At 39.0% G+C, this 72,089-nt stretch overlaps 3 protein-coding genes across 9 annotated transcripts; 2 read left to right on the forward strand and 1 right to left on the reverse strand.

The window, feature by feature from the left end:
* Positions 1-21,671: 21,671 nt before the first annotated feature.
* fyco1b (FYVE and coiled-coil domain autophagy adaptor 1b) lies at positions 21,672-39,262 on the reverse strand. Of its 3 annotated transcripts, none has more exons than XM_057334599.1 (18): positions 39,188-39,262; positions 38,579-38,679; positions 37,520-37,626; positions 37,048-37,173; positions 34,343-34,449; positions 33,570-33,713; positions 32,917-32,989; positions 30,247-32,253; positions 29,999-30,091; positions 28,892-29,010; positions 28,611-28,778; positions 28,364-28,507; positions 27,702-27,895; positions 27,256-27,373; positions 24,703-24,795; positions 24,257-24,467; positions 22,920-23,029; positions 21,672-22,839 (listed from the first exon to the last, which is right to left on the reverse strand). In XM_057334599.1, the coding sequence occupies exons 2-18, from the start codon at positions 38,628-38,630 to the stop codon at positions 22,764-22,766; spliced, it is 3,942 nt and encodes a 1,313-aa protein (XP_057190582.1). In that variant the 5' UTR covers positions 38,631-38,679; positions 39,188-39,262; the 3' UTR covers positions 21,672-22,763. The 3 variants fall into 3 exon arrangements, with proteins under 3 accessions (XP_057190582.1, XP_057190580.1, XP_057190579.1); XM_057334597.1 differs by having other exon boundaries at positions 24,703-24,789; positions 32,899-32,989; XM_057334596.1 differs by having other exon boundaries at positions 32,899-32,989.
* Positions 39,263-42,132: 2,870 nt separating this feature from the next.
* xcr1b.1 (chemokine (C motif) receptor 1b, duplicate 1) lies at positions 42,133-44,358 on the forward strand. Its single transcript, XM_057334632.1, has 2 exons — positions 42,133-42,236; positions 42,564-44,358. The coding sequence occupies exon 2, from the start codon at positions 42,576-42,578 to the stop codon at positions 43,614-43,616; it is 1,041 nt and encodes a 346-aa protein (XP_057190615.1). The 5' UTR covers positions 42,133-42,236; positions 42,564-42,575; the 3' UTR covers positions 43,617-44,358.
* A 539-nt stretch (positions 44,359-44,897) lies between these two features.
* Positions 44,898-50,335, forward strand: LOC130554764 (chemokine XC receptor 1-like). 5 transcript variants are annotated; one of them, XM_057334629.1, is made up of 4 exons: positions 44,898-44,972; positions 45,192-45,382; positions 45,727-46,341; positions 46,693-47,468. In XM_057334629.1, the coding sequence occupies exons 3-4, from the start codon at positions 45,740-45,742 to the stop codon at positions 46,793-46,795; spliced, it is 705 nt and encodes a 234-aa protein (XP_057190612.1). In that variant the 5' UTR covers positions 44,898-44,972; positions 45,192-45,382; positions 45,727-45,739; the 3' UTR covers positions 46,796-47,468. The 5 variants fall into 5 exon arrangements, with proteins under 5 accessions (XP_057190612.1, XP_057190610.1, XP_057190608.1 ...); XM_057334627.1 differs by lacking the exons at positions 45,727-46,341; positions 46,693-47,468 and adding an exon at positions 48,181-50,335; XM_057334625.1 differs by having other exon boundaries at positions 45,727-47,468.
* Positions 50,336-72,089: the final 21,754 nt, after the last annotated feature.

Raw genomic sequence — 72,089 nt, forward strand, 5'->3', positions numbered from 1 at the left:
AGCTTTGTGTGGGCGTTTTTGTTTTGTTTTTTACATCCCCCTTTTCAAGGCGCAAGTAAGCAAAATTTAGCAGTCTCAGTCACAGTCCTGTCAGACCCATGTCACTATCAAGCTTACCACCGAGTGTGTTATTATACTTTTCTAGTATCACTCTTTTAAATGGGAAGCTTTTTATATCAGAATCAGAATCAGAAGAATCAGAAGAGCTTTATTGCCAAGTGTGCTTGCACACACAAGGAATTTTCTTTGGTATTGGAAGCTTCTAGTACAGACATTCAACACAATGACAATACAATATAATACGATTTACAGTCTAAAAGATTCTAAATTGTGCATATATAAAATAAAGACTATTTTACAGAAAATGGGGGATAATAACATATAAGAGACATTGTACAGGGTAGTATATAGTAGAATAAACATATTAACAGATTGTATGTACACTTGTGCAAATGGATAATTTAGTAAGTAGAGGTAGTGTTATATACATGTATACATAAGATGTAGATATAATAAGGCACTATAGTGCACACTATAGGAGTAGTGGAAGTGGAATATTGCTCTTAAGGAGCAGTTATCTGTTTAGGAGGGAGATTGCCTGGGGGAAGAAGCTGCTTCTGTGTCTGGAAGTCCTGGTGTTTGGTGCTCTAAAGCGCCGGCCAGAGGGCAGCAGATCAAAGAGTTTGTGTGCTGGGTGTGTGGAGTCAATGATGATTTTTCTTGCCCTGTTTTTCACTCTGGAATCGTACAGGTCCTGAAGTGTGGGCAGAGGAGCACCAATAATTTTCTCAGCACTACGAACTGTCCGTTGTAGTCTTCGTAGGTCTGATTTGGTGGCCGAGCCATACCAAACAGTAATTGAAGTGCACAGAACAGATTCGATGACCACTGAGTAGAACTGGGTCAGTAGCTCCTGTGGTAGGTTGAACTTCCTCAATTGACGGAGGAAGTATAACCTCTGCTGGGCCTTCTTTACAATGGAGTCTATGTGGGACTCCCACTTCAGGTCCTGAGAGATGGTGGAGCCCAGGAACCTGAATGACTCCACAGTATCCACAGTGCTGTCCAGGATGGTGAGGGGAGGAAGTGATGGAGGGTTCCTTCTGAAATCCACTATCATCTCCACTGTCTTGAATGCATTCAGCTCTAGGTTGTTTTGACTACACCAGGCAGCCAGCTGAGCAACCTCCTTTCTGTAGGCAGATTCATCACCGTCTTGAATAAGGCCAATGACTGTGGTGTCATCTGCAAACTTCAGGAGTTTGACAGAAGGGTCTGTAGAGGTGCATTCGTTTGTGTAGAGTGAATATAGCAGTGGAGAAAGAACACATCCTTGAGGAGCTCCGGTGCTGATGGTACATGTGCTGGATTTAAATTTTCCCAACCTCACTAGCTGCTGCCTGTTCGACAGGAAGTTAATAATCCACTGACAGGTAGAGGTTGGCACAGAGAGCTGGGTAAGCTTGGGCAGGAGGAGGTCTGGGATTATGGTGTTGAAGGCCGAGCTGAAGTCTACAAACAGGATCCTGACGTAAGTCCCTGGTCTGTCTAGGTGTTGTAGGATGTAATGCAGTCCCATGTTTACTGCATCGTCCACAGACCTGTTTGCTCGGTAAGCAAACTGGAGGGGATCAAGAAGTGGTCTGGTGATGTCCTTCAGGTGGGCCAGTACAAGTCTCTCAAATGACTTCATGACCACAGATGTTAAAGCAACAGGCCTGTAGTCATTAAGTCCAGATATTTTGGGTTTCTTCTGTACAGGGATGATGGTGGAGCGTTTGAAGCATGAAGGGACTTCACACTGCTCCAAAGATCTGTTAAAAATATTAGTGAAGATGGGCGACAGCTGCTCCGCACAGACTTTCAGGCAGGAGGGTGAGACATTGTCTGGGCCTGGTGCTTTTCTGATCTTTTGTTTGCGGAAAAGCTGGCAAACATCCTCTTCGCAGATCTTAAGTGCAGGTTGAATGTCAAGAGGAGGTGTTAATGGTATAGCAGAGATAGGGTCAGGGCGGGTGTGAAGGGTGAGACTCTGCATTTCAAAACGACAATAGAAGTCGTTCAGGTCGTCAGCCAGTCGTTGATTACCCATAGACTGAGGGGATGATGGCTTGTAGTTGGTAATGTCTTTCAGGCCTTTCCACACCGATGCAGGGTCGTTGGCTGAAAACTGGTTCTTCAGCTTTTCAGAGTAGCTTCTCTTAGCTGCTCTTATCTCCTTTGTCAGTGTGTTTTTGGCCTGATTATACAAGACTTTGTCCCCACTTCTGTAAGCATCTTCTTTGGCCTGACGAAGCTGTCTCAGTTTCATTGTAAACCATGGTTTGTCATTGTTGTATGTTAAGCGAGTCCTGGTGGGAATACACATGTCCTCACAGAAGCTGATGTAGGATGTCACTGTGTCAGTTAACTCATCCAGATCAGTGGCTGCAGCTTCAAAGACACTCCAATCCGTGCAGTCGAAACAGGCTTGTAAGGCCCGCTCTGTTTCGCTGCTCCATCTCTTTGCTGTTCTTGCTACAGGCTTGGCAGATTTAAGCTTCTGTCTGTAGGTCGGAAGAAGATGAACCAGGCAATGATCAGAGAGACCCAGAGCTGCTCTGGGAACAGAGTGGTATGCATCCCGTATTGTGGTGTAACAGTGATCCAGAATGTTGCTGTCTCTGGTGGGGCATGTGATATGCTGCCTGTATTTTGGCAGCTCACGGGAGAGGTTTGCTCTGTTAAAGTCCCCAATAATGATAATAAGAGAATCCGGGTGTTGCTGCTCCGTGTCAGTGATGTAATCCGCCAGCTGTTGCAGCGCCGCGCTCGCACAAGCATGTGGAGGAATGTAAACATTAACGAGAATAAATGAGGAAAACTCGCGTGGCGAATAAAAAGGTTTGCAGTTGATAGAGAACGCTTCTAAGTACGAAAAGCACATCTTCTTCAGTGTTGTTATATCTCTGCACCAACCTTCGTTTATATAAAAACATAATCCACCACCACGTGTCTTCCCTGTAGACTCGGCAATGCGATCCGCTCTGAACAGCTGAAAACCCGGCAGATGTAACGCGCTGTCCGGTATGGTGTCATTGAGCCATGTTTCTGTGAAACACAGCGCAGCGGAGTTGGAAAAATCTTTGTTTGTCCTGGTGAGTAAGAGTATTTCGTCCGTTTTGTTGGTAAGGGAGCGGACATTCGCCAGGTGTATACTCGGCAGCGGGGTCCTAAATCCGCGTCGTCGGAGTCTGACGAGCGCACCCGCTCGCTTTCCCCGCTTGCGTCTTTTAGAGCGTTTGTACAGAGCTGCCGCTCCTCCGAGTAAAATGTCCAGTAAGACGTCTGAATTTTCAAAATTAGGGAAAAGATTGATAGAAGGGCATTGCTTAATGTTAAGCAATTCGTCCCTGGTAAAAGTGATTAAAGAATATCTTGCATGTTATACCTTTTGTACCCTTCTGTCATTGTATTCATCGTTTTTATTGTTAACAAACAAAACACATCCATCCCCCGCACTTTTGAAAAGCTTGCTACGCCCCTGAAAACACATAATGCCATTTTAAAGTATTAATGTTAACTGAAATAAAACACCAGTACAGGTTTACAAATGTGGTTGGTAGATTTGATAAATATTCGATTTAGTGGCCAAATGACAATTGATGTTTCATTATTTAATTACTTTAATGGAAATGGGTGTTAAATGTATATATATATATATATTTATTTTAGGGAAAAGGAGGCACAATCCCAGCAACCACAATGAATTTCTTGTTTACCTCAAAGAATCTGATGCAGCATTCCATACTCTTCTAGAAAATCAGCAGCAGCAGATGGTTGAGTGCAGACAGGCAGAAGCAGCCAAGTTAAGAGTGGAAGAAAATTTTAATAACCAGTTTTTAAATTTGTTTGGGCAATTCGTACAGATTCTAGGGCGGAAAAGTTCTGCTACCCTTGCTGAACCACCACTAGACTAGGTGTAACATTTATCATGTTAAAATAATTAAATGGAACACAGTTTATGATTTTATCAACAATATTCTTTATTCTTATTTATGTATTATCTAAATATTTATTTATTCTTTAAATTTTTCTAAATGTTATTTATTTATTCATTGCAAAAGTGGATGTATAACATTTCAGTGCAACACATAACATTGTTCAAATAATAAGACTGCAAAAAGACATTCAAGATTTATGTTTCTTTAACAATATGATGTTTCTTGTCTTTCAGTGGTTTTAGTTCATATTCAAAGTTAGGCTTAAAGTGTTTTTGTATTAGATTTATAATGTTAATGTTTCATGCATTGTGACTAAAGTGTCTCAACAGACAAGCACGCACAACATTAGCTTCAGGAATGACTCTCTCTCGCTCTGGAAGAGGTGTGGAAGGTTGTTGATATTGGGGCACATCAGCAGCATTCATCCAGTCTCGGTTGTACACTTCATAGTGTTGCTCGCACAGATTGTGCAAAACACAACATGCCACTACCATCTCTCTAGTTAAATGCAAATCACAGTCATTACGTTTTAAAAGGCACCGCCACCTTCCGTTAAGTCTGCCAAATGCAGATTCAACCAGATTCAACTTCATCTCTTGTTGTTCGGTCAGTCTTCCTGTATCTGAAAAAGGTTTTACTAGCCATGGTTGAGCAGGATAGGCAGCATCACCAATAATGTAGTAACCAATACTATTCCCTCCAACAAGTCTAGTGTGTGCAGAAAAAAACGGTGTGTTCAAGGTATCCCACAGCTTAGACAGTCGGAGTACACGGGCATCATGGAGGCTTCCTGGTCGGCCAACACAAATATTCCCAAACTGCCCCTTTCCATCCACAACAGCCTGCAGGACAATAGAGTGCCAACCCTTGCGATTCACATCATCATTATGATGTTCCCTTGTTGTTATTATTGGTATATGTGAACCGTCAATCACACTGTGGCATTCCCCATCGTCTTTCAAAATATGCTGCCATCCTTGCAAGGCTCTCTGCAGATGGGAGAGGGATGAGTTCACCCAGCAAGACGTCTGCAACTGCTAAGCAAAATTCATTTGTGCAACGCCAGACAGTTGTTATACCCACTCCAAAAAGATGTGAAATTGTTCTGTATTCTGAATTTGTTGCCAATTTCCAGAGGACAATGCCAACTCTCTTACGGTGCGGGACAGAAAGACGGAATGCAGTGTCTTCCTTTTCCATGAGAGGGCGTAACCTTTCACACAAATAGTCAAATGGGTTTTTTGACATCCGAAAGTTCTCAATCCACTGTCTGGCTGAAAACTGCGGAACACACTTTTCCCACCAGTCATTTGCCTGACAGCGGGTCCAAATTGTGGGTGGATGCCTTTTGTTTTGTAACATGCGATACTCCTGGGGAAGAAGTGCATACATCAGCAATTTCTGGTAATAATATTTAAATCACATTGAATAAAAAACATTGACGTATGCATGCGAGTAAATTACGTGTAATAAAAAAAATATATATTTTTGTTGTAAATAAAAAAATGTTATTAGAAGTTTTACATTGTTATTAATAATGTATTCTCTTCAAATAATTTATTCTAAATATACATGTTAAAAATGATAATGGACAATGATTGATTTTGGTAAGATTTTGGAATATTTTTTCCAAAATATTTTTTTGGCGCGGTTCGATTGAAATATGAACGCAACACGGACCAAAGGCATCGAACCGAACCAAAAACAGGAAGTGATAACAACACGAAAATCAAGTGATTTGGTAATATAAAATGAATGTTTATTAGATCTGTGCATGCGCATGTACAGTGAGGGAAATAATTATTTCATCCCCTGCTGATTTTGTAAGTTTGCCTGCTTACGAAGAAATGAAGGGTCTATCATTTTTATGGTAGGTTTATTTTAACTGATAGAGACAAAATATTAAAAAAAATCAGGGGAAAAAATGTTATAAATTGATTTGCATTTCAGTCAGTGGATCAAATAGTTATTTCCCTCACTGTAACAGAGGAATTGTTTTTGAAAAAGTTAACGTTAATGCAAGGAACCTGGGCGGCCTGTATGCGCTCACTCAATGGACCCAGGGACCAACTGACAGGATTACCTCCAGTTAAGTGGCCTGACATCTACACATACCAGACAGAGAAGTGTGTACAGTAAAGATAAACTGAGAGTGTATACATCTATAGATGCCTGCGTGTACTAACAGCCAGGGCTGGACTGGGAAGAAAAATCGGCCCTGGCATTTTTAGGCCTGCATCGGCCCTCCACCAAATCTGTCGACGGGGAGGGGGGGGTTTGGAGCGCATGCATACGTGTCATACGTGTACGCCTCCGTTACGGCCCCATACGTTAGCGGCCCACTGGGAAAACGCCCAGTATGCCAGATGGCCAGTCCGCCCCTGCTAACAGCGGCAAACGTTAGCAAATGCATTTACTTGAACACAAACCTGACAAATAACATGAGCCTTCTCACTGTTCTCTCTCCCTTTATACTAATGCACTTGTGACAACTTAAAAATAGATGACAAACACTTTCTTTTATGATTAGTTTCTGACCGATAGTTAACTGCTAGCTGTATAACTAACAAAGTTAGCTAGCATACCCTATGCGTTCAAAAGTTAACGCTACGTGAAAATAACCTCAGTTCCCCAGTTTCTGATTTGGGCATACGTGAGATATTTTTAGACCCAAATCATAATCCGGACCAACAAAAGACAGTCGCTTTTTAATGTTAAGCATTATGAAGTGAAGCGCGAGCATTTTTGATGATCGTTTCTGCTCAGTCCGCTCGTTTTATTGCGTTTAACTACAGCTGTCGTCAGTGTTTTTGTTTGGCAGTGGCAGCATGTGTTAAAATATCAAATTGGAGACTGTGTTCTGTCGATTGTGGCACTAAACGACACAACAAGGTGATGTTTCAAACTCCTTATGTAGCCGAATCTGTGCTGGTTTGTATTGGCCGCCTCCAGTTTCCCTTTGTTTTGCCTCCAGCAATAGCCGTGACATAAGCGCAAAAGGGGTCTATAACCCATTCAGATGTCCGGTAAGTTCTGTTTTAAAATATAAATCATAAAAGCTGTCCAATCACGTTGCGACTTTACACGTAAGCTGTTAGGTTCGATATCTTTAGGTTCGCTGTTAAAATGCCAGTCTGAACGCAAAGCGAACCAGGACTAAATTGATTTTTTTACTAGAAATATGAACGCACCCTCAAATTGGTCTGGGACTAGGCTTAGCCCAATAATGTTTTAAAAACCTCATGAAAGTGACGTTCATAATTTCGAGATTAGAGCATTTTCTTCCATGTCCATAAACATAACTAAAGCTATTTTTGTATGTCCTCCACATCTGGGTTCAACATCAATAGCTGATAAAGTGTTACCATGGCAAAGAGAAAAGAGTGAGCGGAGAGACGCTTCATCACTGAAGATCTCACATGATGTTCTCTAACATCAGAGCACTATAAGGTTTGATAAAGCCTGTGTTCATTAGCATGAAAAGAGCGCTCTCATTATGTGAAAACAATGAACCTGAATTTGAAATTGAAGGGTTTTCTAATCTCTAATTTCTCTGTATTGTCCCACATTCTCCACGCTGCGCAAATCATCTCCATCCTCACGGCTCTGCAGACGGATCCGATGGGTCATTCAGTGCCCGAGCGCACGCTATCGCCAAGGTGATTTGGTAGTGACGCAGACGGGACAGATACTTGGAAGGGTTGAGCGTCGAACTCTTGCGGCCCCCTGTGAAGAGCAGGCCGCGGGGGGCAAGCGGAAGGACTCGATAACGACCATCAACCCCCACTTTCATTAAGTGCAGGCCAGCAGTGACTCTCTCAGATGTGAGATGATGCCAATAGCATGAAAGTGCACTGCATCAAAGTGTACTAGGGGTTGAAAAACAAGTTTCACTAAATAGTTGCATGTGCGGTCAAGTTTGTATTTGGGATAAAATTGACTTCCCTGTTGAAAATACAAAGCAATCACATAAGTTAGGGTACTCAAAAGTAGCTGTCTATGTAGACAGCAGACAATGGGGACACTCACTAGGGTTTTAAACAGAGCCGATCTTTCAACAGTTCAGCCTCACAGCAACGTGTCTGTTTCATTTTGTACCGTTGGTCCCTGACAGGCCCGTTCCAGAGACGTCTGACAGATGAATAATGACTTCATGAAAAGCCGTTCTTGTGTAATTACAGGTTGTCTGAAATGGCTGACAAGCATCATGGGGTTTTCAGTCCGTCTATATGCTTAAAAGAGGAAATCATTACACATCACAATAGTGTCAGATGGCTGTGGATCATTGAGAGACTGAAAACGTTACAAAGTAAAAGAGGGTTTAAAACGGTTACGTACCCTCCCTCGTGTAAGGTTAAAGCCGTATGGCTGTTTTATTTCGTGGAATGCAGAAGTGTCTTTGTCCATACAGTCGAAGTGAAAAAGGAACAGGCTGTCAAGTTTCAGAAAAGACGAAGAAGAGCAAAAGTTTCATAAAGTGAGCTGACACAGCTTGATATTTGAAGTATTGCACAACATTCTTTTTTCTAGATGGCGCCGCGATGGCTGCCTCGGTTTGGAGTGCTCTAGTACTTATGTCTTTTTTGTTTGTTTTTCCTGTCTTAAGCTACTCTTCTTTGATCACCTTTACCAGGGACGAATTGCTTAACATTAAGCAATGCCCTTCTATCAATCTTTTCCCTAATTTTGAAAATTCAGACGTCTTACTGGACATTTTACTCGGAGGAGCGGCAGCTCTATACAAACGCTCTAAAAGACGCAAGCGGGGAAAGCGAGCGGGTGCGCTCGTAAGACTCCGACGACGCGGATTTAGGACCCCGCTGCCGAGTATACACCTGGCGAATGTCCGCTCCCTTACCAACAAAACGGACGAAATACTCTTACTCACCAGGACAAACAAAGATTTTTCCAACTCCGCTGCGCTGTGTTTCACAGAAACATGGCTCAATGACACCATACCGGACAGCGCGTTACATCTGCCGGGTTTTCAGCTGCTCAGAGCGGATCGCATTGCCGAGTCAACAGGGAAGACGCGTGGTGGTGGATTATGTTTTTATATAAACGAAGGTTGGTGCAGAGATATAACAACACTGAAGAAGATGTGCTTTACGTACTTAGAAGCGTTCTCTATCAACTGCAAGCCTTTTTATTCGCCACGTGAGTTCTCCTCGTTTATTCTCGTAAATGTTTACATTCCTCCACATGCTTGTGCGAGCGCGGCCCAGCAGAGGTTATACTTCCTCCGTCAATTGAGGAAGTTCAACCTACCACAGGAGCTACTGACCCAGTTCTACTCAGTGGTCATCGAATCTGTTCTGTGCACTTCAATTACTGTTTGGTATGGCTCGGCCACCAAATCAGACCTACGAAGACTACAACGGACAGTTGGTAGTGCTGAGAAAATTATTGGTGCTCCTCTGCCCACACTTCAGGACCTGTACGATTCCAAAGTGAAAAACAGGGCAAGAAAAATCATCATTGACTCCACACACCCAGCACACAAACTCTTTGATCTGCTGCCCTCTGGCCGGCGCTTTAGAGCACCAAACACCAGGACTTCCAGACACAGAAGCAGCTTCTTCCCCCAGGCAATCTCCCTCCTAAACAGATAACTGCTCCTTAAGAGCAATATTCCACTTCCACTACTCCTATAGTGTGCACTATAGTGCCTTATTATATCTACATCTTATGTATACATGTATATAACACTACCTCTACTTACTAAATTATCCATTTGCACAAGTGTACATACAATCTGTTAATATGTATATTCTACTATTTGCTACCCTGTACAATGTCTCTTATATGTTATTACCACCCATTTTCTGTAAAATAGTCTTTATTTTATATATGCACAATTTAGAATCTTTTAGACTGTAAATCGTATTATATTGTATTGTCATTGTGTTGAATGTCTGTACTAGAAGCTTCCAACACCAAGTGTGTGCAAGCACACTTGGCAATAAAGCTCTTCTGATTCTGATTCTGATTCTGACTAGGGGCGGTTTCCCAGACAGGGATTATTTTAAACCAGGCCTTAGTTAAATTAGGATATTGAAGTCGTTTTGAAAAACATACTTTACAAAAAAAAACCTCACTGGTGTGCATTTTAAGACAAAACAATCGCACTGATATATTTTAAGATACGTCCGTGTAAATTGTTGTCGATCAAGACACCTCTAACATTTAAATTAGTCTGGGACTACGCTTAAAACCTGTCTGGGAAACCGCCCCTTAAAGTTTGCATTAATTTAATATGACATAAGAGAATTCACTCACTTCAAATAAAAAAATCTTAGAATGTTTTTATTCGTTTATTCACTATTTATAACTTTATCCACATTGGTTGCACTTTATACAGCCACGGGAAAAATTAAGAGACCATTTCGCGATTATTTTTCAGTTTTTCTTAATTTACTATTTATAGGTTTAGGTAAAACGATCATTTGGTTTCATTCTGTGAACTACTGACACATATTGTTTATATAGTTGTTATTGTTTATACAAATATAGAAAAGATGCTCTGCAAAGAAATCAAGTTTAGATTCATGTATTTAGGAAATTCTAAAATGATTTTTCATGTGATAATCTTGATTTTATAACAGTTTTCATGTGTCTCGTCATGCTGTCAGTCTTTCGCATTGCTGTTGGATGACTTTTGGTCACTCCTGAGGTTTGATTTTGTTAAATTTAACAGACATTGGACTGGAATGACCACAATTCATCTAGAAATGCTGATTAAAATAAAATTCGGAATAGTTTTTTTATTTTCAGGGCTACGTGTAAAGCCAATATTGAAACATGTTCAGGACCTTTGAAAACATCACTCATGTGAAGTTGTTGTCATGTGAACACAAAACATGAAAATGATGACCTCTGACCTTAAACCCCAAGTTGCTGTTGCTGATGTCCCACGATGGTGCGGTCTGGCAGGGTTCCTCCAGAACGTCTCTGAGGAGAGGTTAACCCGAGCTAAAAGAAGATTGTGTTTTCATCATGTGATGTGATGACATGCATATTTGGTGCTGACCAGCAGACAGAAAGAACAACAAACTGTATAAGGACATTTCAGAAAGAAAGAAAACGGGGTTGCTCTTGGGAAAGTTTTTTTTTTTGCAAGACGTAAACAACACAGAAGCCCTTCCTGTTTCAGTTTTTTATTTATTTCACATACATAATTACGTTTTATAAAGGTTTGTTTAACATTTCCATTCAGTTCTAAATGTGCCGTTTGTTGCATTTTGTTTTAACGTTTGTGTAGTGTTAAAAAAAAAACAGGAAGTGCTTCTGGACCAGTTTATGTTTACATATTGCAAAATATACTTCCAACTTCCAATGATCCGATCAATTCCCAGAAGACAACCTCAAGCCCCGCCATACATTTTTTCCCCCCCATTTCAGAAGTAATTTCCCTCGGATTTATGCCCCAATATGAAAGCAAAAAGAATTGCAACTTGCGTTTCAGATTCTAAATGTACCGTCATTCGCTGTAAAACAATTTTAAGGGGACATTTTCAAAAAAAGCTCGGGAAGAAAACCTGCACGTTTACTGTTGAAACAATATTTTTAAATGTTTGTTTTTGATATTGTGGGGTCAAATTTTGCAAACCCAATTTTATTATGATTCTAATGATATTGCATTGAAATGGTTTATAAAGAGAAAATATTACAAATCAAAGCTCGAAACTAACCTGCGATGATCCAGTTAATCAACACACATCATATTATTCAAACCTCAATTATTAAACATAGTTTGTAAAATCATAAAATCCCATAAAAGTCGACAAACGCACGTTACAGCAACTGAATTCAATGTTAAAACTGGTCTGTTAACAAAGTGCTACATTACTTATAATATTATTCTATTTATTTATGAAAGAGAGTTGTTTTATAGAGCTGTGATTTTTGATTTTCGCAAGTGTAAAGTGGTTTTATCAATGCACACTGTGTGAAATAAGCACAAAATCAATATTTAAGGTCACGGGTCGTTGGGTTTCTCCACGTTTTTCTCCAACTGTACGCTCCTCTAAAAGCAAAATTCTGAATTAATAAAACCTCTCAGTCTTGGGGTTGTCATGGTTACGTTGCTGCACTCAAAAGCATGAATCACATGATAAGCACAACACACGTCTGTTTGATGGTTACGAGTGCAAGAAATACACAGTCCACGGCTCACGAACAGAGCGAGACTCTGTGTTGCCGGGAAGATCTCAGAGTCAAGTGGGCGTTCTGCGTGTACCTTATTATTTCCTGATGATGCTGAGAGAGAGAGAATCACTATGAAGGAATGGGCTACTGCATTCACAATGCAGAATACAACCAGAAAGCATTTTTCATCGAGTTTATGTATTGTACAGATAAGTGCGTCTGCCTGCAACTATACAATCTCCATTCATTTTACACCTCAATACTCTCGGGTATTTAACTAATTGTTTCAATTATTTCTGTTTTTATTTCTCTTAAGCAATTTTAGGAGAAACACGTGAGACCAAGTTGATCCTTAGTCTCAGAACTCCATCTGAGTAACAACCTTTTCCTCTGAGATCAAATTAAAGATACATGAATAGAGCGTTCAGCTATCGAGAGCCTTCCGCTGTAGGTTTGTTACGATCACATTGATTCGAAACAAACACGGTCCAGTCTCATTCTGCCAATATCGTCATCAGACACACATGACCTACAAACATATGGCGTGACCTACAAACATATTACATTCATGCGGCTCTTCACAGCCAACTCACTGCCTTTTATTTCTCTGGGCATCATTCCACAGAGTTTCACCTGCTCTGTGTCTCAGCAACAAATCAAAAATGTCTCATAGTTACAATTTCCATGGTAACTAATGGATGAGCAGGTCATCTATCAGACACCCTAAAGAGCACCAGAAGCCACCAGAGAACCCACTTCACATGACACAGATATGACGGACACAATATGCAAGTAATATTAACACACAAAAGTTTGTATATTCTGAATATTGACGCCTAGGTTGTCATGAGTCACGACAGCAAAACTAGCGCAAACTCTTTGGGTTATTTTTTGTTATTTGGCTTTTTTCATACAGTATCAGAACCCAAATAATAGAAAACAAATTCAGATACAAACGCTAACACAAACAGATCAAAGATCAAAAGGTCTGTTATAATGGTTCTTATAAACCATTAGGGGTGTAACGTGATAATGTTGCACGGTGTATCCCGATCAGTGTTGGGTGTAACTAGTTACTAAGTAATTAGTTACTGTAATTTAATTACAGTTACTTCTGATGTAATTAATCTAAATACTTTGTGTAATACATGTGTGTATAATAGTGGAATTGACATAAAAATTCAAAGTCTAACTTTAAAATCTCTGCTTTAATGCATAATTCTCACATTTGTAATACTTTGGTCAGTTAATAATACTACTTTATGCAGTTTAATATTATTTATTTGAATGAATTAAATAAGCCGTTTCATGTCTATCCTTCAATCACTTAACTCATCAAGGTTGATGTAGGATATAGAAAGTAATTAGTAATAAGTAACTAAATACTTTTTGGAGAGAGTATTTTGTACAGTAATCTAATTACACTATTGAATGTGTAATTAGTAACTAGTAATTAATTACTTTTTCAGAGTAACTTACCCAACACTGATCCCGATACAAAACAAATGTATTGTAGGGGTATGGTGATTTTTTTATGACAACACGTGACCACATATACAGCTGCATTCTAAATGTTCATGTAAATATTTCTAGATGTATTGTGATCATTCCAGTCCAGTGTCTGTTGAATTTCAACAAAATCAAACCTCAGGAGTGACATAAAGGCCTCCAACAGCAATGTGAATGACTGACAGCATGACAAGACACATGAAAAGTGTGATACAAATCTAGGTTATCATTCAAAAAAACTATGCAAATAAATGCAAATAGAAACACTATGTTTAGGCGAAATATTTTGGAAGAATTATTGTTACTAATTAACAGAATGAAACAAAAACGATCATTTTACCTAAACACATAAATAGTAAATTCAGAAAAACTGGAAATCATTTTTAAATGGTCTCGTAATTTTTTCACAGCTGTATAAAGTTTTAACGTTTCATTTTTTTAGTTTGCACAATTCAGGAAATTAAGACGAATGCCATTTTTATTCATTTTCACTCAGAATGTTCAAGTAAACCTTGACCTTAAACAAACAAGTTGTGTGTATAACAAAAACATTTCTTGAAGAGTTAACAAATCTGCTATTTGAATTTCAGTTTCATTTTTTTACAATAACATAACACTACCATATTGTGAACCAAGTATTGTGGGCATCGAAGCGTGAGATGAGTGTACGGTTATACTTACACCCCTAAAATCCATGAAAATAATATTGTAAACTCTTGTGTGAGGGACATACCAAACGCAGCTGACATCTACTGAGTGTTCTTCTGTAATGTTATACACGCTTTTGTACTCACCGCTGCACAACGGTGAAATTCAGACAAAATGAAGACCGGCAGCGAGCAGCATTGTCCTGCGGTGTGGTTGACATCTCCGTAAGGACCCTTCAAAACAAGACGTGTGAAGAGATTCGAACAGCCCTCATCCAAAACAAACCAGTTTGTATGAGAAGAAATATTCTTCCCAGAATAAAAAATATATATTTTTAGGTCAATTTCAATAGTGCTTAGCTATTTGCAAGGCCAATTGCAGATTTAATTCAACCAAACTGGAAGTGTTATATTCCTGTAGCTCAGTCTCTCCCTCTCTCTATAATGTCATGAAGTTCGCTCACAACTGTCTGGTATTTCTGAGTTCTTCATGTAACTTCTTTATTATTTTGTATTGAACAATTATTAAAGGTCCAGTGTGTCATTTTTGGAGGATCTATTAACAGAAATCCAATATAACACACATAATTTAAGTGGTGTATAAAGACCTTAAATAATGAAGCGTTATGTTTTTATTACATTAGAATGAGCTATTTCTATCTACATACTGTAAAATTCACCATGTTGATTCTACAGTAGCCCTAAACGGACAAACTGCTCTACAGAACGCGTTTCGTAAATAGCTTATCTCATTCGGGAAAGAAGCGAAAACGTAACGACATCTTAGTTCTGTGTCAGCCAGGGGTGAAGGGTGGATGGAGCTGTGGGTTGCGATTCGCAACCTCACCACTAGATGTCGCTAAAAATGACACAATGGTGCTTTAAAGTGATAGTTCACCCAAAAATGAAAGTTCTGTCATCATTTACTCACACTTATGTAATTGCATACCTGTACAAATGACTTTGTTCCGATGAACACAGAGAAAGATATTTGGAAGAATGTCAGTCATTTTCAGTTCCGGGGGAATCATTGACTACCATAGTAGGAAGAATTAAATGGTAGTCAAGGGTGCCCGAGAACTCTTTGTTTTCCTAAATTCTTCCAAATATTTCATTATGTGTTCAACAGAACAAAAAAAATACATTTCCTACTATGGTGGATGATGTCCCAGAACTGAAAATTGCTAACATTCTTTCAAATATCTTTCTCTGTGTTCATTGGAACAAAGACATTTATACAGGTTTGAAACAACCTGAGGGTGAGTAAGTGATGACAGATTTTTCATTTTTGGATGAACTAGCCCTTTAAGATGGCCAGCTTGAATTGGTACTGTAAAATCCAGACTTCTCTCCTCCTTCAGCACAGATCTGATCTGAGAACATCTTTTCTTCACTCTGACGTTCTTGCATGCAAAATAAAGAGCCGAAAAGAAAAGAAAATTAGATCTCCATTTGCAGCAATGACAGTAAATAGAGAAAAACGAGACGTTATCTTAAATCTTGTCTTCGGAGAAAAAGTCCTGCGATCTCACAATGTCTCAAACTGTGCTCAGATTTGCATTTTTTTGTCTCAAAACCTTTACTGTTTATTAACCATTGTCTTGTTTGTTTGTTTTATTGTAAGAAAAACATCTGAGCAAAAGCTGATGTGACGAGGGAGGCGTGACGAGAGCCGTAGGAGGAGCAAGCGAGGCTGGGGCCAGTTTACAGGAAACTCTACAGGCTTTTCCTATGTATTGAATATGAAATGATTATAATGTGTGTCACATCTGTGAGGTTTAAAGCGCAGTAATTATCAGAGTTAATATGTGCGGTAATTTTTCTATTAGATATTTTAACTCTATTGAGAGCAGGTGGAGAACTGAGGCACCTGCTTCAGTAATTGAGTGTTGAGAGGAGACGTGAGACGTCACCACTCACCACATTACTAAACATTTGCGGAAAACTAGTAGGGAATGTTGTGGACATTTACTTCATGTTTGTTACCTTTGATGTCATCTTTATACTGTTAAAATAATATTTCTTTATTTATAGTGGACATCATCCACTACCATAGCAGGATTTTTTTTTTTGTTCTGTTGAACACATAATGAGATATTTTGAAGAATTTAAGAAAACAAAGAGTTCTCGGGCACCTTTGACTACCATTTAATTCTTCCTACTATGGCAGTCAATGATGCCCTTGAACTGAAAATGACTGACATTCTTCCAAATATCTTTCTTTGTGTTCATCGGAACAAAGTCATTTATACAGGTATGAAATTACATGAGCGTGAGTAAATGATGACAGAATTTTCATTTTTGGATGAACTACCCCTTTAAGTAGTTAGATATGTAATGCAATGACTTATTAGACAGTGTAATTAACTTAAATACAAAGATGAAAGTAATGTAATGTCTAGCGAAAACTTTAAATCAAAGGCAGAAATAAGCAACATGATTTTATAATGTTGCATCAGGCAACCGTTAATCATGCTACATGTATATCTCAGTACTGTATGTATACATGTTCTTCACATTGGGATCAAGTATGTAAGATTTAACTTCCCTTTTAAAGAAAATTTGCTCTTTAACAGTTAGTGAAGACGATCTTCACGACTGCTATAAAAGGGATAGTCGTTTTTATCCACCCTCATTTTATTCAAAACCTGTATATGACTCTTTCTTCTGTGAAACACAAAAGAAGATATTTTGAGAAATGTCTCAGTGGTTTTGTGTTCATACAATGTAGGTCAATGGGGTTCAATATTGTTTGCTTACCAACACTGAACCCAGAAGAAAATCACACAGGTTTGGAGTGCCATAAGGATGAGTAAATAATATGAATGTAACATTTTTGGGCAAACCGTCGCTTTAAATGAAAGGGGGTAGTGTGTGTTTTGAAATCTAGTTGTGCATGTAAGGTATGTTCCTAGCTGCAGCTCTGTTGAAACATGCTCTCTTCCACCGCCGCTCGGCTGTCTAATGGAAGTCAACGACTCGCATTAGAAAGGTTCCAGAACAGACGGAGTATCCATGGAAACCTGCGCTGGAAAGCGTGTCCGTTCCAATGCCTGCAGTGATATCTTGTAATTACAGAGCCATTATTCTGTGCTCGAAGAAAAAAAACCTTGGGTGATGGCCGTAATCACGGCCGTCTGAAGGATCCGCATGCGAGCACGCCAGCCTACGCATGACCTGATTCAAATTCCCACTAAATCAAGTCCTTCTGGCCTGTGAGAACATCTCGGCTCTGAAGTGACACACGATGTCATGTGTGCTGTCATGCACGCGTGTTCAAATAAACGGCAACATGGCAGGACACGCGGAAGGCCGTGAACTCGCTGTGTAAGCAAATCGAATTTAACGCTTGCGATGAAGACTCAATTTATCTGTGCAACTAATTTAAATGTTTTAATAAGCTATTCATTTGCAACAATATAAAATAAGTAATGTTTACATTTCTCTTCAAAAAGAAAAACGTGTCAATGTAAACATTGCACTGTTGTGAGTGGTTGCATAAATAATAATAATAACAATAATAATAATAATAACACCCTAATAATAATACTGGCAAAACAAGAGGACTGAAGGGCCAGCTCCCAATTTTTGGAGAGGTTTTGAGCTGCTGCAAGTTGTCATGGAAACAGCTGATTAAAAAGGCTATCAATTGGAAAGCTGAGATGGGAATAAAAAAAGGAACAGAAAACATGAATGAACGAATCAACCACAACCAATCGATCATTCTTGTCTAACATTTTTAAGAAGAGATGGTTGTATCGGCTTCCAATACAACTTAGCCGTCGAGAAAAGCTGGCCGTCCCGTCGCTCCCCTTCCACCTGACCAAACAAATGAACGCACCGGATATAAAGGAAAAGGAAGTGAACACACCAAAAAACACGTGATGACAAACAACCAATAAGAAAAGGAAAAAATTGATGCCACTACAATCGTCATGTATTCCACTTTCTCTGAATAAGATTAACAAACGTTAGGTAAAGCCGGTTTTCTTTTCGATCCATGATCACAGAAATAATAGTGTTCACAAACATAAAAACTAAAATTGTAGTGCGATCTTCACAAGCATGAAAAGGAACAACATTTAACATAAACTTCAGTTCCCAAACTCAATGAAGGGCAGAAGAAACCGAACACAAACTACACCAACACAAATGAGGTCTGACTATCAACTACAGTACACAAGACCATGAGTATGTAAACACACAGACTAGCAAGAGAACTACACAAGACACTAGTAACTATGGAAACTATTGATAGCACAATAGGTAACTAAGGAAACTGAGCAGGAGGAAAACAAGACAACAGTGCTTACTTTCTTTAAGCAACCTAAACAATCTATGTCTTAAAACGGTCTACAAATATCTGAAACACCTTAGCAACACCCTGGCAACCATCATGACAATAACCTTTACACCGCTGACATTTCCATTAGATAAAAGGAAGACACAACAATGTGGAAAACAGCAAAGTAGGACTGAGAGCAGAAGTAGACGCTGGTTTGTGCTGGTTTATGCTGGTCAAACCAGCGTCAAAACATACCTAACCCAGCATATGCAGTTTTTTTCAACAGGGAGGCAGGCCAAAAACACCTTAGATGAGACGCAGAGAGCTGAAATAAAAAGGGAGGTGTCGGTTGTCATTTGACAAGGTGGAAGTTCGTGATGAACAGTCCCTGTGGACAAACGCCGTGAGAAATGAGACCCACATCTGCGACATGTCAGCTGGGATCTTGAAGTGCACACTGAATGCCAACAGCACACAAGCAAAAGAGACCCGGAATATTAATAAACCTGCTAAAGTGTATTCACACATCGGCCAGGACTGAGCAAGGCGTGATATCCTGTTATTTATTATGGTAATAAAAGTCACACACGCTGTACCACAAGCAGATTTCAGAGGCCACGTGTCACTTTAGCCCTTATTTACATGAGAAGAATAACGGCGAATTCCCATCACCTGCAGTTTTATGATAATATTACAAATCATTTTCTCGCTCTCTGTTGAGTGCGAATCATTGGCCGAAAAAAGAGAACTCAAAATGAACTAAATTAAAGGTAACGCTTTACAATGAGGTTATATATTTTTTAACATCAATGCATTTACTAACACATGAGCGAACAATATTTCTCGGCATTTATTCATTTTGGTTCACGTCAATGTTAATCTGATCATTTACTAAAACGTTTTTAGAATAAAAAGCTGTAACTGTTAACATTAGGTAATGCACAATGAACTAAATGAACAATTATGTTGGCATTTACTAACATTAACAAAGATTAATACATGTTGAAAAGCTACATTGTTCATTGTTGGTCCATGTTTGACTAATGCATTTACTCATTTTAACAAATACAATCTTTTTGTAAAGATGAGTTTGACATCATTTAATAGATATTGCCGCATCATTTTTTCGTGGAGTCTTTCGGCCATGCAGGGCAAATGTGTAATAAACATAAGACATTAAAAAACTCATAGGGCTTTATTAATAAAAAAACAATCCATACATAATGAATAATATATATCAACACTCAGCCACAGTAAAAATGCTTATTTGCATAATTGCATAAGGCCAAGTGGCATGATTTTGGTTTTTAAAATTAAAACCCTCAATCAACAGACAAACATAGCGGACTATTAAAGGGACAGTTCACCCAAAAATGAAAATTCTGTCATCATTTATTCACCTATCCAAACCTGTATTTGTCAGTGTGTCAGTAACCAAGCAGATCTCCTCCTCCATTGACTCCCATAGTATTTATTGTCCCTATATGGGGGATGAGATGTGTTGGCTTACTGACATTCTTCCAAATATCTCTCCCTGTGTTTAGCAGAACAAAGAAATGTATACAGGTTTGGAACAACCGGAGGGTGAGTAAATAACGACAGAATTTTCATTTTTGGGTGAACTATCCCTTTAACTGTCCATTTTTAGTCCACTAAACCACATGTGTGGGGACTTCGGTGTTGAAATACTTCTGCAGAGATCGGCTCATTAACCTTTGTCATCTTATAGGTTTATTCGATTATCTAAAAAGAAAGGCTGAAATAATTGACCAGAATTTAGACTTCAAAACATATTTCATGGTGGTTTTTCTTCATATCGTTCAAGTGGTTTAAGTTTGTTCTTCACAGCAGCTGCTAGATAAGAAATGTAGCCCTTTTAAAAACGCGTTTGATTATTTTAATTGTTTCAATGAATGCACTTTTATGAATGAAAAAACATAAATACCATTAGTCTCATTCATGGGTGTAATTTATAACAGCTGCACTCCAGTAGGTAAGACTGCCACCTAGTGCTCAACACACGACACAGACCAAACAAATGAGTCCAGACAGATGTTAAAATATGGCTGCACGGTCCATATGCATAACATTAGAAATGTAAGGTTAAGTCAAGCTCATTGCATTATAGGATCACCAGGGCAGTAAACAACGGTAATCCCATGATGCAATGTTTAATAATTCATTTCAAATATAGATAATGCACAGCATACTGTATATATACTAGTATGATCGTATGCTACTCCAGACAAGGCCGCGTATGTGCGTTTTATGAAGACAGACCGCTTTCACTGCATACTACAGTACAGTACAGTACATACAGAAGCGAGAGAGAATCCAAAGCAATTTCCTTAAGTCTTACAAATATAGGAATATGATGGAAAACACACTGGTAGGCCAGCACTGTGTGTATCAAATCTGTAACCGCCACAGGCATTCAATCAGATTACTTGTTGAGCAATATTACATTACTCCGAGTATTACATTTGACCTCCCGATACTCTATATACGCAACCTTGAAGTGCATGTGAGTCTCTGTCTGTAAATGTGATTGTTATTCATCTCACACCATCCACCACACCCTCCCCCATCTCTCTCTCTGTTTTTCTCACTGTATGTGTTGTAAATCTCTGATCATTGCAGGCCGGTCATAGGATGTGATCTGATTTACAATAAGATCGTTAACCTTGAGAAACGGTCTGGACTGCACCACAAACACTGCGCTGAGAGCCACTCCGCTGTGAGCTTAACGCCGCTCCATCTCCGCAGAGCTGGATGCTGTAACCACGGGCAACAGCATCCTGCTGCTGATTGGATAAAGCCATGCCTGGGAATAATCAATATCCTTAGTGGATACACGCATGGAGAACTAATCACTGTGGAGAATGTACGAATATTTTTGGAGCAGATGGCAAGGCCAGTGAGGCATAAGAGGCTGTGCGCTGCAGGGATGCTGTCATGGAAAAGGGATGTTGTTGGGCACACAGTCAAAGATTCTTTCAATCTTAAAAGTAAAATGAATCCGTTTTACCTCAGTATAAGGTGTTATGACTTGATTTGAAATAAAAAGGATTAAATGGATAATCACGCCACTGGGAAGTTTTCATTTAACAGCTTTATTTCAAACCAGTTGCAATATAACATCACTGTTATACCTGGACACATACATTACAAAGTTTAAGTTGACAGTATTCAGATTAGTACCATTCACTCTGGAACATGTACAAAAAGTGCGAGAGTAAAGTATGAATGATTTTATTTCTTTTTAATGAAACTACTGTATTCAAAAAGTCAAAAGAGCTATTTACTTCATTCACCTCTAGCTGGCATTATTTGTGCTATTACCCAAAAAGCAACACAACATTGTTCTTATTGTGCAAAACCCCAACTAAGTTATTGCTTACAAATGTTTGTCTGGATTCAGCTGAATGAAAATAATTGGTTATATAATGATCTAAGTATTACAGAAGCTATTTTTGGCTGCGTAGAAATAATAGTTGTAGGGTTACCTTTTAAACGTCATAACAAAATGAGTATAGTCGTGCAAACAATTGGAGATTTTCCCCAATTCATTAGCTAGAAAGACTTCAAGCATTTTGTACCCACTCCTCCATTTTGTGCATTTTCGCAAGACATCATTAAACCAACGTCCCTGTACTGAAGTCACGTCAGCATTTTCTATAGCTAAATCTCACTCTACACTCGCTCTCTCACTTCAATAAAACAAACAGTAATAAAGCTTTTCTGTAGTGCATACTGTGCAGTCAGATCCTTCATATACGTTGACGCATCTGTTTGACCACACAGCTCTCTAAAGTACTGCAGACTTCTTGTTCATATGCTTCATGTTTCTGTGTTAAAGTGCAAGTTCACCCCAAAATTAAACCTCTTATCATTTACTCGCCCTCTTGTCATGTCAAATCTGTATGGCTTCCTCTCTTTTGCAGAACACAAAAGAAGATATTTCGAAGAATGTTGGTAGCCGAACAATGGTGGTACCCCTTCACTTCTATTGTATGGACAAAAAAACAAAGCAAGTGAATGGGTGCCGGTTAACTACAGTCTACAAATTGTCTTCTTTTGTGTTCTGCAGAAGAAAGTCATACAGATTTAAAACAGATTTTTTAAACCAGCAGAACCCTCAACATGAAGTCCCCTTGATCAAGTGTTTATGTGTGTGGGATGTTTTCCTGTTTAAGGAGAATCACCTCCATTGCAGACCTCCGGTGTCTCTATACTCAGTTTGTACAGGACTTTCTTCGAAACGAACCTACAAACAAATAATCATTCAGAATTCAAGTGTGGATGCCAGGAGATTTGTTGGATGAAAACATAGATGTCAGCACAAACCTGGAGAAGGAGTTGTCGAAGATGAGAGTGAATTCTCCAGGGTTCCTGACCTTCACTTGTCCTTGAATGGTTTCCTTATGAGAGTTGCATCTTGTCAGAGGGATGAGAACCTGAAAACGTCAAATCAAGTTTGGAGATTCATTTCATCGCTATTTAAGATTTCCTCATCTGTCCAGATGTTTTTGTCTGAGGCGATAGCATGTGCTGCGGGGTCTGAAAGCTGTGAAACGCACCTAAAAATCTTTTTCCCTGCTAAATTAAGATCTGAATTAACACAAGGCTTAGTGTTGTGTGTGAACGTGTACAGTAGTAACTTGAGTAAGTCATGTGAGCTTGGGAGGCTCAACAGTTCTGAGACATTTCCTTTCACTTTTAGGCAAAATTTTGATAGTGGGTTGTTCTATTTACTTTTCACCTCAAAATGTAAAAAAATGTGTTATGTTTGTTAAAGTCCCAGTGAAATAAAAAATTACAATTTGCTCATGAAATATTGCAGCGTTTATTGTAAATAGTTTATCATCAGGGTCATTCTCTTTATAAAAATCGTGTGCCCTCATAATCTTTAGTTAAAATCTGAAAATGCACTTCCGTCCTGTAATGACTATCCATCTTAAATTACGTAAATTCGACGGCTTGGGCGGAGCACCCTGAACTCCTCCCCTTCAACTGTCAGTCTGCTGCCTGTTCCATTACAAAATGCAACGGCTGTTTTTATACATCCAATCAAATCGCAGAGAAAGTGGAAAGCTACGCCCACTATATCAGGGTTTTTAGTTTAAATGAATCGGTTCAAATGAGTCATTCGTGTGCGAGTCGTTCTGAACGCAATGTGCGTTTATACTGGCGAACTCGCTGTGTACAGTATACGCTGATTCAACGATCCAACTGCACAACTAAAGACATTACAATGATGTGTGTCATGATAATTTAATAAATTTCAAGAAACTAAACGTACTTGGATGCAAAACAAACAGCCGTGAAACACAGGCTGGCACAAACTCTTTTTAGCGCCTCCGTGTGCTGATAACGAAACAGCGCCTCCACTGTGGTGTAATGTCGCAACTGCAGTTACAAATGACAGTCTGTTAAATGCACGCAGCATTTCTTGTGAAGACTCGCAACATAATTTTGGCGACAGCCTGAGGCGGCAAGACATTTGACGGAGGCGGCCGCCTCCAATTTCTCTATGCAGGAAAAACCCTGTATATGTTTCATTCAAAATAACTTTTCACTCAGAAATGCGTCAAAACACGCAAGTAAAAACGATCACAACTTCCGGTTCACAGAGACTTTAAGGCTGTTTATGCTGCACCTTGTGATGTCCTCGAGTATGTTACCTTAGCCTGTTCCAGAGGCGTGTCCGTGTTCTCTCTGTACACCACACTAAAGGTGATGCTCTTGGGTTCAGATGAGAAGATCCAGCTGATGGTAGGACCGGGATGAGCAGCGGTTATGAGAACGACACTGTAACAGCTGGACTTGATGAAGAGTTCTCTGAAACCTTCGCCAAACTGAACCACGTCCTCCAGACTGTACGGCACTGACAACCTGAGAAAAAGGACCGTGTGTGATGTCATCATTCCGAACACACCCGTTCTACTTGTAACGTGTGGCTTTTGTCATTTTAGGATTCAGTACAGATGCTCATGAGAAACTCTTGCAGCCTCTATAGCTCAGGCATAATAGTGAATTATTACCCAGAAGCCCATGGGTAAAACCGTAGCCTCGTGGCAGATGTTAAAATCTATGCTTTATAATTTAATCAGAATGTTGTGTGTCTTACGTCTTCTCTCCACATTTCAGCAGGCAGGTTTCTGCATCCTGAACAGAGCCAATCAGCTCGTCCGATTCATCTGTGCTTGTGATGTCACTGTTGCTGATGTCAACAGATCAAAAACGAACAAACATACACTTACATTAACATTTATTTGACTCTTTTTAATCCAGTAACACAAAGAATAGTGCACATAATGTGTGACAATTACTGTGAATAAAAATCACTTACGAAACCCATTACATCCATAAATACAGTGAGGGAAATAAGTATTTGATCCCCTGCTGATTTTGTAAGTTTGCCTACTTACAAACAAATGAAGGGTCTATAATTTTTATGGTGGGTTTATTTTAACTGATAGACACAGAATATTTAAAAAAATCCGGGGAAAAAAATGTTATATAAAGGTTATAAATTGATTTGCATTTCAGTCAGTGAAATAAGTATTTGATCCCCAAGCAAAACATAACTTTGTACTTTGTGGAGAAACCCTTGTTGGCAAGCACAGAGGTCAGACATTTCTGATAGTTGGTCACCAGGTTTGCACATGTGTCCGGATACATTTAGTCCACTCCTCTGTCAATCTTTAAGGTTTCTTGGCTGTCGCTCAGCAAATTGGAGTTTTAGCCTCCTTCACAGAGGTTCTATAGGACTAGGGTCTAGAGACTGGCTAGGACATTTAATGTGCTTCTCCTTAAGCCACTATTTGGTTGTCTTGGCAATATGTTTTGCGTCTTTGTCATGTTAAAGGCTCATCCATGACCCATCTTCAGTGACCTAGTTAAGGGGAGGAGGTTCTCGTCCAAGATTTTACGGTACATGGGCCTGTCCCTCAGCCCCTCAATGCGGTGAAGTCATCCTGTATACCTGTAGCAGAGAAAAAGCCCTAAAGCAGAATGTTTCCAACACTGTGCTTCTCTGTAGACATGATGTTCTTGGGCTCATAGTCAGCATTTCTCTCCCTCCAAACACAGGAGTCCATTTTGGTCTCACAGCAGTGCCAGCACTTTCGCCAAAGCCTTTTCTGAATCATTTTGATGTTCATTGTCAAACTTCAGATGAGCCAGGCGGGCCTTCTTGGGCAGGAGGACCTTGCGGGTGCTTCAGGATTTCAGTCTACTGTGGCATAGCGTGTTACCAATGTGTTACCAATGTTTTGCTTGCTAACTGTGTTCCCAACTGTCTTGAAATCATTAACAGGCTTCTTCCGTGTAGTTCTGGGCTGATCTTTAACCTTTCTCATGATCATCTTTACCCCATTGGGGAAATATTGCAGGGAGCTCCAGAACAAGGGCATTTGATAGTTATTTTGTATATCTTCTATTTCCAAATAATCACACCAACAGTTGTCTCCTTCTCACCAAGCTTCTGTCTGTAGCCTAGTCAAGGTTTGTGCAGGTCTCCAATCTTGTCGCTGACATCCTTTAAAACCTATTTGGTCTGGACCATGGTGTTGGAGAGGTTGAACTGGAAGATACAGATTCTGTTGGCAGGCATCTTTTATATACATAACAAGCTGATTTAGGAGTACTTTCTTAAAGTGACAGGACTAATCTGTGGTCCATATAGGCACATAACCAATCTGTGGAGCCAGAATTCTTGCTAGTTGGTAGGGGATCAAATACTTATTTCACTGACTGAAATGCAAATCAATTTATAACCTTTATATAACATTTTTTTCCCCTGATTTTTTTTAATATTCTGTGTCTATCAGTTAAAATAAACCCACCATAAAAATTATAGACCCTTCATTTGTTTGTAAGTAGGCAAATTTACAAAATCAGCAGGGGATCAAATACTTATTTCCCTCACTGTATAGCATCAATTACAAGGTCAGTGTTTTGTTGCTAATTATATAGCTTTTATTTATTATATTATTATTATTTATTAACACAAATCTAATTTTATAATAGATATAAATATAACGGTCTGATAAGAGTAACAAATGACTACAATCCGCTAGACAATTATTTGTAGTCTGTAGTGCTACCTTATGTACTCTTTATAGAAAATGTATATTATTATCATTTATTTTTTATATCATTTATTTTTTCGTTATTTCTTTACTGTTTTGACCCCATATCTTTATTGCTCAAATGTGTTCTAAATAAAGCTGCTTTGCAACACAACGCAAAATGTGAAAGCACTATAGAAATAACTTTGAATCTCATCAAACTAATTCTAGAAAAAGATAAATGTTTGATGTAGTTAGCAGTACGTTAGCACACATTAGAATGTGCATCAGCGTGCGGTCGTGTCAAATTTACTCTGATGAATGAAAATGTAATCCAATAATGAAACTGTGTTTAGCTCAGCAGGAGCCCATTTAATTTCGTTTGACGTTTTAGCACAAACAAATTACCGTGTTGTGTTTACATTCAAACTAGTGCCGAGTATCTGTGTTAACAAGACAGGAATGTGTGTGCGTGTGTTCTGGTATGACCTACATTATAGCAGAATAACCTGACATGTTACATTGTGAGGATAACCCAAATACTCTTGGGTTTTAAATGACTTAATAAAGTAATGAACACTGTGCGTGTGTGTGTGTGTGTGTCTCACAGATGTCCCGTCTCAGAGAGTGCAGTGGTGTACAGCGAATTATCATGGACACCGCTCACTTCATCTTCAGAGATGATGTCAAACGCCGTATCGTCCGGCTGAGGGGTCTTCAGCTCCCCTGTGTGGAAAACACTCACATTACACACATAATTATACTGTGATTCGCACAGAGTGGATTACAGATCTAAGCAAAAATAATTAAATGATGATAATTTCACGTTAATTTCAATCTTTGACGTTAAAATGAAAGATGTTAAGGTGATATTTTCACAGAATGTTCTTTACATTATGTAAGCTGATTTGATGTAGAAAACAATAAATCACATTATTTTGTAAAAAAAAGACTAAAAAAGCTGTATTATGCATGCCAGGCCAGTAGTTGGCGAGGAATGAATCGACGTTCACATAAAACTCCCGCATCTCAATAGTCCTCAATGACCTCTCACCTTTGACTCCAGGTGTGCTGGTTCTGGTAGGACTTGATACTGTTCTGTAGAGTGGATGTAAAGGACTATCTGGATCTGTCTGTGGGTGGCTGTGCTGAGTGGAGCAGTCCTTACAGCATCGCTCTTTAGCGCCGCCCTGCTGGCCACTCACAGCATAATTGCAGCAGTTGTAACAGAAGGGACGCCCACATAACCTAAAACGCAATGTCAAGTTAAAAACATGTTTATTTACCTAATGTAATGGAATGGAATCATGTAGCTGTATTTGAGAGCGATAAGCAGGGTTATTATATTTTGATGTTGTTTTTATTCATATTTTATTCATATTTTTAGATTTTTCTTTTTTATGTTAATTTTATTTAAATATTTAGCACCTTTGTTTTATGCTTTTCTCACTTTATTATTTATTTGTTGATTTGTTATATTGCTATATAAGATTAATTAATTTTAGTTTAGTTTAATTTTATAATTTAAGTTCTTAGATTTTTATATAAATTGAAACTATTTCAGTTCATTTCTGAGGCAACATTTCAATTATTTGTTGGTTTATTTTTCCCCAATAATTTTTAGGCAAATATTTTATTTGATTTCAATAAACAAAAACGCTTTCAAAGTTTTAATTTTAGCGAGAAAGTGCCCTCTTCAACTCAAAACAACTTTACCTGCAGTTGTGTTTGCGCAGCATCCAGCTGAAGTGGTTGCGGCAGCTGAGACAGTATGCGATGTCTCGGTCTGTCTGTTCTACGGCCCTCCGTTTCTGCTCAAACTCCAGCGCATCCGACTTCTGCCACAAAGCATCTTTCTCCCTATAGGGGGCGCCAAAGTTTAGTAATACAATAGCAGATACAAGACAGAAACGATCAAATAAAGAAGAAAAACTGTTCAGGAGGAAGGCACAAAAGGCGACACCTTATAAGTTCAATAAGTCTCTCTTCCAGGTTCCTCTTGGTGCGAGAAAGGTCATCTATCTCAGAGGACATCTTCAGCTCGAGGGTTTGCTTCTCCATCGCACTTCTGCTCAAGTTCACACCCAGCTCATGACAGGCCTTCTGTGCAAGAGCCGACTGCTCCTCAGCTCTGACAAACATTCAGAATGACCGGCAGGTTGTGAAATAAAAACTGTTGTTGTTATTTTGTGCATTCATGTTAAAACTGTGGACTACCTGAAAAGAAGTACAGAAATCTCTTACCTCGATAAGTTCTCTCGGAGGGTTTTTATCAGTTCCTCTTTCTGATCAATAACGGTTTCAGAATCACCAATGCAGTTGTTTTTCTTTTCGATCATCTGACTGTACTCGCTGTTGACAGACTTTTAAACATAAACACACATGAGTACAAATGCATTTACATTCGCACGCGTAAAGAAAAAGTGTAATGATGTTTGGGCTCCCAAGACAGAGAAATCACAGTCAAAGTGTCATCACTTAAAGGGACAGTTCACCCAAAAATGAATGTCTTCATGTCATTCCAAACACGTATGACTTTTTTTCCGCAGAACACAAAATGTTTTGAAGAACGCTGGCAACCAAACAGCATTGACTTCCATTGAGTTCCATTGTATGGACACAAAACCGAGACATTTTTCAAAATATCTTCTTTTGTGTTCCACAGAGAGATTTGGAATGACATAAGGTAGGGCTGTCAAACGATTAATCGTGATTAATCGCCTCCAGAATAAAAGTTTGTGTTTACATAATATATATATTTATATCTACGAAAATTTAAACATTTAAATTATTGATAAATATAAATAAATACATCTAAATATTACCCAATTATATATACAGTACATGTATGTGTATGTTTTTGTGTTTATAAATACAAAACTATTATGTACAGTACACAGACATATATTATGTAAACAAAAACTTTTATTCTGGATGCGATTAATCGCGATTAATCGTTTGACAGCCCTAAGACGTTGTGTAACTGATTTTGAGTTTGTGCATGGTACTGTTGATGTCACATAGTGCATCCAGCAGCAGGGTTTCCTAAATATCTACCAGTACATATACAAGTTGTTTCCATTACTTAGAAAAAATTTAATTGCAAGAAAATGTTTAGAAATAACAATAGTTGTGTAAAATACTACTAATAAAAACCTCAAAACAGATACAAAAATAAATGTTTTTGAAGTTAAATGTGCTATTAAATGATTTCAATAGTTACTTTCTCAGGGGGAGTACCTCTCAGGGGGTACTTCAAGTAAATTATTTAGGTCAAAGGGCTTTGGCTGACAAAACAGTTTGAAAACCCTTGATCTACTGAACAGTATGATGACACGATGATCGTAATACCTCCAGCTCTGACGCTTTGGACTCAAGACTCGAAACGTTCTCAAGTTCGACATCCAGTTTCTTTCTCAGTTCATCCAATTCTTCATTTAGACGCTTCATAAAGACAAACCAAAATACATTTGAATAAACACAAAACACATTTTAAAATGAGTCATTATCACAAAACATCAGCATGAGTTGAACTGTGGATGTGATTAAAAAAACGCAACACAAAACCAACATCTATGAGAAGTGTTTACTTCCATTACCTGCACTTGTTTTTCGTGGTGTGCAGCCTCGTCGCTCAGCTGGGACCTCAGGTTATCCACCTCTCTCTGCCTGGTCTCCTGAAGACTTCTCTTTTCTTCTTCTGCCTTTTCAAGCCGCTCCTGCAACTCCTGCACAACTTCAGGAAGTCCCTCCATCTCCTTTAGCTGCTCCCGGAGTCTTGCATTATCCTTCTTCGTGTCTTCCAGAGTTTCGCTCAAAGTTCGCACCTCCTCCTGTGCCTCTGTCTGTCTCTCCTGCAAGTTGGCGGACATCTCCTCCCATCGCAGCTCAGCCTCTTCGTTCTGTCCTGTCAGCATGCAAACGTGAACCCCGAGCTCTGCCGTTTCCGTGTTGGCCCTGTGCAAGGCCTCGCGAGCCTCTCCGTTCTCCAGTGCCAGACTGTCGTTGTGTTTCTTCACCTCATGAAGCTCTTCCCTCGTGGCATTCGCCTCCGTCTGGAGTCTCGCTCGGGTGTTGGCCTCCTTATCCCTCTCCTTTACCAGGGTCTCTTCTCTTTCTCTGCAATGCATCAGTTCCTCCACGTGTCTGCGGTTTAGTTCTACCACCTGGCTCTTGAGTTGCTCCGTCTGAGCCCGGAGGTCCTCTCGAGAGGCTTCCGTAACCTCTTGCAGAGTCTGGCTCTTCATCCTCTCCTCCGAGCTCACCAGGAGCCGAGCCCTGAGTTCCAAAACCTCCTCCTGAAGTCTGCAAACCTCCTTCATGTTGAGGTCAAGTTGAGTCTCAGCCAGAGCCAGCCTTGAGGTGGATTCTCCACTATCAGAGCTTGAGGAGTGCTCTCTAGTCTCCGTCTCATCATTCTTCACCTGGCGATTCAAAACACACTCCTCGAGGTGCTGGTTCTCCACCGTAAGTCCAGCAGACTCCAGTCTGGTTCTCAGCTGTGTCTCTGATGCCCGTGCAATCATCAGCTCTCTCTCCAGACCATTCTTGGCTTGTGCCAGCTCCTTGCTGCTTTCTTCATTTCTTTTCACAGTCTGGATCAGCTTGGTGTTGATCTCCATTAAGCTTGTGCACTGGTTCTTGTACTCCTCCAGTTTCCTGGCTTGCGTTTGCAAGCTCTGACCGTCTGCAGCCAATCGCTCGTTGTCACTCTCCAGTTTGCGAATCTTGTCGATGCAGACGGTAAGCTCAGACTCCTTCGCCTTGAGTTGCTCCTCGAGCACGCCCTTCTGTTGCAGCTCCTCTTGCGTTCGTCCCTTCATCTCCTCCAGATGGGACTCTCGCGTCTTCAGTGCGCTCTGCAAGTCCTGCAATTGCGTACGAAGGTTATCTGTCTCCCGCTCCTTCAGAGAAAGCGCTCCCTGGAGGTGGTTTACGGTCATCTGCAGCTCATCCGCAGCTGCTCGTTCCTTGTTGGCAGTCGTGTTAAATGCGTCCAGTTTGCGGTCAACCTCTTTTAGTTTCACCTCCTGTTGCTTCAGCTCCTGAGCAAGTCGCTCCGCCAGTCGTTTACACTCGGTTCTCTCTTGTTCCGCCTCTTTTAGTTTGGTCAGGAGCTCTTGGATCGTCCAGGCCGAGTCGCAGTAACTGGCGGCCTGCTGTGCATTTTCGCTCAAAGCTCCGTCGAGTTTGGCCAGCAGCTCCATGTTTCTGTTCTCGGTGACGTTCAGCTTGGCTTCTAGGTTGCGTTCTGATGCTTCTTGTAGCCGTAGAGCCTCCAGTTCCTGCGTGGTTGTTTGGAGACGATCGGTGCACTCTCTGACAGTCTTGAAGACCTTCTGCTCCACCCCTGCAGACTGCACTCTTTTCTCATGACTTTTAGCAGCCGATATCTGTTCCTCCAGATCCTTGACCACAGCCCTCAGATCAGCTGCTTCATCGGTCAGCAGCCGGATCTTCTCCAGGAGCTCTTGTTGTTTCAGCTCAGACTGGTCAAGCTCTAAGCGAAGGTTCTCAGAAGCAGTACAGGAGAGCTCGCCCAGCTCTCCCAGATCACCTAGAAGACTGGAACTGAAATCCTGGCCTGAAATAAACTCCTGAGTTTGCTGCAAGATGTAAAAGTGACCGATTTAAGTTTATTAACAACGACAATATTACTTTATTTAAATTAATAGCATTCTTGCATCCAATAAAAAATAACATTGTTAACGCAAATAAAAAAAATATTGTATCAAAAAATGAACAGATACAATAATGATAAAAATCTGTCTTTTAGGGGGACGTACACAACATTGTATTCAAATTCACTTTGGCTGTTCATTTACAAAATAATGGCTTTTTGGGGGCCTGAAAATGCAAAATGTTGAAAATGGGTTGTAAAGCGCAAATGTCTGAAAATGATCTGTGTAAACTATAAAAATGTTCATTTGTGAAAACGGCGATGTCAGGCGAGTATATTAGGCGACACTTTCATAAACGCAGAGGAAAAATTCTTACATTTTTTTGTACACTGTTGTCACCCTTTGTAAGAGAAACACAACAATGCATTACGTTCCTTTTGAGATGTTCTTCTGCTGTAATGTTTTTATGTCCAACTTTGGAGAATTAATGAATGAATTCAAATTTATTTATTGGATAAACCCCTTGAGATGCACCATCTTGTTTTCAAGGGGGTCCATGTAGTTATGTATTTATATCTAAGGCACGAACCCAAAAGTAAAGTTCAAATAGGGCCTAATGTGTTACTAAACCTGTGAGTAACTGCTGACCAGACTGGTGACACTGGAGCAGCGACTGGGTGGTTTCCACGCATGGGATGAGACTGCTGATCCCAGAGTCTTTCTGTATGTGCACAAAACAAACATCTCTTTTGCTGAGTTGTTTCATTAAGATTATCTGGTCATGAATTACACAGGATGTTAGGATTTATGCCAATAGATGACCTTGTGTAGTTGCCTAATGCTTATGGGAATATAATAACAAAATTGATGTCATTTAATGCAGAAATATTTTACAATGATGCTATTGAATCTAAAAACCTATGAAATGCACAGATAAAAAGTGGTTAAACGTGTTGAAACTGGGATACAGTGCCCTCCACTATTATTGGCACCCTTGGTAAATATGAGCAAAGAAGGCTGTAAAAATAAATCTGAATTGTTTCTCCTTTTGATCTTTTGTTTTAAAAATACACAAAATTCCAACATTTCATTCAAGTAAAACAATTTGAAGTGGGGGGAATATCACATTGTGAAAAAAAAAATTCTAATACACCCTGGCCACAATTATTGGCACCCCTAAAATTTCTTATTTATTTGTACAGCCTTCTTTGCTCATATTTACCAAGGGTGCCAATAATAGTGGAGGGCACTGTGTTACTATAGTGATACACCTGTTCAAGGGTTAAACCATCATGAATTACCTGGCAAAGGTGGGCCAGTCGGAGTCAAGGTCGTGACCCCTGGATGCTACGTCAAACTGGACCTCGTTGAGTTCATACAGATGGTTGATGATGTCAGTGTTAAGATGGGACTTTAGGAAAGGGCTGCGTTCATAATACCAGTCACTACAGATTAAAAAACAGGGATAATGAAATAAGTAGATCCGTCATAGGATCATAACACACAAAACTGAAAAAACTGTGTGGTCAGGATCAGAATAAAAATCGCTGACATTACACGTCAATATGCTCTGGCAGAGGAAGTAGACAGGTTTCTTGTTTAAAGCGAAGTGAAAATGGACTGAGGAAGAGAAAAACTGAGGTGCGGACAAATGTTTTGCTTCAACATCCTCTGATGTAAATAGTTGCTTTAGAAAAACAGAGATTTAACTGATGTATAATTGCATTAAATATCTGGACTGATTCAGTAACATTTCATTGATGAATGTTTCAACTCAAACCAATTTCCTTCAAATCTAAGCCTTTAAAAGTTAATGGAACTAACTTCTCGTTTCACTCTTTGATGTTTTCGAGTGAAATTCTATCTCAAAGAAGGAAATGCAATTGCGGTTTACACCAAAGGGGTTGTTTACAAGTTGCCCAATCTTGGCTTTATATAGCGTGCAACAGACATGATGCTGACAGATTGGATTGTTTACTTTTTCAATGCTAAATTATGAGTTCTGATGTTAAAATCATACTCTACATGGGTTAAGAAAAAGGTACCGTGACCATAATTCCCGTGAGTACATTACCATGTGATTTTGTAGTTCATAACACATTGCTGAAGAGTATCTGCAAGTCTCTGGTGCACGAGACAGTATCGTATGAAGGACCGTCCTTTCCCAAGTGATGTCTTCAGCTATGATCACAAGAAATAAACACAACAAGCTTTTGCACTGAATAAAAATGACTTAAAATACAGTACTGGCCTATAATAAAGGCCACCTTCTCCTTTTATTCAAACATATTATTAAAGATGGATCAAAGATTTTGTATGTGTGCTTTGTAGTGATGCTAAGAATGTAAACTGAAGCTCAGCTCTGAGAAGAATTTAAAGGGATAGCTGGCCCACACATGGCCATCATTTACTCATCCTCATTTTATTTCAAACCTGTGTGACTTTCTTTCTTCTACAGAACACAAAAAATGATATTTTAAAGAATATTGGAAACCGAACAACAGCAGTACCCATTGACTTCTATTGTATAGACACAAAACCAATGCAAGTGAATGGGTACCACCATTGTTCCTTTACCAACATTCTTCAGAATGTCTTTTTTCTGTTCTGCCAAAGAAAAGAGTCACACTGGTTTGAAATGACAAGCGTAAATGATAACAGAAATTTTATTTTTGGGTGAACCATCACGTTAAGAAGAGACCTACAAAATGTAAATATTTTGAAGTCAATGTATGCTTTATTTCTAGTTAGCTTTTGGTTTTTCTTGTACATCAACCCCATATTTCCTTATACATTTCCCTAAATAAATTTGTCCAATAAATACCTGAACCATCCATCTCACATGTTGATGATTTAGTCAAACATCTAGGGTCATTCTGTACAAAATATACCTGCTACCACTTTTGTTTTGGAAAATAAACGAGATTTGATCATGCAAGATGATTTTATGCTCAAACATAGCAAAACAGCTTCTCATTTGATCGGCAACAACAACAAATCCTCAGCAAACATCACTTACTGCAGCAAAACCCTGTGTTTATCAAAAATAGATGACCATCATATCACATTTAAATTTACAGTTTGCGTTTTTGAGACAACATTGTGTAGAAAAAAATCTTAAGTAGCCTAACTAGCAGTTTATTTACACATTCTATATAGAAAATGATGTTAGAAAACACAGCCGATATCACTGAAGTTCATTTGTCACACAGAAAAAATGAGTGCATTGCATTGTGGGATACAGTATTCTGTGCAGTGTGTTCTGAAAAGTAGGACAGCAGCAGTAACATTCAAGTGTTCCATGAATACAGAAAACGTGCATACTATGTATAAAGTAAACACATATACACACTGCTGCATAATTCAAGAATCAAGAATAGTATGAGTAGTACACTATTACAACACAACCAATGTCTGTCTCTGGGACACTACTGTCAGAAAAGCAGATGGAGGATTACAGTAGGTGACCACGGAACATAAGGACAACAGATGGAAACATCAGACTACAGTTAATGTTGGATTTTCAGATCCGTCTGGACTCTCAAGACTCTTTCAAAATCATGCATTTTGGTGCTAAATGTATTTTGTTGAAACCCAATGACTCCTTAAAGGGATAGTTCAAAATTCTGTCATCATTTATTACTCACCCTTATGTTATTTCATACCTGTATAAATGACTTTGTTCCAATGAACACAGAGAAAGATATTTGGAAGAATGTCAGTCATTTTCAGTTCAAGGGCATCATTGACTGCCATAGTAGGAAGAATTAAATAGTAGTCAAAGGTGCCGGAGAACTCTTTGTTTTCCTAAATTCTTCAAAATATTTCATTATGTGTTCAACAGAACAAAAAAACACAATATTTTTTTCCTACTATGGTAGTGGATGACGTCCCAGAACTGAAAATTGCTAACATTCTTCCAAATATCTTTCTCCGTGTTCATCGGAACAAAGAAATTTATACAGTTTTGAAACAACCTGAGGGTGAGTAAATAATGACAGATTTTTCATTTTTGGATGAACTAGCCCTTTAATGCATCTGGCAAGCACTGTTATCCAAAGTGACTTACTTTTCATCTTCTACATTTTTATATTTATATTAAATTCAAACCAATTTACATTGCACCAAAGTACATTGAAAGGAACATGTAAGAGTGTTTCCCTGGCAATCTAATTCACTAACCTGCCATCACTAGCACCACACACTACCATTTAAGCTAAAGAAACGTTCATTCTTACTAATCTTTGACTAAATCCTATGTCATATGTTCTTGTAGGTTGCTTTAAGGACCAGTAAAAGAATGCACGCAAAGTCTACATAACATACTGGTTCCTAGTTTCAGTTCGTTTCGAAGTTAGTTCCTCATTCATTTCACGTCAAAAGTATTTCGTTTGTCATTTATTGTCCCACAGGTGAAGATCCTAAATCCGAGTCCTCAGAATAGTACCCAAAAAAATACGAGATGTCCTTCATATCTGTCCTGTAGCACAAACGATATGGGACAATATACGCTACGAAGTTTAATACCTAAGTTAAAACCACTAAGCAAAAGCAACTGTCATAATGCTTTAGACAGCTTCTAATGCTACTGTAGTCTAACAATAACAACACGACCAACCTGAGGCCAGACACCACTGTGACCTCCTGCTTCAAACCCTCAGGAGTAGAGAAGAAGACGACGGATGTTAAAACGTCCGAAGAAAGAAAGAATACATGAGAAGAGCTAGAAGATGTGTGTTGTCCAGCGGAGATGTGGGCACGTGCAGTGGATTACTGTACCTCGGAGATTGATTTGACAAAGCGAATGCCGTCATTGGCTCCTTTAATCTTGGCCAAACAGTCGCAGAAATAATCCCAGTAGTCTTTTCTGCTTCCCAGAAATGTTCTCTTCTCTTTCTGGTCAAACTGGACAAAAACAAGTCAATTTGTGAGTGTTTGACTCTAAAAATGCCAAGTGGACCAAATGTAAAATAAAAAGACTTTCTTAGCATTACTTGCCACATAACTACGTCACTTCTTCTTGCATGTTAGTAATACCACAGTGACTTTGGTGAACGAAAGAATTTCAAGAAATTCAGCCTAGCGATGAATCTTTTTATGTTTGTTACAAGCTCAGAACACTTACACAGAACTGTTTTACCATAATGTATGAAATGCATTATTCTTTATTACCGTTTCTTTCTTAAATAAATCGGATAACAACAGCAACTCCGGTGTTACAAGTCAAATGATCTGAAACACTGTGTCGTACTTGCAGCAGGTACTCCAGTTTATAGCAGAACTTGTGAAGGTTGGGGCTGTCGTCGGTGATGGGTTCTCCTGTCTCACAGTGCTCTTTGCTCAACTCAGAAACTGCATCTGCATAAGAAAACATCTAGATTTAGGTCTTCACAAATGACTAAACCTGTACCAGTGTGGTACAATACAGATTTACACAGTATATGTACTAGAATATACAGTGCTGTAAAATGTTTTTTTACTATATCAGATCCTCAACTAAAAAATATGAACGCATAAAGGTAACCCATACTGAACCACAACATGTACATCTTTCATGTATTAACTGGTTATCAATAAGTGTGAGCACTCGCATCAGCAACAATACACGCAAACAAATGTTTTCTGGAGTTACGCGTGTTATGTGTAAGAATTGTATCCGGTCTTCACAGAACTATTTTACATCAGTGACATTAGGCATCTGAGCTGCAGTACATGCTTTAGGTCCTGCCACACCACTTCCAGGGGGTTTGAGTCTGGACCGTTTCAATACATTCGATTTCTTGTTTTTTCAACCATTCTGTGAATTCTATGTGTCTTGATGCATGACCCATCTGCTTCGGCACTTCAGCTTTAGTTCCTGGACAGATGGCTTTCATATTCCCCAAGAGAATTTGCTCCTTCAATCCTTCAATCATGGTAAGGTATCCTGGTGCAGTAAAACATCCCTAAACCATAACACTAACACCAATATGCATGACTGTCGGTATGAACTATTCCACTTGAAGACGCTGTATCCCAGGAATTATAAAATTGGTTTATAGACACATGAAATCAAAAGTTGCATATAGCGTGAAACTCTCACGAGCACTTGGTTACAGTTATTGCTACTGAGTGTGTAATAAGTAATTGACAGTAATTGATTGTTTCCACACATGGTTTTATAAGAATGTTTCTTAAGACATTATTATAATATTCTACAATACAGCGGGACAAACACCAGTGTCTCTTAAAAATGTTCTAGGCCAAATACACTACTGCTACTCAGTTCACATGATTGTTAAGAGAAAAACTGATAGAAAGAGATCTGTACCGTGTAGATCTCTGATTATTCTCTGCAGCTGATTCTCACCGACTGTACTCATGTTGGCCTGAATGTGTTAGTGCTGACGATTCATAAAATCAACATTGTGCCTGTAGAATAAAAACAACAAAGAGGTTTTAAAGGGAACACGTCTTCAAGCTACTGTAATCTTTGGTATAAAATGTGGGGGGAAAAAACATCCTATATTTCTAACGTTCATTTCATTCAGAATCATTTAATTTATTTGTATGGTAAACGGCAGAACAATGTTCAAAAAAGTTTGATGACGACTGCAGGCGCATAAGCACAAGCACTAGCAGTGTTACTTTTGTTTTAAAACGAGAGAAAGATCATTTATTATTATAAACAATTTAGAAATGATGGTAACTGACTGTTTTAAAGCGGCTAACGTTAACGTTACATCTATAAACATCCCATCCACGATAAGCTTCAGATTAAAGAAACAAAACGCACCTGCTCAACATAACTTTCTAGTAAGTAAACAACAGCGTTTACAGCACCATAAATCACCCACGTTTATATACCGACACGATAAATAAGCCTGTAATGAATAAAAATGATGTCAATAAAGATAAATATATGTAAATAAAGACATACTCCATAAAGAAAGATGATCTCCGCGGATGATTATTTACAGTAGATACAAATTTGCACCATTGAGGGGCGGCGACTATGGGTAACTGACAACGCTCTAGTCCAATCACAAACGGAAGATTTTGAAGATGGGTTTGATTGGTTCCGCGATTCACATAGTTTGGTTGCGCGGTAGGAACGCAGTAAATAAAAGTATTCTATTTCTTTTCTTTTTAATAAAGAAAAATGAAAGTATCAGGTGATAAATGATCAATATTAGGCACTTAATCACGTCACTGACATATATAATTTTAACATAACCAATGCATATTTATATATAAAACCTACATTTATAGATTTAAATTGAATTATACGGAGCCCGTCTGGTCACCCCTCGGAGAAAAAAAAACAAGACCCGCAAATCCGTGGCCACAGTTTTGTAATTCGTTCCCTCAGTTTAAAAATCCGTACTCGCAGATTCTAAAACTGTACCCACGAGTTTTACAATCCGTGGTCTCGGTTTTGTAAACCGTCCCCTCAGTTTTTGAAATCTGTACCCACAAATTCATAATCTGTGCCCATGCTTTCGCAATCCGTTCGCACAGTTTTGCAAACTGGAATATAAACACAGTAAGACAATTTATAATATAATCTAAAATAAAACAGTATACAATATTTGTTAATGTTCCTTTAGGAGCTTGTTCTGTTGACAGACAGAGGCTTCAATTCCGCGAGTAGGCTACAGTTTGCAAAACCGTGCGCACGGATTGCGAAAGCGTGGGATATGGCGTTATTTTAATGACAAATGTCGCGAGCGCATTATTACAAGGCGAGAGCGCATTCTTGTCATACGAGCACGCGAATCTCTCCGCTCGCACGCCGATTTCCTTTGCTCATGCACAAAACTGGACGCGCGCTTTCAATTATACGCTGCTCTCTTATGAATTTTCTCTCCTCTCGCTCAGTGAGCATGTGCGCACTCAAAATGCGTGCCGTGCGTCCACGAATCCCTTGGTACTCTTGCTGTCGAGAGGTCCTCCTGTGTGTTCCAGGCATTATAGGCTGTCAAAAGTAGTCAACCAATCAGGGATAGGCTTCCACGGCGGGCCAATGAAAACGCGACCTCTTAACTACAGTAGGCCTAATTGTTAAAAATGCTTGATGAAAAGAGTTGTTTTTTGTGTTCTTTTCTACAAAAGTGTCATGTTAATGTGTAATTCTTGTAAAATAGTATATTGTAAATTGCTGAGTTTCATTCTTATAAAATCTTTTAATATATAAATCTTTTAATGAGTGGATTCTTGCGTGTGGGTAGGTGGGTGGATGGGGGGCACCATGAGGTCTTAATACGCCTCTGGATCCACCACGTTCTCAGGTAACAATTTTAATATATTTGATGCAACATTATTAATCAAATGTATATTATAAATGAACGGTAAGGGAGCGTTTGGTATATTGCATAGAAGTTCAGTTGTGTGCCCTGAACTTCTGGAACACTGAATGCAGAACACTTACAGTGTCTGTCTGCAAACGCATTAAATGCATAACCAAATAGGTATAGAATATTATATGATTTTCCAAATGCTCCAGTGCTATTATTGTTTTGATATGTACCGTTACTTGTAGTAAATATTATTTTAGAATAAAGCTAACTTAAGACACCAATCTAAATTGTTCGGTAATCAATTTAGTACTATTTTGACAATACTATGTTTAGTGTAGGACATGCATGAGGACCACATGAACTTGAGGGTGTTGGCCTGTTTTGTCTGAATAACATGGTAGTTAAACTGACGTTTATATGTAGCCTACAAAGCATCCTAATGCCCCGTTCATTTCTAATATACATTTGATTAATAATGTTGCATCAAATATATTAATATTGTTACCTGAGAACGTGGTGGATCCATCTTGCTTCGTTGAATACGTCGAGTCACTTTCAACCAATAAGATGCCATGTAAGAGGTCGCGTTTTCATTGGCCCGCCGTGGAAGCCTATCCCTGATTGGTTGACTACTTTTGACAGCCTATAATGCCTGGAACACACAGGAGGACCTCTCGACAGCAAGAGTACCAAAGGATTCGTGGACGCACGGCACGCATTTTGAGTGCGCACACGCTCACTGAGCGAGAGGAGAGAAAATTCATAAGAGAGCAGCGTATAATTGAAAGCGCGCGTCCAGTTTTGTGCATGAGCAAAGGAAATCGGCGTGCGAGCGGAGAGATTCGCGCGCTCGTATGACAAGAATACGCTCTCGACTTGTAATAATGCGCTCACGACATTTGTCATTAAAATAACGCCATATCCCACGCTTTCGCAATCTGTTCGCACAGTTTTGCAAACTGTAGCCTACTCGCGGAATTGAAGCCTCTGTCTGTCAACAGAACAAGCTCCTACAGGAACATTAAGAAATATTGTATACTGTTTTATTTTAGATTATATTATAAATTGTCTTACTGTGTTTATATTCCAGTTTGCAAAACTGTGCGAACGGATTGCGAAAGCGTGGGCACAGATTATGAATTTGTGGGTACAGATTTCAAAAACTGAGGGGACGGTTTACAAAACCGAGAGCACGGATTGTAAACTCGCGGGTACAGTTTATTCATCCGAGAGCACGGTTTTGTAAACTGTGGGAACAGTTTTAGAATCTGCGAGTACGGATTTTTAAACTGAGGGAACGAATTACAAAACTGTGGCCACGGATTTGCGGGGCTTGTTTTTTTTTCGCTGAGGGGTGACCAGACGGGCTCCGTAGTAATACGATGCATGTACAACCATGATTTAAAAAAGGTAGCGTGGTTGGTAGATTTACAGTTTACATCTCAGATGTTGAGCATAGTAGACATCCAACATCTCTTCTGATCTTTCTCCTGAGTATGTTATATAGGAACAGAAAACAGGGAATGGGCCTGTGGTGTGTTTTGGGTTGGATGGGGGATATGAGCAGGTGTGTACTGTATGTGTCGGTGAAACTCTTATAGGAAGAAAAACATGATGAGGGTTTCAGTAGTTTGTTGGGTTCAACATTAGTGCTCAACCTACAGACACCTGATTCAGAAAATATTAAAGGTAAGGGATTAGATGAGGTTATATGTTTCTAATATTATTATTAATAGAACGTCTATATGTAATTCTATATTTCTATTAATAACAATGTTCTCCTTATTTTTAAAATGCCTGTTAGGTTAATGACATGAAATGATTAGATGCATCATTTACTTTTTTAATCATTTAGATCATTCATACTATTTATCAGGCGTCTACCTACACAGATTATTTAAAATGAGATAATAAAAAAATAACAAAAAAGAAAAGATTCCCCTGTTTCTCAGGTGCAGGTTTTACAGCCTTTCTCAATGGACAATTATCACCTAATTTACATGTCCTTTTTTACAGTTTGGCATCAAGATGAATCAAATTGAGTTTGAATATGACTATCCGAATGACAGTGAAATCTGTAGCAAGGACAACGTGGTTCAGTTTGAATCGTCAGTCACTCCAGTTGTTTTCATCATTGTGGTTCTGTTCAGCTGTGTGGGGAACACGTTGGTCTTGTGGGTCCTTGTGAAATATGAAAATCTAAAATCTCTGACCAACACGTTCCTGTTCAATCTGGCTCTCTCCGATCTGATTTTCACATTCGGTCTGCCCTTTTGGGCCTACTATTACATGTACGGATGGACTTTTGGAGATGAGGCTTGTAAAGCGGTAAACTTCGTGTTCTACACTGGATATTACAGCAGCCTCATCTTCCTCACAGTTCTGACCGTTCATCGATACATAGCCGTGGTGCATCCCATGTCAGTGGTCTTATCGCGGAAAAGTCTGCACTGCTACATAACATCTGCTATCATCTGGGTCATGAGTATTGGCGCTGCCGTTCCCCAAGCCATGTTCAACTCAGTTGTGAACTACACAGAACATACGACGGAATCGACAAACAAAATGAATCTAAAAGTAATCCAGTTCTGTGATTTTGAGGGTCAGATTAACTGGAAGCTCGCAGGTACATACTTGCAAAATTTCTTTTTCATTTGTGCTTTCGTGGTCATCAGTTTTTGTTACACTGAAATCCTGGCACGACTGCTTCGACCGACATCTCACACTCGGGCCAAGACCGTGTGGTTAATCCTCTGCATAGTGGTGTTTTTTTTCCTGGGATGGGGACCGTACAATGTGGCCATATTTCTGGACTCTCTGATTGCTTGGGGAATCTCTCCATTCAATGAATGTCACGTCAGCATCTCTATCGACTATTTGATGTACGTATCTCGGATGGTGGCTTTCTCTCATTGCTGCCTGAATCCCTTGTTTTACGTCTTTGTGGGAATCAAATTCAGAAACCACTTGAAGAAAATGATATGGACTGTTTGTAAGAAGGGCAGAGAGCCTCAGAATCGACACAGCAAGCTTATTTACTCGAACGGTGAAGAAATATCTATGCATTAACTGCCCATGTTAGTGGTTTCAAAATGACAGAGTTAATAAAGTGGCCTTTTCAAATGATGTGATTGAAATCGGTGGATGTAAAACTGCTTCTGCTACAAATTAAATGAATTCATGTAAAGTGTCTGTAATTAAACAAATGTTAAGAATGTTTTATTTTTTATTATTTTCTCAAACGTGCACATGCCTGATGCTGTTAGGAGGATTGCTTTGCGGGCCCTTTGATGTGTTTTAAATGTTAGCTGTGGTCTTTTCCTTGGTAAGGGTGCTGGGGGCTTTTTTTTGGCCTGCATCTTTATTTGTCAGCTTTGATTAACCATGAAAATATATATTTGCATTATATTTCTGCTACTTTCTCATTTCATGTTTAAATTTGATGTATTTGTCAACTTGGTCATATTTCTAAATTAAAATGATTACATTCTCACAGCACAGAAAATTTGTTTACAGGAGGTAATGTACATCCAATTAAAAAAACGTATATTTTTATTAGCAATGCAAATAGAACATTTCAGTACAAACACAGAAACCCTCAGTTTCATCAAAGTACATTATATTGTGAAAACTGCAATAATATAATTTATTCTAATTACCATGTATTATATACTTAGTTTTTCTACTACATCTTTCTACGGTATATGCAAGCTGCTTTGCATCAGTGCAAAATTGTGAAAAGCACTATAGAATTTAATTGCATTTATGTTTGCATTATAAGTCACTTATGTCATGACAATAAACTCATTTTGACAAGTAGATGTGGTTCGGTGTGGTTTATGTGATGTTGTCAGTTTTCATGCAGACATATTATGCGGTTAAGTGATTCTTTGTGTTTAAATCGTGTGGTTAAGTCAAGTCAACTTTATTTATATATCGCTCTTTACAATTTTCATTGTTACAAAGCAGCTGTACATGAAACATATTGACTATAAGCAAAATGTTAAAGTTATACAAGTTAAAACAAAAGAAGTGAACACACACAGAATACAGACTCGCACACAGGTTCATACACACCCACATGCATAAAACACAACTCCACACGCACAGAGCACAATATACACACACACACACACACACACACACACACACACACACACACACACACACACACACACACACACAAACACACACGCACGCACGCACGCACGCACGCACGCACACACACACACACACAGTGTGGTTATCTCAGTAAAGCACACATTTAAGATGAAAGAGAGAAACACAGGTCAGATAATATACGGACTATAAATTCCCAAATGTAATAATAAAGAAATTAAGCAGAATGTTACATTTTAAAGTTATATTGATAAATACGAAAACTTTAAATTCTAAAGCTGATATCAGCAGCCAACCAATGAAACGGTAAGAAAATTACAGACAACTTCTGTAAAATTATGGTGTTTTTTTTGTATTCTCATTCGACATACAATCGTCCTCCAAAGGTTTCAAAGCATTCCCAAAAAGATTGTATGGTTTCATTTTTATAACAGATTATTAGTCCATAAGAGTTATTAGTTAACAAACTGTTGTTGTTTTTCTGATAATCCTGTATTTATTCCTCATATTGTATGTTTCAATAAGGTCTGTGGCACCCGTTTGGCACAAACACTTGGGCTTCTCAGAAATCACACACTGCAATGGTAAGTAACACTTTTGGTTTATTCATTGTGAAACTGCTAACATTAGCAAACGGAAACGACTGCGTCGACCAAAGTGGGATATTGCTATTCACACAATTTAGCAGATACACATCTCTTAATCCAGACACTGAGGTAGGCTTCGATTTCATTGTCCTTTTGTCTTTAAATGCCATTGTTAAATCATTGAATACTGTAGCTCATACACTCTTAAAAAAGGTGCTTCAAAAGGTTCTTCGATGCCATAGAAGAACTTTTCAGTTCAAGTACATTCAACATCGAAAGAACCTTTCAGTTTCTGTTTTCTTCTTTAAAGAACCTTTGACTGTATAGTTCTGGTTCTTCTATGGCATCCCTGTGAATAACCTTATAAGCACCTTTAGTCTTAAGAGTGTAGATTGCATTTGTTGTAGTTACAAAATGAGATTAAATATCAAAAATTCTCGCTTGTCTTTCCTCGCCATGTTTTTATTCACCAGAGATGCAAAAGGCATGATGGAATTGCTCACGTACAACAGCAGCAATGATCAGAATTCTGCAGATCTCGAATATAATGACTCATATTACGACTATGGGCATGGGTTAATCCCAATGTGTGAGGTTTACGACTACAAAAAACCCACGGCTGTGTGCTACGCCATTATCTTCTGCCTCAGCATACTTGGCAACGGTGTCCTCCTGTGCGCCCTGACCTGCTATGAAGATCTAAAGAGAGCCACCAACCTCTTCATATTCTGTTTAGCACTTTTCGATCTGCTGTTCACACTTACGTTGCCGTTTTGGTGCGTCGAGTATCTCCACCACTGGGTCTTCGGTGACGTTGCCTGTAAGATCATGACCGGGGCCTACTTCGTGGGCATCTACGGAAGCCTCATCCTTCTGACGGCCATGACACTTGATCGCTTTTTTGTGGTGGTGGTGAGATGGGATTGGCTAACGGGAAGTCGGAGGCTTCAGTGTTCGAGAGCGGCCTGTGCTGGCGCCTGGATCATCAGTCTGATAGCTTCTCTAAGAGACTCCATGGCATCCATTGCACAGAAAGATTTGGACACCTACGCGTGTGAAAGCACCCAGACGGACAACGATCACGCAGGGTATTACACACAACTCATTCTGCTCTTCCTTGTACCGTTTATACTCATCGTTTTCTGTTACACCAAAATCTTGCTGACGTTGATGTCAACATCCAGCAGACAGAAGCACAGGACTGTCATACTGGTGCTGTGTATCGTCATCGCTTTCTTTATATGCTGGGGGCCGTATCATATACTCATAGTGCTGATGTCTCTCTATGACCCCTGTAAATATGACCGACTGAATCTTGCGTTCGTGGTGTGCAGAATTCTGGCGTTTTCTCACTGCTGCATGAACCCAGTGCTGTATTTCCTCAGATGGAGGTTTAAAAGGTTTCTCTCCAGCTTTTTGTGTTGTTTTCCTGAGCTCAGGTGGATGGGGCAGAACAGAGGACCCACCGACCCGAGCGACTCCAGGATTCATCCGTACACCAATGAGAGAGATCTTGGGAACTGTGAACTCAACACACAGTAAAACGCATTACGGAATATACTTGACTTTAGACTTGATAAATCGATTCATTGCTCAGGAGACTGTTGACGGTTTGAGTACACAGCACAACTATATGCACAGCTCAGATCATTTGGTGTCAAAACATTTGATGAGAAACGTTTGAGTTCATACTGTATCACGGAAATGTCTGGCTTTTGTTTGGAGACGTTTGTAAAATCAGAGACATTTGAGATGTCAAATTGTAAAGTGTTTCAGTTCACTTTTCATTTATTCTCCTAGTCATTACAGTCTAGAAGAAACACTTGGGGGGTTTCTGCGCAGTGATATGCAATAATAGTCAAAAGTGAAAGACTTTCTGCACCACGAATACGGACTCAAAATGAGAAAATATATTTTGAAAGAGATTTATAACTTGGTGTGTTAGAGATCTGATGAGGAGGGGTGTGAGTGGGCTGGCCGTTCATTCACGTAAGAGTGAGACATGCAAAAGAAGTCTCTATTGTAGATATTGTATTTTGAGGAAATCACCAGAATCAAGGTACTTCTTGTTTCACATAAATCTGTCTTTCTTTATTTCTTCCTTTTATTTTTGTTATGAATATGTATTCGTTTCTGATAGATTTAAATAAATTGCTCAATCCAAAATGAAAATTCTCTCATTACTTATCATCCTTATCAACATTTGAGCTCTTCTTTTCTTTTCTTCCGTGGAACACCAAAGTAAAAAAATCTTCTGAATGCTTGCTGCTGTTGTCTATCGATTGTTGTAACAATAAGCTTCATAAAGTATAAAATCACCATAACGGGCCCAATTTTTTAGGGTTGCATGAAAAAGCGCTGCTATTTTTTCTAAAAAAGTATCCTTCTGTTTTCCACAGAAAAATAACACTCAGCAGGTTTTGCACAACCTAGAAACAGACAAAACGTTAAATGCTGTCTCTTTCCAATTGCTCCAAAGTCGCCTTGGATAAACGTGTTTGGTAAATAAACAAGTAGAAATGAAAAAATTATAATATATATTATATGTATAGTATATAATGGCAGCTTTTGAGGGTGGATTTGCGTACTTAACTACAAATGATTTCTTGAGTAACTTCTTGTTTACAAAAAGTGGCAAGTATATGCTCACAAAGAAATGTTCCTTGTTAGAAGAATAAGAAAATAAAAAGGTAAATAAAAATCCTCCGAAAGTCATCTAAGAGTTCAAATGTACAGTTGTGGCCAAAAGCGATGTCGCCATGTTAAAACCATCAACATGTGAACAGTGTACACAAAATCGAATACACTAAACCTTTTGTGGAAACATTTGTGATATATTCAGCAAGCATGTGCAAAAGCGATGCTAAACAAATCTAAATAGACTGAATGATTCACTGTAACAATATTGAACTTCTGTCATTTCACAGACAGCGCGATGCATCAGGAGATTATGCAGGAGGACTTGAACTTTAGCCATTATTACATGGACTACATATACGATGGCCATTTGATCACATTAGAGGATCATCTGACTCATGGCCCTGTGATCTGTGCTGTATGCTACATCATCATCATCTGCATCAGTCTACCAGGAAACTGTTTCTTGCTGTGGGTCCTGAACAAGGAGGGTTTGAAGAGCTCCGCCGACTGGTTCCTTCTCCATCTCACAGCATCTGACCTCATCTTCTCCCTCATGTTGATCCCCTGGACCATCGATACCATCTGTGGCTGGGTCTTTGGCGAGCTGGGCTGCAAACTATTCAACTGGGGCATCTTCCTGGGTCTGTACAGTTACATGACGTTCCTCACGGTCACGACGGTCCATCGCTACGTGGTGATCGTGCATCCGGTGTTCGCTACATCCGCTGGGAATCGTTTCAGACTTTACACGCACGTCTCATCCTCCATGGCGTGGCTGATCTCCATAGGCTTCAGTCTGCCCGAAGCCTTCTACTCTGCAATTGTAGACAACCCTGACACGGTCTTGTGTGTTCTCAGATATGACTCCGCATTCACAGAGACACTTGGATATTTCCTTCAGATAATTCTCTTTTTCATGCTGCCGTTCATGGTTATTGCGTTCTGTTACGCCCGGATGGGGTTTACCATTCATAAGAGCCACATGGCGAGCAGAAACAGACATAACGCTGCGTGTATCATTTTCTGTGTTGTCGTGGGCTTTTTTCTCTGCTGGGCACCGTACAACATCTTCCTCTTTCTAGTCGTCTTGAAGAGTTTACATGTCCCTGGAATGATGGCCTGGGAGACCTCGGAGATGGTGTACGTCATCAGTCACATTTTAGCATTCAGCCACTGCTGTCTGAATCCTCTCATTCACATCTTAGGAGGAAAGAAGTTCAGGAGATATCTCTCATGGTCCTCACGGAGGTACAGAAGACATACTTTCAGCACCCAGAGCAGCTTCTCAGGGCAAACACATCTCTGAGCTTCTGGACACATGAAAACGCAGAAAATATGGGTCAAATAAGAATATATGAGATAGTCATTGTAAAATCAAATTTAAGACGCACGTGCCTTTGTAAAATAGGCTAAACAAAACTTTGCAAAAGCCAAACTAGAAGCAACTTTTGGAGAATAACAAAAGTTTTTAAAGTGTATCTACTGTATGTGTTGAAGAAGATTACGTTGAATTAAAAAAAAGTGTTTCGCATCAGTGTTGTGCTGTGTCACCAAATATTAAAGAGGAACAAAGACAAAAAAAGCGGATGTAAAACTCAGTATGTTGTGTAAAGCTACAGAAAAAAAACGGTTTATCTGTGCTGTTGCTGTGAAGAACCCGTTTGGAACCTTCATTTTTTAAGAACGTACGCAGAAGTTGCTAAAGAATGGATGGGTAGTTTATGCTTTTATCCAGTAGAGGGCAGTGGTGGTCAAGCAGTGGGAAATACAGCCGCCGAAAAAATGAAGAGACCATTTTTAGTTTTACTATTTATAGTGTTTAGGTAAAATGATTATTTTGTTTCATTCTGTGTTCTACTAAGCATATTTCCACCACATGTCAAATTAGAATATTGTTTCTATTTGCATTTATTTGCAGAAACTAAAAACTGGAGAAGGGTGAAAATAACAGAAATGATGCTCTGGATTTTTTCAGACCTCAAATACAGCAAAGAAAATACGTTCATATTCACTTTTAAGCAATACAACAGTAATGTTTGTACACTTATTTAGGAAAAGTTCAATAAAGTCTTGTCATGCTGTCACTCCTGAAGTTTGATTGGGTTGAAATTCAACAGACCCTGGACTGAAATGTCCACGATACATTTAGAAATGTAACTATTTTTGGAATGGTCTTTAATTTGTAATTTGCAAAACACAACAAGTCCATTTAGATTCTGGAGAATAAATGAACAATTTATTGGAAAGTCATTTTGTTTCTCCACATTTTTAAATGTCCATTCTAAAGACCTAAACAAACAATTACAAAATCAATTTAGGCATCAATGGTAGAGCAAAACACTTACTGTATGTCCAACAACAGATTATACTGTGTATTGTATTGCTGTACTTGATTAAATAAATGTAGATATATTTAGATGACCATCAATTGACTGAAAAAAAGATTAGATTAGAAGATTAGATTAGAAGTAGAAGATTAGAAGTATGTTAGCTTTGCTGTAAATGCTGTATGTTGGAACGTTATGAAACGATGGTCAATAAATGCATCTCTGTTCTCAACATCACTAAACTGTTTTAAATCCTGTATTGATTATGTATTGTCAGTGTTCCTGTCGTTCAATTGGTAGAGCATATAGCATTCGTTGCACAAGTCAAATAGGTTTGATTCCCATGGGAACAATAAACAAATACACTGTAAGTCACTTTAGATAAAAGCATCTGCAAATGCATATACCCGTAACTTTGTTAAAAACCTCATTCGGAGTCCCACTACTTCCATAAAATGATCCCAGAACACGTTTTCTTTATAGACGGCAGCCAGATGCTCTCTTTTCCGGACACTTTCCCAGCTCAAACAAAGAGTCAATCAATCAAAATGTACAATTCAACAGAACACATTTCTATTAATAACAGACAGTTACCTCAATCATTTTAATTTTACAAAACATATATCAATATAGATAAATCCTAAATCCAAAGAAATGGTGATTTTCTTTTGGTATGGATCATATATTTTAAACAGATCACAAATCTTACAATATAGATGCTTTGGCATTTGAAGCTCTTATATACCTTGTCCTCTATCATGCTCTGCAATTTCGCCATGTTAACATGAAGGTGGATATTTCAAAATAAAGGGTGAGATCTAACTGCTACTGCTCATAACAGAAAGCAAAACATAGAAGTTATATATTTCTTTTTATTTTCTGTGGTTTGACGCATGAAGAACCACAATTCAAATGAAAATATTTAACGTGTGAAGCAAAATAGCCTTTGAAAGACTCTGCGCAGCTTTAAATGGAAACTAATTTTGAACTGTTGAAAAAGTTGAGGTGGCAGAAAACCTGTTCACTGCATCTGTTTATGAGTTTCTTGAAAGACATGGTCCTTCACCAAACTGTACCTCTCTGGCAAATGTGTACTCGGATTATAGCCAGAAGCCAAACAGATGTTGTTTTCTGCTCAATAGCGTCTCATTAGACCGATCTTGTTTTTACCTTCTCTCCTCCTGTCTTTATTTAACTTAACATGTTATTTCGATTCTTCTGCTCTCTTTTGTTTTCTAAAAAATCTATGGATGAAAAGCAAATGTCTGACCTTTTTTCATCTATTTTTACATGTATGCAGCCCTTTGAATATACAGCAAGTGGGCGACTTGGAAAATGGTTTGAGTTATTTTATATTCTTATTCGAATCCTTCGATCTGTCTGTCCATCCTCATAGGAAAGAAAAATCAAAGAATTTAGATTTATTGATTTAAAGAAAGATGTATTGATTTATCCTAGAAAGAGGGAAATTTGACAAATGTATCTATTGGAGTTTCAGAAGGGATCTCAACAACGTCTCTGAGCTCTCTTTTTCTCAAACTGAGCTCAGATTTGTCAAGTCTGTAATCAAAAGTCCATATTATTGAAGATCTCAATCTGAATTTCCAAATCCAGATGATTTTACCTCTACAATCTACATTCATTTTACACCTCCATACTGGTTGAACAAGTCTCGTTTGTTTCAGTTTTTAGTTCTCCTAAACAATCAAATATCTGAGAATATGTTGATACTTAAACAAAACACAACAAAGAACTCCATTAGTTGCTGAGCTATGAAAGAGCAACATCATCATTTTCATCTTCTGTCTGTATTTTCATCTGTCTACATCTACAGTTGTTTAATCATTTGTTGTTTTATGTTTAAAATGACTGATTACTGAATTATTGGAGATAATAACAGGTAAACAATGAAGAGTTATTTACAGGCATGAGGGGTAAGGTGGTGCCTTTGCCACAGGCAAACCTCTTAGGACTTCAGGGTTAATAGAGAGCAGATTCGGGTGAAGTAGAGTGTTAAAATCATCTCTTCCATCTCACTGGCTCACCGAGAAAATCTATGAAATTATCAAAGTGTCCATGGTTCTGAACTACGCTCATATGTTCATCTAACGTCTGTTTATTATTCATGTGAAGAAACTGAACTGATCTCACAAGTGAGATGTTCAACACAACAGCAACGACTTTTCATTTACATGCTTTTAATCTAAGCGTCTGAATGGAGCATTAGAGTCTCATCTTACTAAAACAAAATTCCTGTCTTCTAAATATCAAAGGAATTATTCTCAGCTCCCTCAAATGTCTTTCTGCATGAAATGATGCATTTTAATAACCAGGTGTGGCGTCGATTGAAGCCGATAGACATCTGTTCTCTCAAAGATTTTGATCCTGATCTCCTTCTCATTATAACCAGAACCGTCTACTTTATTAGTCGTGTTTGCTGTATAAGGCAGGCGTAAGGTTAGGGATTTAAACAAACATCTATCGCACCATTTTTGCTACGGACATGAACGACAACTCGGATGTTTTTTTTCTTCATTTTCTTTTATTTATATTTTTTATATACAGAGAACAAACCAACCCAGACAGGGACCAGAGAAATATAAGGGTGAGCTCTTTTGACTTAGACCAATGGGCAACTACCTATAGCAACCACCAAGAATACCATAGCAACTGCACAGTAACAAGCCAAACCCCATCAGAACACCTTAGCAACCGCATAGCAACCACCAGTAACTTCACAGCATCACTTTGGTTACTTTTGTCACTTTTGTTAAGTGCTGCACAATATTAAAACAATGCGATATTTGATAACTTGTTAAGTAATATGATAAATGAATGTTTGCGTTTGTAAAATAAAATTGAATGATAATAAAATGTATTCATTTTATATATATATATTTACATGAATATATTAAAAATATAAAAGAAATGAAACTATATATTAAAATATATATTTAGAAATTATGGATAATGTTTTTAAGAAATAATATTTAAATAAATGAAAGCTTTTATTGTTGCAGTATACCCTGCCTACATGAAAACAAACCTGACCATGTTTTTGCAAACCATTTGCAATATTTGTATAATTTTGATATATTCTGCAGCCTACTTCAAGCACTTGTTTTAAAATAGACATATCACAAAAGTCTCAAGGGAGGGTTGGTTGGTTGTGCAGGGCAAATAGGGCACCCCTCTGCTATAAATAGTTTTAATTACTTATATCTAACATAACATAATTTTCATGTCAAATTCTGAAATGTAAATATAAGCTGACAGGGCCATGAATCCATGAATGGTATATCTGAAAGGTATCATCTTAATTTAGCATTTAAATTTTGCCAGAGATCTCAAAGTCAGACATGATCTAAACGCGGTTTGAAAAAGCACGAGCAGTTTGTCCTTTCACGCGTCCCGTAGTTCGGTTGTTTTAACTTTGTTTGTTAGTTAGCAGAATGTTTTTATTTTTTATTTACATGGATGGATTTAACAGTGTTTGCGTGTTATTTACAAGAACCGCTTATGGTCACAGAACGGGAAAGATTAGAAATAAACTCTATATTACCTGTTTTTATTCAGAGATGTCTGCAGAACACAACACTTTTCATAACACGTTTTTTTTTGCAAAAGGCAAAGAAAGTGTAACAACAACAGCTATTAGACGCTACTGTACTGCATCTATCTGTCGATGAAACGATATGTCGTCTTCAGTGAGCGGACACAGACTGTGAAGAGCGAGTGTTAACTGGAAAACGCGGAGTGGAATATAAGGACCTTTAGCGGTGTAATAAGAGAAATATTTCGCGGGGATGTGAATCCTCTCTACTCCACTTCGCCTACCGTTCTATTTCGCGTCCCAAAGGGCTTCAGCTCGTGAGGGCAGTGGCTCAAGCCACAGAGCCACCCCGTGAACGCGTTCCGGTTCCCGTCGGTCGGGGAGTTTCAAATGACAAATAACTGAAATACGGGAGTTTCACGGGAGAAATAACAAAACAGGAGGGTGGCGGGAAATGGGTGTGACAAACGAGAGATGGTTGTGAAAAACGGGAGTGTTGACAGTTAGGCCTATGAATATATAAATGTAAATACACACGCAGTCTGTGTATTGAAAGTCGTGCTGAGTGACACGAAAAGAAAGTCCTGCTCATTGACACGAAAAAATGGAGATATTCGTGTCCGTGAACACGAATGAATAGATTCCAAATTTCGTGTATATGCCACGAACTGCCGTGAGACTGGGTTGCAACATATCATGACCTCTTCACCATCATCTTCCTTCGAATTCTAGGAATTTACACGAATTAGCCGCCTTGTAAAATACTTACGAATTCCTGCAATGGGGCTGAAACTTTTCACAAAAGAAATAATTAAATGGAGTGGACAAAGTGATTTTAAACAGCAGCGTGCATGACTAATGGTGGAAACATGTTAAAATCATTGCCGAAATGTCCTTGGGAAGACAAATGAATTTTCAGCAGAATAATTAACTTAATTAACAAATTTGCATGCATATTCATCAGGCCCATCCAAGTCTCTCCAGCTCAGTTTGATGAACGCGGCTGTGTAATAACAGCCTCATTTACATTCTGCCTTCCATTGGCATTTCTGCGGATTACGACGCCGCAGACCCGCATGTCTGCGCATATATCTCACGCAGCGTCGGCGCAGACTCTGAGAATTGATTGGCCGCGCAAGGTACATGTAAGATCCGTGTCGCTTCTGTTTTAGTCCCGACTCTCTGTCCTTCATGATGGCTGTGGATGAATAGCTCCCTCACCCCCCTCCCTCTCTGGTGGGCACGTCTTGGCATGGCTCCCACCTCGTAACTCTCCAGAGCTGCCCGGCTGTTCAGCGTTCCCTCCTGTCCCTGCAGGGCAATCTTTAAAGGCAGTAAGGTGTGACGGTACCGACTGGCAGCTTGGCAGCGGTGCCCGAGGATATCGACGCTCTCCGAGTCGTGCGCGGATCAGGCGTCGCCGTCGTAATCGTCAAACTAACTATACGTTATTAGAAAGCGCGCGTGGGTGCGTGGATGGGCACTCTTATGTGTAAATGGGATTGTTTTTTATGCATTTAGATGAGTCGCTGCTGTAAACCATATGCCCCTGTTGCCATTAGGCCATAGAAGTTTGTTTGCCAAGCACAAAGAGGCCATTAAACACGCATACATAATGAAACTGAATCATGTTTTAGAACAAAGGCTCTTTGCTCCTCATGCACAGTTTTTACGCAGAGTCTGAGACATCTTTAAAAGCAATTTAAGAGAGTGGTGGGTGGTTGCCAGGGTGTTGCTATGGTGTACGGTTGTTAGGTAGATGCTCAATGGTTCAGATGGCTTTTTTCTTTGTACTTTGAGAATTTGTACAACCATTCAAAACGTCTTAGGTCTAAGCATATAATAACGTATCTCTCCTTACAGGGACAGTTCGCCCTAAAAATAAAAAAAAATCTATGAGCATTTATTCACCCTCATGTCATTCAAAACCTCTATGCGACTCTTTCGTCAGTAAACAGAAAAGACGATATTTTGTGAAAAGTCTCAGTGTGGTTTTGTGTTCATACAATGGAAGTCAATGGCGTTCAGTGTTGTCTGGTTACCAACGTTCTTCAAAATACATTCTTTTGTTTTTGTCATTGCAAAGAATTTCATGGCGTGAGGTTGAATAAATAAAGAAAGAATTTTCATTTTTGGGTGAACTGTTCCTTTAAGAAGCTGCACGATTTGACGCATCATTCATCTCTGTAGCACAAACAAAAGACGAGCTATACATTAAACTTTAAAACTGAAGCAACTCTAAACATGACATGTGTATGAAAGATTTGTTCAATTCACAAAAGAACATGCCCGTCTCCACGAAAGTTAAATCGGGACGAGAAAAGCTGAAAAATTAAACAAATGCACAATTTGACAGCAGCATCCCCTCCCACACAAGGAATTACACTTTTTACATCCAATATGTTTCAGCGTAACTGCTGCAATTAGCACCTTGTTACTCTAAGCAAGACTGACAACAGAAAATTTGTTTCATAAGGAAGACCTGTGAAAATGTTTCGCTCACACCTCTTTGTCATGTATATGTTCATATGCTGTTGTTTTATCGTTATGGAAATGAATTTATTCATGTCATATAGCACATACACACCTAATGTTTGAGAATGAGTATGGTTAGCTTGTTGGCTGCAGTTAAAGCGAACATTTTATTTCATTATTTACACACCTCTGTGCTATTCTAAACATGTATGACTTTCTTTCATCTGCAGAAGGCAAAAGAAGATATTTCGAAGAATGTTGGTAACCATGTGGAAACAAAACCACATTTCCCAAATTTCTTTTGTGTTACAAATAATAAGAATCATATACAGGTTTTGAATAACATGAGTGAGATAAAACAATTTTTTATTTTTGAGTAAACTAGTCCTTTAAAGGGACAGTTCACCCAAAAGTGAAAATTCTGTCATCTTTTACTGAACCGCGAGTTGTTCCAAATCTGTATAAGTTTCTTTTTTTCTGATGAAGACAGAGAAAGATATTTGTAAGAATGTTTGTAACCAAACAGTTCTTGGCCAAAAAAAGTACAATAGCAGTCAAAAGTGTCCCAGAACTGTTTGCTTTACATTTTTCAAAATATCTTCTTTTGTGTTCATCAGAACAAAGAAATGTATCAAGTAATTTTTCCTACACTCTTAAAAATAAAGGTGCTTCAAAAAGTTCTTCGATAGAACTTTTTTTTGTCTAAATGGTTCCATAAAGAACCTTTAACAACCAAAGAAGCATTCTGTTTCACAAAAGCTTCATTGCGGCGAAAAAAGTTTCTTGAGATTATTAAAAGGTGAAAAAGAGACGGTTCTTTAAAGAACCTTTGACTCAATGGTTCTTTGTGGAACCAAAAATGGTGCTTCTATGGCATCGCTGTGAAGAACCTTTTAAGAACCTCTATTTTTGAGAGTTACTGTTTGGTTACAAGCATTTGTTGAAATATCTTATTCTGTGTTCATCAGAACAAAGACATTTAAAAAGATTTGGAACAACTTGAGAGTGGGTAAATAAAGACAGAATTTAGATTTTGGGGTGAACTGTTCCTTTAAGTGGGAAATTATTCAATTATTTTTGGACGTCTTTTATCATAACGATGAATGAATGTTGGAATTCATTTATTGACAAAAAATGGATAAATTGCAAATGACAGCCTTTTCCTCTGCTCAACCACGGCAACGTTGGCACGACGTTGAATTACGACCAGGTTTATTGAATGGATAATACCAATCTGCTCAAATATTCAATGACCCACTGAAAACGCAGGTGTTTTAAGAAGCGTTTCAAAAGTCCAACTGTGTTAACCAGACACGGCATCTTAAAACGCATTTGAGGCCAGTGGTCAAACTTACCCATCTACAAATGGAAACGCGTCAAGTCTAAACATCCCTTTACTTTTAAAAAAGGCCTTTGCATTAAAGGCTGTGTGGAGTTTTTCAGGCTTCTAATATCTACGGGGTGTGTGACAGCCGTGAGGTTTGATGGCACTATTGATGGGAAAGTTGTGAGGAAAGTCACAGAGCCACAGAGGAATTTGATTACCTTCATCCATTATCCGCACAGTGAGCGACGGAGAAACTCGCCATCTGTCATCCGTTTCATTAGCATCGTCAACACCTGCCCTGCCTGTTTACCACTTCTCTCTCTCTTTCATTCGCTCTCTCTCTCATCCAGATTTTTTTTAAACAAGCTTTTGATGAAATAATAAATGTTTTTCTCTGCTCCTGTAAATATAGTCTTATCCTGTTCAGTTGAGCATATGTGTTTCATATAAGCTCCGTTTCACAAGTTTGCGAAAGTTTTGCAGAGAGTAAGATTTAAACAGTGATGAAGAGAGATCCATCCATCCATCCATCCATCCATCCATCCATCCATCCATCCATCCATCCATCCATCCATCCATCCATCCATCCATCCATCCATCCATCCATCCATCCATCCATCCATCCATCCATCCATCCATCCATCTATCTATCTATCATCTGTCGCTGTCCATCTAAAACCAAACTGTCACCCAGCAACTAATGACAAACATTCATGACAGATTGCAGACCAGCACACCTTGCCTTTTCAAAGTAAGGTAAAAGGAAAAAAGAAGAAAACAGTCCTTCTGGTTACCACGGCATTCTGCATTCCTCCTCCAACCCTCTCTCCAAAATCCCCAGGTGCTGCTGCGGGCCCCATTAGCGCCCGAGTCCCTGCCTCCAGCAGGCCATGCGTGTCCCCAATGACACTTTGTTGGATGAAAACCAAGTTTTTCCCCCTTTTGCAGTCAGACAGCTCACTTCCAACCAATCACAGCACAGGAAGAGAAGTGGGCGGAGCCCTGGTGAGTAAAGCCATCCCAGTGGACAGGTGGAACAGATCCGAACAGCAGAGATGCACGCTGTAGGACAAGAAGACGGAGAGTGAAACATGACTGTCACAAACATCAAGTCGGGTCACATGTCTAGTTTTTTTTGTCTTTTTATTGAAAGAAATAGTGTCATTTACTCACTCTCATTCCAAATCTGAATGACTTTCTTTTCTGTAAAAGACAAAAGAAGATTTGAAGAATGCTCCTGTTATGTTCTCTATACAATGAACGTATATAGTGTATTAAAAAGGTATAAAGTGTATGTTGCTGGGTTTAATACCCAGAGAACACATTTCATATATACTTCAATGCACTGTAAGTGCAAACCACATCCATAAATGTAATATTTCTCCATTGCTTCATCACATCTACATCTCTTGTAAAAACTGGTTTAAAAGCCATGAAGTCACATACAGCATCGTTTGCAGATTGATTTCTGCTGAATGTGGAAAAATTAAGGATTTAGGAAGGAAGACACTTCTGTGCCGTACTGTAATGCAATTTAAAACAGCAAATGACTTTGACTGAGTTGTTTCAACAGTTCACAGTTCAGCGACTGCCGGCACAAACACACAATAACACATCTGCTGTTGAAGCGACGGTAGACCTGGGTCAAGTGCACCTCCACCTTGATAAAAAAAATTACTCACAGCCCTCAGGGCAAAGACTCCAGTCTTCTTGAATTGAGAAGTCACTGCTTATGTTTTGTTAATTGAGAGGTCAAACAATGAATTCAAGATCTTTCCGTTTTAGGATTTTTACACTTGATTTTAATTTCATTCATTTTCAGCGTTCTACAGCAATAAACACATTGACACTGAGCTGCCTATTTTAAATGAATCTTCTTAAAATGTTTTGTTTTATCCATCTATCATCATCATCTTCTCTATTAAAGATTTTGCTCATCTCTGGCCAATAGAATTATGACTGCTGTCTTTTGGGACATGCCTAAAACTAGATTTCATTTAAACCTACATTTGATCATTTGTAGTATGCTGGAGAAAATTTTACACACTAACAGTTTAATGTTTATTCTCCAATAAACTTCACAGCCTGATTTATTTGGGATTTTGTTATTGGTCGTAAAAGCAGCAGGTGTGTTTCTGAGAATGGGCAGTTGTGTATTATAGCTATCAGACAAATAGAAGACATAAAAATCTAACAAAAAAAGTTTAGTTTGGATTATTTTGGATTATTCTCTGTGTTACGAAAATGAATTTCATTGACTTTCTGAAAGGATTTCACATGGATCGTGAGCGTTCCTTACATCCTCCTGTGCTGGAAAAAGTGAACGGAAAAAGTGTGAAATGGATATCAAGTTCTTGGAGATCTTTAATAGCTCACACACAACTATTACAAATGATCTGTCATCACTTTTTACTAATGGAAGTTAAATATGTCTCTGATTAGTCTTTCTGGGGCGCCGATAAACTTATGATTTATATAAATGACAGAAACTCGTGCATTTTTAATCAGCTAGATCATGTTCATTCCCCCAAAAATATTTAATATCATATGAATAAAGTTCTGTCATGTTGGCCTAGGGCATATGAAAGCTATAATAGGTCTACATATAGTTAAAAAAAACTGATCTATCTTGATTTGAAAGTTTAGGATATCACGTGAGATTATTATGCTACTAATAATGATTAGTAGTAATATAATTAAATTATTAAGAGTAAAAAGACATGTAAAATAATGGCAATTCTGCTTCAAATGTATAACATTCGACCGGAACTTGGAATAAAAGACTCAGATTTCTCAGATCACAAATAACATTTTTAAAACAACATCTAGTCACTTATGCACAAAATAAAAGCAGTTTCTTATTATTTTGAACAAGTTGCAATTGCTTTACATTCATGCAATTGATTATGTACAACTGTGTGTTGTTTCCTACATTATCAGTTGCTATTGTCATGTTGCTCAAAATGTATCATATAGTTCTCTGTGCAATTGTCTTACCCCTCTAAACATCTAGTCATTTGTTCATCGTCTTAGTCATTCAATGCAAAATGGTTAGACCAGTTGTCATAATCCGTCAGGCATATTCAGTTTTCTTACACTTACAGGGTTATTGATCCAAACTGTGACTAGATTTACTTTGCTCACAGGTTGCTTTCACTGTTAGAAACTCAGATCCTTCATTCATACAACACACACACACACACACACACACACACACACACGCACACACACACAGTACAGAGATTTTCCACAGGGATCTCGTCTCTGATGAGGAGAGGGCTCTGTTTCAAGATGATTTACAAAAGCATGTGGTCATTTCGGATATCGTTGCATTTGACTGCTGCGTTGCAGGAGTAAGACATCCCAAAGCCAAAGTGGGAGTAGAAAATATGTCGTTGGATTCCTCATACAGCACTGCATACAGTTCTGCCTGAGGGGTCTCTACTATGTTTATCTTTTTTTTTGCAAATTTTCCCGCTGTGCTGTAAAATAATGTTGCATTTTCTTCATCACAGTTACTTTTTTCAAGCTTGATGTGTAATTTGTTGACAGACCAACAGAACAAGTGTAAAGTGAATCCTGTTCAATCTTTTGCTATCAGATGTTTATTTATTTAAGATAAGCAACCGTTACATTTCAAGGTAAGACTAAACTACAGTGATTACGTCTTTTGAGAAATAAATGTTAATTTATAATGTTTTAGGTGAAAAAGACTCGAATGCGACCTTCGAATTTTGCAAATTTGAAGGATGATTTGAGAAATGCACCAAAGCGACTAAGAAAAACTGTGAGAAGGAACTTGGCATATAACTATTAAAAGAATCCAAAAGAGTTTGAGTTGTTTTCTAAAGTCGGTGTTTATTCTCCATGCTAGTAGCCTAGGTGCGGAGGATTTAGCGGGCGATCACACAGAACGAGGCGCGCCGCGCTGCTCTTTTGGTTGACTCTTTGAAAAGAGCAGCGCGCAGCTTTTATGTTGCTAGGTAACCACCGAAACAGCTGTCCTGTCAGTCAAGGATTATAGCGCGAGCGCTCTATAGTTGCTGTTAACTTTCATATGATCAGAAACTTTAAAAAGGTACAAGCAGAGGGCGCTTGCTCTGACCTTGCTCGGTTAACCCGCTTCAGCCAACACAGGTTTCTCCTTCATCATTGCAGTCTACGGACTACTGCAATGCTCTCCTTGTTGGTCTTCCTGCTATCAAACCACTCCAGCTGGTTCAGAATGCAGCAGAATGCCTCGTTTTCCAAGAGCCCTTTCGACAAACTATTCCTAAATGAGAACTAAAGTCTTAGAAGGATTTCATCAGCACAGGGCGGACGTGAGGTATTCAAGGGATCCTACAAAGTTTAAAAGCGCTGCAGCCTTCCTCGGCGCCCCTACTGTACAGCGAACGTCAGTTGAGCCGAACGTACGCTTCTGGAGATTAGTAAATATAATCAGCGCTTCCAAAAGTGACTGCTGGTTAACTAAAATCTGTCTGTATCATCCAGCAGCAGACGTTTTCTACATAGCGTGCCGTTCCCATTCACATCTTGCCCAAAATAATGCATGCAGCCATTACTTAAAGTTAGTATTGAGTATGCGGTATGCATCAGTATATTCGACCAGTGCTTAACAGCAAGATCTCCGTCGTCTCTCGTCTGCCAACCCGAACAAAACTGCATCTTGGACTCATTACCCCAGCCACAAATGTTAACTCTGGTATCATTAATTGTGTTCGACTCATACAGATGCGCACAGCAATTTGAAGATATAACAGCATTTCAATGAGAATGTTTGGATGACATGCACACGCTGGCTATACTCCATCGGCAAGCACAGGTAGCACCTACACAAGACTTCGTCACGATTGACGTAAACTCGTAATACTCGTTTTAACCTTTGCAAAACAGACCTTATGTTTTCACTGAAGTTTCAGTGACATTTCTACGCTCACAAACTTTGCCATGCGAAACTAAACATCATTGCATACCTGCCAGTCATATGGGCTCTTGGGCGGTCCCTGGCCAGAAAGCGAACAAGTCCCCAGATTTTCAGTATCAGGCTCCATTAAAGGGTACCTAAGCGGCAATACAAATGGAATACAATACAAAACTCATCTATGGCTCACCCTCCCCAGATATAGCCAGCTCTCAGACATTGATAATCATCAAAGGCATTGAAGAGCCCAGCCCAGACCCCAGAAAACCAATCATCCTGGAGTCATTTACTAAAATGAATCATCTCGGATATTTCAATTTTACATACCAAAACGATCTCCTATTCCTTCAAGCACAGCATGACCAAGCAAACGTAAAGAGGATACTACATCTACATCTTCAACCTACAGTATCCCATCCAACCATAGCCACCAGCCCACGCTCTGTCGCAGCAGACACTTCCCTAAGCCCACGCTCTGCCACAGCAGACACTTCCCCAAGCCCACGCTCTTCCCCGAGCCCACGCTCTGCCGCAGCAGACACTTACCCAAGCCCACGTTCTTCCCCAAGCCCACGTTCTTCCCCAAGCCCACGCTCTGCTGCAGCAGACACTTACCCAAGCCCACGTTCTTCCCCAAGCCCACGCTCTGCTGCAGCAGACACTTACCCAAGCCCACGCCCTGTCCCAAGCCCATGCCCTGGGGGCAAGGGGCTAGTGCTCAGAGTTCGGGGAGAATCACCGAGCTCGGAGCCCTCACCCCGGGACAGCACACCAAATACGCATACTATCCGTCCCAACTTAGTATCTGTGAGGTGAACTCATGAAATGTTTTATTAACAAGGTTCGGGAGGAGCACGTACAGATAACTAACTCGGCTGGCTTTCGATTACCAATCACAGCAATTAATTAACGCGGCTGGCTATCGATTAGCAATCATAATAATAATAATAATTTGTTACATTTTATATAGTGCTTTTCTGGACACTCACCTCAACCACCACCAATGTGCAGCATCCACCTGGATGATGCGACGGCAGCCATATTGCGCCAGAATGCCCACAACACACCAGCTTATTGGTGGAGAGCAGACAGAGTTACGAAGCCAATTAGTACATATGGGGATGATTAGGAGGCCATGATGTATAGAGGCGAATGGGCGAATTTGGCCAGGATGCCGGGGTAACACCCCTACTCTTTTTCGAAGGACATCCTGGGATTTTTAATGGCCACAGAGAGTCAGGACCTCGGTGTAATGTCTCATCCGAAGGACTGTGCTTTTTGACGGTATAATGTCCCTGTCACTATACGGGGGCATTAGGACCCACACAGACCACAGGGTGAGCACCCCCTGCTGGTCTCGCTAACTTCTCGCTCTTCCAGCAGCAACCTAGCTTTCTCAGCAGGTCTCCCATCCAAGTACTGACCAGGCTCAGCCCTGTTTAGCTCCAGTGGGTAACCAGTCTTGGGCTATAGGGTGATATGGCTACTGGTCAATCATCCTTTAAGCCCTATAAATAGTCAAGCTGTCTTGCCTCCATTCTCCCGAATGTCTCGCAATATCCCTCCTCCACCCCGACTCCACACCACGAGCACGTTTTAGCTCAGCACCAGGGGGGTATGCCCCGGGTTTAGGCACACACCGGGCCCGGGGCCCTCTACCAGGCCAAGGGGCTAGTGTTCAGAGTTCGGGGAGAATCACCGAGCTCTGAGCCCTCGCCCCGGGACAGCACGCCAAATACGCATACTATCCGTCCCAACTTATTATCTGTGAGGCGAACTCATGAACATCTACGTTAGGCTTGTTAGTATAGCATTTAACTCATCTTGACTATCACCTCTTCTGGATTGATACATCCTGATCAGATCTTTAGCACGGACTTCCAAGGCTTTGTGGAAAGTTGAGTGCAGATTCCTCCAGTGATTCTTTTAAATTCTGCATAGACCTGGAAATAACATTGGAAAACATGTAGGAAAAATTCACCCAAGTTCTCAAATAAATTACTCAACCTCATGCCATCTTAGTTGAATAAACTGCGCAGGCAAAAACACACAAAACAAGCCCACGTTACCCTAATATAACTTATTACTATTTTATAAGGATCCCTGGGTATAGAGCGATGTATGGCTTAATATATGAACAATGGCATTGACTTTATAATTATGAAATAAAAAACAGTGTAACTTTCACAGTATTCATAAACTTTGAAAAAATATTTTTACTTGGAGGCCGCCATTTTTTTGCGTCAGAATCCGTGATGTCAAATGGTTGCGACCTAAACCTGTTCTCTTTCGCAACAGCGAAGCCCACGTGTTTTCCATATATAACAGTAAAATATGACACGTAAAACATAAGGTCAGATATACAAACACACAGGGACAGTAGGTGGCGGTATGTCCTCTTGACACAAGCCAGCCTGCCGGCCATAAAAGAAGAATGCGTTCAGTATTAGACGTCTGTTCAAGCGTGCATTAAATCATAGCTTTAAACTACCGCCTTTGAGACATTTAAGACTATTTAAGACATCCACATCCACCATAATCGTGTACTTTATACATTATGAGAATATACTGATAAACACAATAATAATGCTTGTGGTTTGGTTATTTATTCTGTATTAGAGCACACGTGAATATTAGCCCCCGTCAGCTAATGACCGAGGGAGAGAAGACAAGAACGTTAGGCTACTGATGTTGATAAATCAACATCAAAAAGTCAAAATCTGGATAAAATGCATTGTATAATGGCTAAAACATTGTGTATATGATACGAAATGGTTTTGGTTATTAATATGCATGTTTGTGTTGTTTCTGACAAACAATATTAAAATGTAGGAAAATACACCAAATAGCGTCTTTATTTTCTTTCTTTCTTCTTTTAGCATTATATAAAAGGAGGAGCGACAACAGCAAAGGACGAGAGAGAACCAGGCCTGGACTTTACGTTATGTTTTATTATGTGTGACCGGCAGTCGACCGTGAGGGAGCTGCCGGCATTTTACTTTCGTTTTGTTGTTTGTTTATTTTATTAAAGTTTTGTTGTTCAACGGTCGCCGGTTCCCTCCTCCTTCTTCCTTGCTGTGAACATTGTTACACACACACACACACATATATATATATATACAGTATATATATTAGTGCTGTCAATCGATTAAAAAAATAATCGGATTAATCACACATTTTCTGTGATTAATCACGATTAATCGCACATAACGATAATATTTTAAAATATACTTTTACATTTTAATTGCACATTTAATCTTCAAATTGATGTAGAAACAACATATTTCTTTAACAGCGTCATTTTATGAATGAAAGAAAACATTTTGATATTAGTACTGTAACTGATGTCTCTATTAAATTGATTATTTTAACATTAATTATAGCCATTCAACAATATAATTGAGAGCTATCATGAAATATACAGAAATTGAAGGAAGTTCTCAAACACTTTACAGTCTTTAATGCTAAATTATAAATTAAATGCAGAAGAATTCTCATTAAAGCTACAAAATCACATTGATTTCTTCTTTCATTTTGTTCTTTGATTAACATTAGTGACAGGAGTCACAGCACCACGTTTAAGAACGTGGCCCCTTTAAGAGCTGTCTCAGTGCGCAGATCTGACCGTCACCGTGCTCCCATTTTCACAACTCTTTGCATTCATTTAAGATTTTATTTTACACTTTGAAGTCTTGCTTAAGAAAATGCTAGACAAAACGGGCTTTCTGACATAATCTTGTATGGGTTTATCCATTCAAGCACGAAAGAGAACTTAACACGGATGCGCTGTCTGACAGAGATTCACCGACGCAGCCGTGACTGTTTACACCAGACTGGACCTCGCGTTGCGTTTTGCCGCGTCCCACAGTTTAGAAGCGGTCTATCTTCATTGAACGCGTCAAAGCAACTGTTTAAAATCGCGCTTAAGTGGTTTAAAAGCCTGTACACGAATAAGAACGTGATTACATAATGTAACACTAGACAAAGAATGTCAAAACAAACGGATGCTGCGTTAATTGCGTTAAATATTTTTCGACGCGTTAATTTGAAAAAAAAAAATCGCATGCGTTAACGCATTAACGTTGACAGCCCTAATATATATATATATGTAAGGAATAATTGACGACGGGCCGTTCAATTATCGAAAGTTAATGCACACCCCGAGGTGGTAATGCGGCCACGACGCGAAGCGGAGTGGCCGTTACACCTCGGGTGTGCATTAACTTTCGATAATTGAAAGGACCGGAGTCAATTATTCCGCTTATACCACGGTCACAACACCACAAGACGTTGTTCCGATAACACAAGACGTTGTTACGATGTTTTATATCAAGACATTTGTATGGTATTTGTCCCGGAATGCACTTGCTGGTAGAACTAATTTCTTACGCATCTCATCTGAAGGCGTTGCTTGAGCCTGCATATGCAGTTTTCCGAGAGCGAGAGAAAGACAGACAGTGCACATGCATACGCGTTTGCTTCACTGAGAGTGAAAAGACAAATATCTATATTTGATTTGTTTTCGTCGTATTTAACACCCCTGTCGTATAAGAAAAGTATTAAGAGAAAAAATGTGACACGGAGGTTTCTGCGCCAGCTGCGGTTCTCGCAGTGGCATAGAAAGCTTCCTGCTGTGTGTTTTAAGTCCCGTTTACCCATTCCACAGACGAATTTAACATGTTGTTTTTGTTATGTTTGTGCTTCGTGTTTTATCTTTAACCCGATGATTGTGTCATGTAGTTTGCTGTTACCTTTGATATATGCTTTAGTTTTTCGTCTGAACAGTCCTGTACAGTGCTCTCGCCATTGTTGTTCAAATGCTGTCCATAAATAATAGTTATTTCTTCTCAGACAATGGAATTTGCCTGTCACTTTGTCTGTTGTTAGATACGTATTCACTGGTGGACAGTAGGCTACATTTAAGTTAAACTGGGCGCAGTGATATGGAACTGTAATTCGGTCGACAAATCTGGAACGACTTCATAGGTGTGCGTTTAACTGAAAAATAATGCACACCCGTCGAACGTTCGCCAATCAGAATGAAGCATTCAACAGCCCCGTGGTATAAATATATATATATTATCCTACAGAACCTTATATTTACTGAAGAACTGATTAGTGTGTTGGTGTTTAGTTTGGCTGCCTAGCTGTGCGTGCAACCAGTTTACGTCATCGAAAAAGAACATGGCGGCCTCCTTGAGGTTAAAATGAGCGCAAAACTATATGGAAGGCAAATCCTGACCAATTTAAATTAATTAAACGATGAAAATTAAAATGAAACCAGATTAACAATTTCATTATACATAACTGTGCGCACAATATGTGCCATTTTTACACTGACAATGCGTTGTCCCTGTCAAATTGAAAAAAGAAAATGCAATTGGTGATTTGACATTTCATTTTCACTAAAATCTCGAGGCAAGACTGCCAATATGAAAATGAAAAGGCAAATGTGAAAAAGAAATTGCAAAAACATTTTTACACCGTTGTCCAATTTTTTAGGTTTTTATTAATGTTCACGCAATAATACTGACACAATTCAAATTAAAATGTAAAGTTTGATTTTCATTTTATTTTATTTTCTCTTTTATTTCGTTTTCATTTTCTTTTTCGTTTTCATTTTCGTTTCCTTTTTCTTGTTCAAAGTCATGCAAATTACATGTTAATCAGTGGGTGTGGATGAGCGTCTGCATTACTGGGAACCCCCACAAAAACGTAATATCCGTTTATTCGAACGAACCTGTGTAGACGCATAAACCACACCCCATAAGAGATACAGGCTCTCCAATGCTTTAGTTTGTTCGTCTGTTCAGACGTCTGTTAACTTATCAGAGATGCAGAACACCACACTACAACTTTTCGGTATTGCACCAGGCACAGTCATCGTGATCATTACAAAGAGCTAAGGCCAAGCGCCTGACAAGGTCTACACACGTTCGTTCGAATAAACGGATATGACGTTTTTGTGGGCGTTCCCAGTAATGCAGACGCTCATCCACACCCACTGATTAACATGTAATTTGCATGACTTTGAACAAGAAAACGAAAACGAAAACGAAATAAAAGATAAGAGAAAATAAAATGAAAATCAAACTTTACATTGTAATTTGAATTGTGTCAGTATTATTGCGTGAACATTAATAAAAACCTTTATAAAAATGTCTTTGCAATTTCTTTTTCACATTTGCCTTTTCATTTTCATATTGGCAGTCTTGCCTCGAGATTTTAGTGAAAATGAAATGTCAAATCACCAATTGCATTTTCTTTTTCAATTTGACAGGGACAACGCATTGTCAGTGTAAAAATGAAAATGAAAATAAAATCATTTCATTTTTTTTTATTTTGGCACATATTTTGCGCACAGTTGTGTATAATGAAATTGTTAATCTGGTTTCATTTTAATTTTCATCGTTTAATTAATTAATTTAAATTTGGCAGGATTTTCCTCCCATACAAAACTCCCCCTGCCAACTGAAAACAATTCTAAAGAGGCGCGTCTAACAGCGTTCTCTCTGATCAGGCCTAGGCTACCTAAAGGTTTATAGCCGCGAAAGTCCCCTCATCTTTACGATTTGATCCGCACGCTTTGCTAAATCCGGATAATCTCCACACAAGTCCGCTTCCACAACTTGGTTTCACTGGTGAGGTTTGGTGGGCGAGAGTTAGTTAAAAGCATCATTGAGTGCTTTGGCCCAAGCAACGACCCCGCCATATTGGAAAGGGCAAGCCTTACACAAAAGTAAACAAGGTAGTTGCGAAAAAAAAAAACTCAAGCACAATAACGTTTACATTTCTCTACCAATTTTAACAGTGTAGAATATATGTGGAGTTCCAAAATGTTCGGACAAGAGATTATTTGTTGTCATAAGGATTTTTTGTCTAGAAAGCTTTTGCTTTGGCCTCTCTAATATGGTGGCAACGTTGACGTATAGCGGTAAATGCGGCCTCCACGCAAAAATGACTGTGAGCAGCCTCTCGCGGATTTCTTCTGCTCCAATGGACGTTGTCCAATGAAACATTGCTAAGTAGTTGACGAATAAATCGTATGTGTACTATGGTGTGACGTAGCAAAATTTAGAAAACAAACTGTTCATATTTTATTGTTTTATATTATTAATATGTATCATATAAAATAGCATAGAGATTTCTCTTTATTGTTAGTTTGTTTTTCTTTTCTTTTGCCCTCACACCATAGAACAAATTTGCATATTAGCCTGTCAACTACTCACACATGCATTTTAGTTTGGTGTGGTTTACAGATTTCACAAAAAAATATACAGGTTTTTGAAAACCAGCAAGCATAGAGAATAAGCATTTTAATTGGTCTTAAGAATGTGTTATTGAGAAATAAAACTATTGTGACAGGTTTGTCTTCCAATGCCTATAGCAGACAAATAAACATCCCAGTGCGACACAGATCAGAATAATACTGCACCATCTCCCAGCTGTTTAAATGTTTACTTCTTAAACTGACATTGCATTTGATAAAGACACAAACAAAAAATCATATTGATCAAGAATTAAAACATTTATGTTTTTTTATTCGTTTTTACATTTGCAGCCATATTAATGTAATTGCATAGCGTTGATTATTATGTAATTTTGGTCCTTTCTTCTAATACACAGTCACACCTCCTGGAAGATAATTGCTGTCTGTCTCCTCACTACAGACCTCTGACTGCTGAGTTCAGAAGTGTTTCCCTCTGCCCAGATCTCGTGCCAATCCGATGCCAATCTGCCATGCAAATGAGCTCCTGGCTTCTGCTATGGTGTCATTTTATGGCAGCCTCGCACCCATGGCTCCCAGAATGCACTGCTTCCCACACTGCCTCTGCTCCTTAAAGCATCTAATTAAACAGCAGATCCCTCAGCCTCTCACACCATTCCACAAGAGAAATGATTATTAGGAATTTAATAGGGAGAGTTTCGTGTCCCAGGCCATCTGTGTCCCGCGGAAGGCTGGAAATTTGGGCAGGGTTGACGATATGAGACTAGAACAGTTCTCTCTCTCTCTCTCTCTCTCTCTCTCTCTCTCTCTCTCTCTCTCTCTCTCTCTCTCTCTCTCTCTCTCTCTCTCTCTCTCTCTCTCTCGAGAATTATTATTCACTTTTGCAGCCAAAGTTTAAGGTGGTAAATCACCATTGTGGGGGCAGAACATTTTTCACTTTTAATCACCCAGATTATTTCTAACAGGCTATTTATTTAAAGCAATGCCAGACTCAGAGGAATGTGCCCTGCATTCAAGACACGGCTTGTCCATTTAAATAGCTACTATTTATCTGACCACGATTCCAATTTCTTTTAATTTATTATAATGCATAATTTAAGAAGTTTGTTAAATATATATTTTTCATGAATTTAACTAATACACGTTTTCTTTTTATTCATGAATACCTTTGCTTAAAATACTGTCTGTCTGTTTTTACATTTGCATTGCATCAAATGTATGCATTTGCACACTTTTATCCAAAGTGACTTACAGAGTAGCCTATTTTAGTATTATTTCTAGATTTGATGTATTCAACTTTTACCTTATCTTACACCTCAGACTTTACGGTGCATACTATATGTTGTCAGCAAACAGAGTAATTTATTATAAATGATATTCACATTTACTTACTCTTGACATATCGACAACTGTGCCACAGGGTGCAATTATGATCCACTCATTAATTGTTTCGCTTAGAGTAAAGTTCATTGTGTGTGTTTGTATGCATACATGCATGCACCGCATACATTATGAATAGCTTTTTAATATGGGACGCATACATCCATAGACAACAGATATGTATGTGAAAAAATCCCCCCACCCTCCGACTCTGCCACCCACACAGAAGATGCCATATGCTGTTCTACACTTTACTTCTACAGACTAGAATAGGTGGGGGTGAAAGGGGGACACATTCATGGTTAACCTCTCAGTCAAAGGAGAGGAAATGCATGCCAACCATTCAGACCTTCACCCCTGAGACTGTTTGCCTGCAAACCCCTCACACACACACACACACTGCTGTCAGGGAGCAGCTGTCAGGGGCTGACTGAAGTACAGGATTAGTGTGAGGGGAAGGATGGTTTCGTTGGCCTGCAGGTTTCCAGCTCTTGAGATTCACATGTCAAACAGTGTCTGTCTGAGGGACACAGAGGTACATTTTCACACTCCACAACAGAGCAGGACAGGATGATGATGATGATGATGATGATATAGAGCAGTACAATTCAAATTGAATTTGTGTTTCCAACATAATTTAATATCTGAGGTTTAAAATTACATATTTATGAAAGGACTGTGAATTTGTATATTCTTTTGTTTTACACATCAACCAAACATACATACAGTAGCTGAGTTGATGTGCATTATTCAAGTAGCGCTAGCTATATATTTATATTTAACCTTTAGGTAAGTATCTAAAATTAATCGAAACAACTAAAACTGAAATGGAAACATGTTTATTTTACTCAAGCACATCGTTTTGTTATAAATGTAAACCTATGCATTGTAAAGAACCTAAAGACAACGAAACGAAGACGAAAAATATAAGAAATAAATGACGATAATGTTATTTTATAAATAAATTAATTGTGATTACATA

This window comes from Triplophysa rosa, linkage group LG5 (assembly GCF_024868665.1).
Source record: "Triplophysa rosa linkage group LG5, Trosa_1v2, whole genome shotgun sequence".
NCBI lineage: Eukaryota > Metazoa > Chordata > Actinopteri > Cypriniformes > Nemacheilidae > Triplophysa > Triplophysa rosa.

What these genes read in the sequence shown, in the direction of transcription:
- fyco1b (XM_057334596.1), bottom strand. Translation starts at nt 38,630, where the DNA reads ATGAGTACAGTCGGTGAGAATCAGCTGCAGAGAATAATCAGAGATCTA. An exon ending in ACCACGAAAAACAAGTGCAG is followed by an intron (nt 30,092 to 30,246) that starts GTAATGGAAGTA and finishes GTCTTTATGAAG; the next exon opens with CGTCTAAATGAAGAATTGGA. An exon ending in CTGCGCAAACACAACTGCAG is followed by an intron (nt 27,896 to 28,363) that starts GTAAAGTTGTTT and finishes ATTGCGTTTTAG; the next exon opens with GTTATGTGGGCGTCCCTTCT.
- xcr1b.1 (XM_057334632.1), top strand. Translation starts at nt 42,576, where the DNA reads ATGAATCAAATTGAGTTTGAATATGACTATCCGAATGACAGTGAAATC.
- LOC130554764 (XM_057334625.1), top strand. Translation starts at nt 45,740, where the DNA reads ATGATGGAATTGCTCACGTACAACAGCAGCAATGATCAGAATTCTGCA.